Source organism: Ovis canadensis, chromosome 1 (genome assembly GCF_042477335.2).
Source record: "Ovis canadensis isolate MfBH-ARS-UI-01 breed Bighorn chromosome 1, ARS-UI_OviCan_v2, whole genome shotgun sequence".
In the NCBI taxonomy this organism is placed as follows: domain Eukaryota; kingdom Metazoa; phylum Chordata; class Mammalia; order Artiodactyla; family Bovidae; genus Ovis; species Ovis canadensis.
The window spans coordinates 65564418-65636506 of NC_091245.1; positions in this window are offsets into that span (position 1 = coordinate 65564418).

The following is a 72089-nucleotide window of genomic DNA, read 5'->3' on the forward strand; positions in this document are numbered from 1 at the left end:
ACCAGCTTGAACATCTGGAAGTTCATGGTTCATGTACTGCTGAAGCTTGGCTTGGAGAATTTTGAGCATTACTTTACTAGTGTATGAAAGTGAAAGTGAAGTCGTGCCCGACTCTTTGCGACCCCATGGATAGTAGCCTGCATCAAGCTCCTCTGACCATGGGATTTTCAAGGCAAGAGTACTGGAGTGGGTTGCAATTTCCTTCTCCAGGGAATCTTCCCAACCCAGGGATCAAACCCAGGTCTCTCACATTGTAGACACACGCTTTACCATCTGAGTCACCGATGAATGCGATTGTGCGGTAGTTTGAGCATTTTTTGGCATTGTCTTTCTTTGGGATCGGAATGAAAACTGACCTTTCCCAGTCCTGTGGCCACTGCTGAGTTTTCCAAATTTGCTGGCATATTGAGTGTAGCACTTTCACAGCATCATCTTTCAGGATTTGAAATAGCTCAACTGGAATGCCATCACCTCCACTAGCTTTGTTCGTAGTGATGTTTTCTAAGGCCCACTTGACTTCACATTCCAGGATGTCTGGCTCTAGAGGAGTGATCACACCATTGTGATTATCTGGGTCGTGAAGCTCTTTTTTGTACAGTTCTTCTGTGTATTCTTGCCACCTCTTCTTAATATCTTCTTCTGTTAGGTCCATACAATTTCTGTCCTTTATTGAGCCCATCTTTGCATGAAATGTTCCCTTGGTACCTCGAATTTTCTTGAAGAGATCTCTAGTCTTTCCCATTCTGTTGTTTTCCTCTATTTCTTTGTATTGATCTCTGAGGAAAGCTTTCTTATCTCTCCTTGTTAGTCTTTGGAACTTTGCATTCTATAACTTCAAATGAGGCTTAATCTAAAATCTTCCAAACACCACTGAAAATCCTATGTCTTTTTATTCTGTATCTTTGCTGTTCATTCCATAGTGTCATGTCTATTTTAAGGTTGATGAACTATTTCAAAATGGTTACCAATTGCTCTCACAAATACACTTTTCTTATTCTAGATAAAAAGAGAGAGAATCTTCTCTACCATTCAAAACAAAAGTCTTAATATGTACCATAATTGCTTGGACCACCTTCCTGCTCCTAAGCCGATCACCATAACCATTGAAATATATCCCTGTTGGCTTAGCCTGATCACTGTTTCAGTCTGGTAGTATGGGTAGAGTCATATGCTCAGAATCACATAGTTGCCCAAATGAAAATCAGGGTTGCTAAGGAGAGAACCAATGATGGGAAGATAACCTAGGAGTGTTCCCTGTCATCCTCTAAAGCATACGTGCTTCTATTTGGCCATCTACTCAAGTGTTCTGTGCCCATTTTCCTGTTTCTCCTGCTTATCATATTCCCATTCCATTCCTTTATGACTTTGATTTATAATTGACAATGATGACCTTGGTCTGCTCACTCCCACTTACTCCCATCATCTTATAACTTTCAAATTTCAGCACCCATAGTGCTTAAAATTCATTTTTTATCTTTCCTAATTCATATCTCAAAATTGAGATTCTGGTTAGCCCAGCTTGTCTTTTTGATCCAGACCATACATATTGGCCAGCTTGCAGACTGGTTATCTTGAATCAGGCATATACTGCTGGTCCAATGATCTGTAAATGAAGAGTGGAGTTTGGATAGTCCAGTCACATGGTTCAAAACATAGTAGCCTGAGTAACAGGGGCTGTGGTCAGACTGTTTCCGGTGGACGGGAATGTGGGTGAGGCATCTCAACTCAAGTGGAGCAATGATAGACTGTACCTTTTCTTATAGGACCTTTGCTATATGTATTTTCTAAAAAAGCAACCAAATTTCCCATGAAAATATTATGTACTTTCTTCTTGGGTTTCTTCCATAGCTTATATCACACTTCTTTGTATACTGGGACATAACTGGGACAAATATTTGCCTTTTGAAAGCTAGGTTGATTTTTGGAAATGGCCATTTCTGATTAAGGGTGATGAAGCTAGGTATTATAAATTTGTCAAAAATGAGATATGACTATAAAAAAAGACAAAAATTGTTTTTTATTTTTGTGGTTCATGAACTGACCCTGAAGGCAATGCCAAGAGGAATTTTTAAAGTGTTTTGGGCAAAGATAGCACATTAGATAACTGGATTATCCTTTGGAAATGATTGCTTTATTTAAAGGAAAACATTCAGGCATGTGTTTAGGTTGCTGAGCATGTGTGTGTGTGTGTGTGTGTGTGTGTGTATGTGTGCCTCATTACACTGTGATTAATCTTCACAGATGAGGGGAACCCTGATCTGAATATAAGTTCAGGAAAAGCTGATATGTGGTAGGTAACCTGGTCCAGTAGTATTGGATATACATAGCTGTGATCTGTTCCAACTGGATCCAATTTATTAATATTTTATTAAAATGGATTTTATTAATTTATCAACAGTAATTTTATTAACATTAATTAATTGAAAATATTAATTCATTCATATTAATTATTAATATTGGTAAATATAAAGAATTGATAAATATTTTGAAGATCACCCCTGACTAGGGCTTCTACCATCAACAACTAACACCCAAGCAATAAAGGAACAAATCAAAGGACTCTTCTGCAAAATATATAAATGCTTCAGGAAAACTCAAAAGCAAAGAGGCTCCACAGAACACTGGAGTAGATGGCCAAGGAGAAGCACATATGCTTTAGAGGATGACAGAGAACACATCTAACTAGAAAAGATGTGCAAAAGGTGAATCCAGATTCCAACTGTGTCTCTTCTCTAACCCCAGTATTGTTATATTCAATATGCCTCCAGAAGACCTTGGGTTTCTTAAGATTTCCATTAAGAACTAAAGATATTTGAGGACAACAATTTAAACAGCCTGTCTTTCACTAATGGGCAATCAGTCGTCATCTGCTCTTCGCTAAGTTCTTCCTATAGAGACATGGGGGAATGTGGCAAATGCAGCATTACCCCTAAAGAGCTTAGCATCAGAGTGGGGAGGCCTCTCATCTCTGGTGAACTATATAGAGGACTAGTTACTTGCCATCTTTATCTAGAATGATACTTTCTTCCCTTCTCATATGCTAATATCCATTCCCTCATGCATTCTCTTTCAATAATCATGCATTAATACTAGACAAAGAATGGTGCTCAAGCAAAGGCATTTTATCTGCAGGACCCATGCAAATGGTGTGGCATTACCATGGTATAATAAAAATATCAGGAAAAAAATATCAATTAAAATCTGAATTTGAATTCTTGGTCTGGTAGCCACTAGCTATGTGGTTCTGAGGAAAGCCCTTGGAAAGTTTTTAACTTCTTTGCAAACTGATTCCACATCTGTGCAAAATAGACAATATCAAATGAAATGATCCATACAAAACTCTGTTCAAGTTTACCTCTTACAGTTCCAGGTAAAACACAGGTAATCAAAAAGGACATCTTTTTTAACCCAGTCTAGCCTGTTATCATTTGTCATCTTTGCTCCTAGAATATTTGCGTAGGTCTTTCTCTGTGCCAGGAACTCTTAGCCTTGTCAAGGCAATGGCAGATAACATGCTTGCTTTTACAACCCACTCCAATTCCATACACATCAATTTTTACTCTTCAACATTACCCCTGAAGTTAATTTTCACCTACTTTTAATCCATGTGAAAATATTACGGGGCTTTTCGTTAGAAGTCAGACCTTCCTTGGGGCTTGATCCTGAGTCCAGCAGAGACATGGCTGTCATTAGAGGTCATAAATGTCGGTGGGAGGGGATAGTAAGGGAGTTGCAGGATACAGACCCAATAACTGGGTATCCTAAGTTGATACTTTATAATTCATCCAGAAGCCTCATTCTATACTTATCCTGAAGTCCTCATCTACGATCTATTGCTTAATGAAAGAAGAAATTAATTAATTAAGGATATGTGCAAGTAAGCTCAGGGGTTCAATTTTAATGTAAAACAAGTAGCCTATAGCTAGTCAGGCAGTTTTAACAACATTCAACTACAGGCAAGGAAACTTGAAAAGCAGTGCCTAAACCTGAGCATTATATATCTAAAGTCTTCTTTTACTACCTATGTTGTTTTCTCTGTGTTTAGTTGAATATTGTAGACATTAGGTCATGATCTTCAGTTCAGTCACCTTCAAGCCCTTAGCATCAGTCTGGTTCATGGCCACAGTTTAAATTCTAAACTCCAGTGATCCATTTTGCAAACCTGGCCACCAATCTTGATGCCATCTTTTCTTTCTTATAACACTTGTCTCATGGCCTTGGTTTTGTTTTCGTGATCCCTTTTGACCAATCTGTAATCTCACTGGGATTGTTCAGTTCAATTCAGTTCAGTCACTCAGTCATGTCCCACTCTGCAACCCATGGACTGCATGCAGCCTGCCAGGCTTCCCTGTCTGTCACCAACTCCTGGAGCCTAATCAAGCTCATGTCCATCTAGTTGGCGATGACAGCCAACCATCTCATCCTCTGTCACTCCCTTCTCTTCCCACCTTCCATCTTTTCCCAGCATCAGGGTCTTTTCAAATGAGACAGTTCTTCATATCAGGTGGCCAAAGTATTGGAGTTTCAGCTTCAGCATCAGTCCTTCCAATGAACACTCAGGACTGATCTCCTTTAGGATGGACTGATTGGATCTCCTTGCAGTCCAAGGGACTCTCAAGAGTCTTCTCCAACACCACAGTTCAAAAGCATCAATTCTTTGGCGCTTAGCTTTCTTTATAGTCCAACTCTCACATCCACACATGACTACTGGAAAAACCACAGCTTTGACTAGATGGACCTTTGTAATGTAATGCTTCTGCTTTTTAATATGCTGTCTAAGCTGGTCAAAGCTTTTCTTCCAAGGAGCAAGTGTCTTTTAATTTCATGGCTGCAGTCACTATCTGCAGTGATTTTGGAGCCCCCTCCCGACCCCTGCCAAAATAAAGTCTGTCACTGTTTCCCCATCTATTTGCCATGAAGTGATGGGACTGGATGCCATGATCTTAGTTTTCTGAATGTTGAGTTTTCAGCCAACTTTTTCACTCTCCTCTTTCACTGGCATCAACTATCATTCATTTTTGTTTCCATAGAGCCTAGTACAGTGTCTCGATGGTCAATTATTATTCAGTGAATAAATGAATTGATAACAGACAAAGGAAATGTGAAAAAAAAAAAAAGTGAAATGAAACAAAAAGACAAAGAAGAGAAAAAAATAAAAATTGTTCCTGGCTCAAACCAAACCTATTACCTCCATTGTTTGGAATATCAATATTGCTAAAATCAACCAGCTTTCTTTTTCATACTTATGGGTTATCTCTTCCATAGATAAAGGAGAACTCATTGACATGGGGGTGGTTCTAGTTTCCTGGTTAGTTCTTTGGTTTCCAGGTGAAATTTTCGGAAGCCCCTTTTTATGCTGCCTCATGTTCATAGGGCCCCCAGGTCATTCTCCCTACACAGTGACACCATCTCATTAGTTTTGTAGAAAGGTGAGATTTACAACTTCTGTAGGAGTTTTCCTGTACAGGGTAACAGGGAAGGAAGCTGTAACTGCTTGAATTAGCACAACATATTTGCTTTCTTTCTGGCTGCCATAAATTCTTAGGATGACACAGAATTAACAATTTAGATGATTATATCTGATTTGTAAATTGTCCTCCAAATTGTCACCTTTTTTCTCCTTAACCCCACACCTGGAGGACATAGCTATAGGAATAGCCCTGACCTCTGGCCTTAGAGTCAAGGTTAATGGGTAGCAAGATCACATGACTCTTAAGTTATGCTTTAGAAATTGTATTAGGTTATTTTCAGAGGTACTTGAATTTTCTTTTAAATGAAAAATTTTTTATTGTTAAAACCTCTGTTATAAGACTCTGCCCAAGTTTCTTCAAAAAATGTCAAAGTCACACTTAGCTCAGTGGAAACTAGACCTCTAACAAAGGACTTGATAATGATTGTTAGCAGCAGGTAGGTCACAACTGGTTGTGCAACTCATGAAAATTCCAAGCACTGCATTCTGAATAATAAATTATGGTGCATTCAGAACAGATATTTATTTATCAACACAGTTATGGAAAAAACCAAGAAGGACATATATTTTATTTTAAATTTCAAGATTGAAAAGTAAAAATTACAAAGTATCACATTTCTGTGTACATCCAGAATTGGAGAGTGGCAGACTTTTGACTAAATATCTATATATTCCTTAGAGATTACTAAAGGAGATTGTTTTGTATTAAGACACATTTAAAGGAACTAGGAGAATGTAAACTGTCTGTTCAGGTTGACATCAATAAGTGATCTTGAATGATTTATAATGTACATAGGAAAATGTAGTTAACGTCTCAGAACCATTTGTTCCATTTGTCTTAGCTTTAAAATGGATAGGAATGGGTGAATTTTATTCCAGTGACCATTATATCTACTACTGTGGGCAAGAAGTCTTTAGAAGAAATGGAGTAGCCCTCATAGTCAACAAAAGAGTCTGAAATGCAGTACTTGGGTGTAACCTCAAAAATGACAGAGTGGTCTTGTTTCATTTCCAAGAGTGGTCTTGGTTCATTTCCAAATCATTCAACATCACAGTAATCCAAATATATGTCCCAACCACGAATGCTCAAGAAGCTGAAGTTGAATGGTTCTATGAAGACCTACAAGACCTTATAAAAAGAAGGAAACCACCACCACCAAAAACATCTTTTCCATCATAGGGGACTGGAATGCAAAAGTGGGAAGTCAAGAGATACCTGGAGTAACAGGCAAGTTTTTGGCCTTGGAGTAGAAAAACGAAACAGGGCAAAGGGTAACAAGGGTTTTGCCAAGAGAACCCACTGGTCAAAGCAAATACACTCTTCCAACAACAGAAGAGATGACTCTACACATGGACATCACCAGATGGTCAATACCAAAATCAGATTGATTATATTCTTTGGAGCAGAAGATAGAAAAACTATAGAGTCAGCAAAAAAAGACCTGGAGCTGACTGTGGCTCATATCATGAGTTCCTTATTGCAAAATTTAGGCCTAAATGAAAAAAGTAGGGAAAACCACTAGATCATTCAGGTATGACCTAAATCAACTCTCTTATAATTATACAGTGGAGGTGACAAAGAGATTCAAAGGATTAAATCTGGTAGACAGAGTGCCTGAAGAACTATGGACTGAGGTTTGTAACACTATATAGGAAATAGTGACCAAAACTTTCCCCAAGGGAAAAAAAAATGCAAGAAGGCAAAGTGGTTGTCTGAGGAGGCCTTACAAATAGCTGAGAAAAGACGAAAAGCAAAAGGCAAAGGAGAAAGGGAAAGATATACCAATCTGAATGCAGAGTTCCAGAGAATAGGAGAGATAAGAAGGCTTCCTAAGTGAAAAATGCAAAGAAATGGAGGGAAAAAATAGAATGGGAAAGACTAGATCTCTTCAAGAAAACTAGAGATACCAAGGGAACATTTCATTCAAAAGATAGGCACTATAAACAACAGAAATGGCAAGGACTTAATAGAAGGAGAAGAGATTAAGAAGAGGTAGCAAGAATAAACAGAACTATGAGAAAAAGATCTTTAAAGACCCAGACGACCATGATAATGTGATCGCTCACCTAGAGCCAGACATCCTAGAGTGCAAAGTCAGGTGGGCCTTAGGAAGCATTATTATGGATGAAGCTCATGGAGGTGATGGAATTCCTGCTGAACTATTTCAAATCATAAAAGATGATGCTGTGAAAGTGCTGCACTCAGTATGCCAGCAAATTAGGAAAGCTCAGCAGTGGCCACAGGATTAGAAATGCCAGTTTTCATTCCAACCCCAAAGAAAGGCAATGCCAAAGAATGCTCAAACTACGGCACAATTGCACTCATCTCACACGCTAGTAACAGTACAGTAGAGTTCAGTCACTCAGTCGTGTCCAACTCTTTGCGACCCCATGAATTGCAGCACGCCAGGCCTCCCTGTCCGTCACCAACTCCCGGAGTTACTCAAACTCATGTCCAACGAGTCAGTGATGCCATCTAGCCATCTCATCCTCTGTCCTCCCCTTCTCCTCCTGCCCCCAATCCCTCCCAGCATCAGGGTCTTTTCCAATGAGTCAACTCTTCGCATGAGGTGGCCAAAGTATTAGAGTTTCAGCTTCAGCATCAGTCTTTCCAATGAACACCCAGGACTGGTCTCTTTTAGGATAGACTGGTTGGATTTCCTTGCAGTCCAAGGACTCTCCAACACCACAGTTCAAAAGCATCAATTCTTCAGTGCCCAGCCTTCTTCACAGTCCAACTCTCACATCCATACACGACCACTGGAAAAACCATAGCCTTCACTAGACGGACTTTTGTTGGCAAAGTAATATTTCTGCTTTTTAATATGCTACCTAGGTTAGTCATAACTTTTCTTCCAAGGAGTAAGCGTCTTTTAATTTCATGGCTGCAGTCACCATCTGCAGTGATTTTGGAGCCCCCAAAATAAAGTCTGACTCTGTTTCCAGTTTCCCCATCTATTTCCCATGAAGTGATGGGACCAAATGCCATGATCTTCGTTTTCTGAATGTTGAGCTTTAAGCCAACTTTTTCACTCTCCTCTTTCACTTTCATCAAGAGGTTTTTAGTTCCTCTTCACTTTCTGCCATAAGAGTGGTGTCATCTGCATATCTGAGGTGATTGATATTTCTCCCGGCAATCTTGATTCCAGCTTGTGCTTCTTCTAGCCCAGCGTTTCTCACAATGTACTCTGAATAGAAGTTAAATAAGCAGGGTGACAATATACAGCCTTGACTTATTCCTTTTCCTATTTGGAACCAGTGCATTGCTCTGTGTCCAGTTCTAACTGTTGCTTCCTGACCTGCATACTAGTTTCTCAAGAGGCAGATCAGGTGGTCTGGTATTCCCATCTCTTTTAGAATTTTCCACAGTTTATTGTGATCCACATAGTCAAAGGCTTTGGCATAGTCAATAAAGCAGAAATAGATGTTTTTCTGGAACACTTGCTTTTTCGATGATCCAGCGGATGTTGGCAATTTGATCTCTGGTTCCTCTGCCTTTTCTAAAACCAGCTTGAACATCTGGAAGTTCACGGTTCATGTATTGCTGAAGCCTGGCTTGGAGAATTTTGAGCATTACTTTGCTAGCGTGTGAGATGAGTGCAATTGTGCGGTAGTTTGAGCATTCTTTGGCATTGTCTTTCTTTGGTATTGGAAAGAAAACTGTCCTTTCAAGTCCTGTGGCCACTGCTGAGTTTTCCAAATTTGCTGGCATATTAAGTGCAGCACTTTCACAGCATCATCTTTTAGGATTTGAAATAGCTCATCTGGAATTGAGGTATAACTCATCACCTCCACTAGCTTTGTTCATAGCGATGCTTTGTAAGGCTCACTTGACTTCACATTCCAGGATGGCTGGCTCTAGGTAAGTGATCACACTGGAATGCAAAAGTAGGAAGTCAATAAACACCTGGAATAACAGGCAAATTTGGCCTTGGAATATGGAATGAAGCAGGGCAAAGGCTAATAGAATTTTGCTAAGAGATCACACTGGTCATAGCAAACACCCTCTTCCAACAACACAAGAGAAGACTATACATGGACATCACCAGATGGTCAACACCGAAATCAGATTGATCATATTCTTTGCAGCCAAAGATGGAGAAGCTCTATACAGTCAGCAAAAATAAGACCAGGAGCTAACTGTGGCTCAGATCATGAACTCCTTATTGCCAAATTCAGACTTAGATTGCAGAAAGTAGGGAAAACCACTAGACCATTCAGGTATGACCTGAATCAAATCCCTTACACAGTGGAAGTGAGAAATAGATTTAAGGGACTAGATCTGATAGACAGAGTGCCTGATGAACTATGGACGGAGGTTCGTGACATTGTACAGGAGACAGGGATCAAGACCATCCCCATGGAAAAGAAATGCAAAAAAGCAAAATGGCTGACTGAGGAGGCCTTACAAATAGCTTTGAAAAGAAGAGAATAAAAAAGCAAAGGAGCAACAGAAAGATATAAGCATCTGAATGCAGAGTTCCAAAGAATAGCAAGGAGAGATAAGAAAGCCTTCTTCAGCGATCAATGCAAAGAAATAGAGGAAAACAACAGAATGGGAAAGACTAGAGATCTCTTCAAGAAAATTAGAGATACCAAGGGAACATTTCATGCAAAGATGGGCTCGATAAAGGACAGAAATGGTCTGGACCTAACAGAAGCAGAAGATATTAAGAAGAGGTGGCAAGAATACACAGGAGAACTGTACAGGTAAGAGCTTCACACACTAGTAAAGTCATGCTCAAAATTCTCCAAGCCAGGCTTGAACAACACTGTTGTGAACTGTGAACTTCCAGATATTCAAGTTGGTTTTAGAAAAGGCAGAGGAACCAGAGATCAAATTGCCAACATTCACTGGATCATGGAAAAAGCAAGAGAATTCCAGAAAAACATCTATTTCTGCTTTATTGACTATGCCAAAGCCTTTGACTGCATGGATCACAATAAACTGTGGAAAATTCTGAAAGAGATGGCAATACCAGACCACCTGACCTACCTCTTCAGAAACCTGTATGCAGGACAAGAAGCAACAATTAGGAATGGACATGGAAAAATGGACTTGTTCAAAATTGAGAAAGGGGTATGTCAAGGCTGTATATTGTCACCCTGCTTATTTAACATCTATGCTGAGTACTTCCATGGGGCCGCAAAGAGTTGGACACCACAGAGCAACTGAACTGTTGGGCTGATGACTCACAAGCTGGAATCAAGTTACCAGGAGAGATATCAACAACCTCAGATATGCAGATGATACCACTCTAATGGCAGAAAGTGAAGAGGAACTAAAGAACCTCTTGATGAAAGTGAAAAAGGAGACTAAAAAAGCTGGCTTAAAAATCAACATTCAAAAAACTAAGATCAAGGCATCATCCCATCACTTCACTGCAAATAGATGGATAGGGAAAAATTGGAAATAGTGACAGATTTTATTTTCTTGGGCTCCAAATTCACTGCAGATGGTGACTGCAGGTGTGAAATTAAAAGATGCTTGCTCTTTGGAAGGAAAGCCATGACAAACCTCTCATGGTGACAAACTTCACTCCCTTCACTTTCATGAAAGTGAAAGTGAAAGTCGCTCAGTCCTGCCTGACTCTTTGAGACCCCATGGACTACACAGTTCATGGAATACTCCAGGCCGGAATACTCCAGGCCAGTATACTGAAATGGGTAGCTGTTCCCTTCTCCAGGGGATCTTCCTGACCCAGGAATCAGACCGGGGTCTCCTGCATTGCCAGTGGATTCTTTACCAGCTGAGCTACCAGGAAGCCTAGACAACATGTTAAAAAGCAGTGATATCACTTTGCTGACAAAGTTCTGTATAGTCAAAGCTACAGTTTTCCCATTAGTCATGCACGGATGTGAGAGTTGGACTATAAAGAAGACTGAGAATGGATGCTTTTGAATTGCGGTGCTAGAGAAGATTCTTGAGAGTCCCTTGGACTGCAAGGAAATCAAACCAGTCAATCCTAAAGGAAATCAATACTGAGTATTCATTGGAAGAACTAGTGCTGAAGCTGAAACTCCAATAGTTTGGCCACCTGATGAAAGAGCTGACTCACTGGAAAAGACCTGATGCTGGGAAAGACTGAGGGCTGGAGAAGGGAGCAACAGAGGATGAGATCATTGGATCCCATCCTTGACTGAATGGCCATGAGTTTGATCAAACTCTGGGAGATAGCAAAGGTGTGCTGCAGTCCATGGGGCCACATATAGCCAGATATGACTTAGGGACTGAACAACAACATAGTCTGATGGATGGGGAAAATTCCCATAACAGCTTCTAGGAAATGTTAAAAATTTGGTATTAACATTTTTCAGTGAGACATTTTGGAGAAGTCATAAAACCAAAGAGTGTTTGTTTCCCCAGTTCCTACCTGGAATCTGGGCATATATACAAAATGACTTCTTGTAAGCTTTATAGTCAATCCTGGACACTGAACTAGAAAAAAAAAAGAGATATAGATGGCATTTTGAATAATTGTGAAAGCACTCAGAAAAATTAGTATCATTCCTAGAGAATCTATGTGCTAGGCTCTAGAAAGCTGGGTTTTGTTTGTTTGTTTACTTCATCTGTCTCTTCAGTTTCAGCAAGCATTGAGATGTCAATGATAAATCACAGGTATTGCCCCTTGAACTGGTTCAGAGTTTGAAGAGCCAGCTTTCTAGCTGAGTGACCCAGGTAAGTTGCTTCGCTTCTCTGAAATTCAGTTGACTCTAGAAAGTGTCTCTGAGTCGTCCCACTCCCCTGTTGAGCCCAGCTCATCTTAGGATGGACCTTAGATAATCATATCCTCTGGCTGGATTTGAAACATCTCAGGTAAGATGGAAAGATGTGGAAAGCAAAGAAAAGAATGAACACTTTTTCAGTTAAAGGAAAGAAGGAAGGAAGGAGACAAAGAAGGAAGGGAGGAAAGTAAGGATGGAGGAAGGAAGGGAGCGGGGAAGAAAGGAAGGAAGAGAGAGAGAGAAAGAAAAGAAATTGCTCTTTTATAGACTGCCTAGGGCTACATGTTGTATCTATTTCCCCAACAATCATCCCAGGGGAGGGAAGAGTGACACATGTTACAGCTCACCTCTCAGACCCTTGTTCTCACCTGAGTTTCTCATTCTTGTTTGGCAGGGATCCCTGAGGATCCATCTGGTGTTACTGGACTTCAAAGAGCTAACAATCTAAGGCAAAAGCCAAGCAGGTTGGGTCCTGCTTCTTAACCCCTTGAATGCTATGCACTAAGTAAATGTATTATCCCCAAAAGAAAAATGTTTATTCATTGCAGCATAAAAGCATTTGCCCCATTTTGATCTGATTGAAATATATAGAAATGTTTTCTCCTTGTGAAATGTACTCTCTTGTTATTTTTAAAAATCAGACTAAATAGGGTTACCATTGGACAACTTTTAGTTTCACCTGCATTTGTCTCTAGAACAAATCTTCTTTTCAATCTTGGAGAAATATAAAAATGGAAAGACTTCCCACAGAAGTCACTTTCCCACAGAACCAAACTACTTCCTATTAGAAGCCAGAAGATATCTTTTGCTCTGTTCGTGTGTATATTTGCTCTTTTCAAATGGAAGGGTTTTTCCTGTTTTTATTACAACGGAGTTTCAGTGTAGACTGTGTAAACCCAGCATGTTTTAGGATAGAGCTTTTATGGAGTTCAAGTTTTGTGTTGTTTCCTGAAAGCACCCTCTCCCTCCCTAGCAGCTATAACTTCCTTTTGGTAGAACACTTGCTTCTTAGGGAATAGACTTTTTTCTGACTTCAGGGTTATAGCATGTGACCCAGGCCAAACCTGTGAATGCATTCTCTTGGCTAGTCTCAGTGATTTTAGAGGGTGCATGGGACCAAAGTTGGTTTAACTAAAGGAATAGCAGGGCTTGCTAAAAATATTGAAATAATGCTCTTTCCTTTCTTATATCAGAAGGAGAACATGAGTAGGCAAGGAGATTACTGATATAGTTTTAATACCACAGGAGAAGCCATCTTTAAGGTGAGATGGCATCACAGAAGGTAGAACAGATTACAAGAAAATACAGGCATTTGGTGACAGTGCTAAGTGACTGGATAGAGCCTTACTTGATCCTTGCATGTTTCTGGATTTTTCATTTTTAGAAGGTGATAAATCCCTCCGTTTTGCTTAAATCAACTCAAGTGTGTTTTCTTTAACTATAAGTAAATGCATTCTCAATGATTCAGAAATAAGAACTGGAGGCAGTGGTTCTAGGGTAGCAGTGGGGACTGGGAGTCAGCTATGAATTTACCATGAGCATGAGGTAATGGGTGTATCTCCCTCCCCCAAGGGCAGATGTCCTAAGCCTGTCTTCTCAGAGATAAACATGGAGTCTATGAAATCTCCACCCTCATAAAAATGAGTATAAATGTTTCTTGTTTGGTTGTATTGAGATGATTAAAGCCAACATTTTTGTGGGAAAGAAGTGCTAGTCACTGGTGTGTGTGTGTGTGTGTGTGTGTGTGTGTGTGTGTGTGTGTGTACAACACAGCCACTGGTGGAGAATGGCAGAGTGAGCTAGATGTGTGCTATGGGCCTTGGCACTTTCCTGGACAGCAGAGGGAAAGCTTGGAAGAGGACAGCGCTGACCACATGTTTAGTATCAACTAATTGAGGAATTGGTTGAATTGGAGAATTCGGTTAAAATATAGAGTGTATGGAATAAAATTTTTAAAAATTATATTGAAAGATAAATAGGTATTTAGAAGTATCTTTTACTGGAGAGTGTTTTTTTTTTTCAAAGACAAGAGGGTCAAAAGTCATATCATATTATCAGGCATCTAAAACAACATTTTCCCCGTTAAGGTCTGCCACAGCAGTTTAAGCAGAGTAAAAAGGCAAAGCCGGAGGCCTGAAAGGAGTCTGAAAAATGAAGGCAAGCAATCAGAGGCATGCAGAAATGCAAGGAAGCTTTGCTTTCGTCGGCATTTCTGAAACCTGATGGGACCTTACTCATAACCAGGATGCAAGCAGTTCTAACAGGGCATTAGAATTCAAGACAGCTAATTTGGGAGAATTAAAAAAAAAATCTAGTGAGTATGGTATTGAAGGAGGGAATACTAAAACCCAGGAGAAGGGCAGGCTGCTGGAGTATCCACCATAATTAAAGCAGATTACAATTGCTCTGAGAAAAGAAGAACGCAAAGAGTAAGAATATCCAATGTGCCTGATCAGGACTGATGAGAGGCTCTGTGATGGCAGCGAGGAAATTGGGAGGGAACCCTAGAGAAATTTCTCATAATACCTATTCTTTTTTTTTTTTTTGAGGAAATGATAATTATGACAAAAACCAGAATGAATAAGCTGAATAAAGTAGCTAAGTTAAGGAAAGGCATTTGTGTCTCTTGTGGGAAGCAAAACAAGCAAGGCCACTAACTATGACTCCAAATCAGTGAGATAATACTCTGTTTTTTAACTCTTTTAAAGTGAGGGGCACGAAAAAAATACAGACACCTCTGTTATAGTCAAAAAGCAGGAAAAAATAATTTTGAGCAGGTACACTGACATAGTTGGAAAACAGCAGATCTAGATGACAGACACAGGATAGATGACAAATTTAGACCCACTGATTTTTTTCTCACCCTGAGGAGTGGGAAAGGGAGTGTGGAGAAGATTTTGAATGTTTGATAGTTGCTTCAAATTCTGGTTTTTACTTTTTTTTAAGTAGCTACATCAGAAAACCTACCTGTTCTTTCTATAGGTAGAAATTCTATAATGATAGAATAAAATTAAGCAAAATTAAGCTTCATAAATCAACCCATTTATGAAAACTGAGGGATATTAACATATAAGCAAAAATGTGTCACCTGGAAAGACAGAAGTGAATATCTACAAGACTATGGATATAAACTTGGAAAATACTCCTTGAAAGGTCTGACAATACCACCTTAATGATATTCAAAATTATTCCATTGAACTTCACACATTTATCAGCATGACAGCCACGCCAGTCATAGAAATGACCATGGAGCAAACTGTCTTCAGCAGAGGCTCTGATGCTCTCAAAGTGCATAGGTTAATCAGCTGCCATCTCATATCTGTGGAATAGCTATGATATGCAGGGCAACATTTATGGGTAATTTCTACCCTCAAGAAGCATGTAATCTAGTTGGAACAAGGTTATACCTGAACAAAAGTAGCTAACAGTGTAAAACATCAAAGCTAAGTGTACTTCTCACTTAGGAGGTAAGAGCAAAGATGGGATCAGAGTCAAGGACAGAAATAGGAGACCACAGAAATTTAGGCAGAAGTAAATAAACAGAATTGTCCACTATATTTTTAAAAGGAGGAATTAGGAGATAATAATGAGCTTATCAATACTCCTAGAGTAGAATTTAAAAGTGGGCACTGAGATTTCACCAATCATAAGAAATTAAAATGGACTATAAGTCTGAAAGTGAACTATAAAGCAATAAAACTTCTAGAAGAAACCATGAGAAAATATTTTCATATTTTTATAATCTTGGGGAAGTGAAAAATTTCTTAACCGGGTTACCAAAAGTGCTAATCATAAAATAAAAGATTGATAAATTGAACTGTTTATGTCAATCAAAAATAACATTAAGAAAATAAAAAGATGAGCCTGAGAAAAGATACTTTTATATCTATATTTATATGTATACATATATTTTAAATATATGTGAAATATCTGGCCAAGAACAGGCATCTAGAATATATCAAGAGCTTCTATAAATGATAAGAGAAGATAATTTTCCAGCTTAAAAAGTGGGCAAAAAACTTGAACAGGCAGTTCATTAAAAATGATTTTCAAATGGATAACATGTACATGTAAATGTCAACAATATAATTAGTGGGAAAATCAAAATGAAAATTTAATGAGCTACTACTACACACTAAATGGTTAAAATGTAAAGGACTTACAATGCTAAGTGTTGACAAAGATGTAGAGTAAATGGAGTTTTCTTATTACTTGCTGTTTGGAATAGAAATTGTTTTAATTACTTTGGAAAACTTGTAGTTTCTATGAATCTGAATATTCATACACACTATAACCCAGAAAGTCTACTACTTGGAGTATATCCAGTAGGAATAAGCACTCATGTTTACAAAAAGACATCTATAAGAACATTCATTTGAGTTTTATTCATAATAGTGAGAAAATATTTGTCCATCAATGAAAGAAATTAGGAAATTATGTAATATTCACATGATGAAACATTATGTGTGTTGAAAAAGAACAAGCAACTCTGTACTGATATCTCATGCTGAGTTAAAGAATAAAGTTCAGTGAAAGAAGCTAGATACAGAATACATACTATATAAATCATTTCTGTAAAGTTCAGAGGAAGCAAAACTAACCTAGAGTGATAATGGTCAGAATAGTGGTAATCTTTGGGGAGAACAGTATGGGAGGGAATGAGGGAGCTTTCTGAGGAACTGATAATGTTCTGTAACTCAATTCCAATAATAATTTCTCAGGCAAACACATATGTAAATATTTACTGAGTTGTACACTTAGGCTTTGTATCCTTTCCTGTATGTAATTAACACCTCAATTAAAAGGTAGTAGTGGAAAATAATGGAGAAGGCAATGGCACCCGACTTCAGTACTCTTGCCTGGAAAATCCCATGGACGGAGGAGCCTGGTGGGCTGCAGTCCATGGGGCTGCTAAGAGTCGGACACGACTGAGCGACTTCACTTTCACTTTTCACTTTCATGCATTGGAGAAGGAAATGGCAACCCACTCCAGTGGTCTTGCCTGGAGAATCCCAGGGACGGGGGAGCCTGGTGGGCTGCTGTCTATGGTGTTGCACACAACTGAAGTGACTTAGCAGGAGCAGCAGCAGCAGCAGTGGAAAATAAAGTTGAAGAGGAAATTATGATGAGAACATATATAAAGTATCTCATATAATAGACAATGAATAGCTATTCTTTTCCACATCCCTTCAAAGTTTAGGGCTCAAATTGCCAGGGGGGTTGAATGATAGAAAGAGGAGTACAGACTCTGCTTTGTAGGCGATAAGAAGACATTGTAGATTATTGGACCACAGTTGATTTTGTAGAAATCGGGGGCGGGGGCGGGGGGAGGAATGGAAAGGAAAGAGGAATGGGGGAAAGAAAGACTCATTAAGAATGAAGATACAACAAGAGGATATTCAGGATGTACAATGTCTGTTTTCCAATAAATTTTAATTTAAAAAATGTTTTAAATTATTTTTCATTGAGAGATAATTGCTTTACAATATTGTGTTGGCTTCTGTCATACAATAACCTGAACCAGCCATGAGTATTCCCTCCCTCTTGAACCTCCCCCCAACCCCTCACCCCATCCCACCCCTCTAGGTTGTTACAGAACACTGCACTGAGCTCCCTGTGTTACACAGCAGAGTTGAATAATTTTTATTGGGAGATCGCAGCTGTCTGGGTCTCTAAGATTCAAGGTAACGGGTAGTTCCCAGGTGGACTGAAGTTGCCCTATGGAAGGTACAGTAACAAAAGAAGTCACCATAGACCCAATTAGCTATGTTTTACAGGTATGTAATGTATATGTTTCAATGCTACTCTCCCAATTCATCCCACCCTCCCCTCTCTGCTGTGTCCAAAAATCTGTTCTCTATATCTGCGTCTCATTCTTGCCCTACAAATAGATCCCTCAGTACCATTTTTCTAGATTCTATTTATATGCGTTGATATGATACTTATTTTTCTCTTTCTGACTTATTTCACTATGTATAACAGGCTCTAGGTTCCTCCACTTCAGTAGATCTAACTCAAATGCTTTCCATAATATTGTGCTTGAAATTTCATTTGCATTTGTATTTAGGAAGTTCGGTGTTTCATTTTTGAAGTCCACCCAGTTCCGAGTTGTCCACGAACTCAGATTGTTCTGAGGGATTGTTCTGGGATTGTACTGTCTGAAGAACCATCCCACACTTGGGTCTCAAAACGTCGCTGTTGAAGACGGGTCTAGCACTAGCGGGGATGCAGTGCAGCGTGCATGCCTTTCCAGGGGAATCAGAAGAATGGGTTTTTAATCCAACTTCATTTCCTTAGGTATATATTTATTCACACTGCAACGCTGATTCAGGGTGGCTGGATCTAGAGAGGCTTCTAGGCACAGATACGGGCTACGCTACAGCCAGTTCTCCAACCCAATCTGCAGGTATTTGGGTTGAGCTTAAGTCAGCAACCAGGTCCCTCATACCAACTGGTGGGCTTTTCTTTGGGGCTCTGTGGGCACTTCTCGTCATAGTACCTTCCACAGAGCAACTTCAGCCCAACATGGGAACTACCCATTACCTTCAATCTTAGAGAACCAGACAGCCTCAATCTCCTGATAAAAATTAGTCAACTGTGCTTCCAGAACTAAAGGGTATGAAAAGACTCCCAAAGGTGCCATCTTTTCAAGCCACTATAAGGTTTTATTATGGACCTTTTTCTATGGTGATGAATCTTCACCCTCCCTTCCCACACTTTCTTAACAAAAAAGGCTCACTCAAGTGAAGCCTTTCATAATGATAAAATCTGTCCCCAGATTATTTGGTGTTTTCATCTGTGAGCAGAGAAGCAGCTGAAATTATTTCTAAAATTTTATCTCAGCAGGTAAGTATGTTGTTACATAAATAAGCTTTGTTAAAAAAATAATAAAAGATTTAAAAAGTGAAAAATCAAATGACCTAAATTAAGTTCATTGACTTTTATTTATATATAATAAATGATTAAAAATTCTGATGTACCATCTGCTAAAACAATAGAGGGCATATTTTAGATAAAGAATAAATCAAACTAGGATTTAGATAAGGTTATTTAAAGAGGATAATGTGAAAATAAGTAGTGGAGAGTAATATTATAGATTATAGTGGAATAAGAACTTGATTTGGAGCTGGAAAAACTGACTTCAAATTCTGGCTCTACTGTTCATGAGCTGTGTGACCTTATATAATTTATTAACTTCTAGGAGCCTCAATTTTCACATGTAAACAAACAAAACATCTTCAGGAATTGATGTGAGGATTCAATGAAAAAATATCTGTTAAAACATCTATCACAGTCTGTCCTAGGGCAAAATGTCAGTCAGTTTTGTAAACTGAAATCTGATTGGGAGTGGAAGAAGAATCTTTTTAACAGATGAGTTTCAAAGTCAGTAGTAAGTCCCATTTGATTATTCCTTTGCCTTTGTTAGTGATTTGGAAAATGAAACAAAGCAGATAAAGGTGACAGTAAATTATAAGGTTGAAATTGTAGAGTAAATTATGAGGTATAGTTTTAAAAGAACATTAATTGTCTAAATAGGTGATCCTTTGCTTAGACCTACCATAGGTACATTGGAGGAGGTGGCAGAAAATGCCCCAGACACAATTAGAAACAGACCTACAGTCCTTGAGGCTCAGTACAGGAAACAGAGACTTCTGCCTTTTAAAAGCTAGGCTACCATATTTGCATGAACTTCAACAGCACAATGAAGAAAATATAGACTTCATAGCAGGATACTCACAAATGGTTACTTGAAATAATTTATCAAGAAGAGATTAAACAGAAGTCTGTGTACCAGGCTGCAGAGTGTCACATCTACACAGGAGATGTGACAGTCATCAAGTGTTTGGGACAGGGACAAAGAAAATTAACCAGGAGCAGGAGGAACAGTAAAATAGACAGCATAAAATAGCACCATTAGGGAAAAGAACTAAACTGAGTAGTACTTAGACTTGCTTTAAAAAATAAAAATGACCTTTCTAACAGATAGAGCTTCATTTAGTGTAAGACAATATAAAATAGAAAAAAAAAAGCACCCATGGAAAAGTTTAATAATTGCCATCTCTTGGAAGTTTTCAAAATTATTTTTATGTCAAATAGAAGCTGGGGAGCTATGGCAGTTATTTATAAAGGGTTTTTGATTGGAAACACGAATGGTTTGTTTTTTGCTCCTCAAGGTATCATGATAATGATTGAATGATGTGTCACCAGAAAGCCTGAGAATCTGGCTAGTTACATACAGAACTTTTCTTTTTTCTGTTTTTTTTTTTTTTTTTTTCTGTTGGAGTATAGTTATATTTCAATATTGTGTTAATTTTTCATGTAACAAAGTAAATCAGCTATATGTTTACATATATCCCCTCTTTTTTGGATTTCCTTCCCATTTATGTCAACATAGAGCACTGAGTTCCCTGTGCTATACAGTAGATACTCATTAGTTATCTATTTTATACAAAATTTTTTTTTTTACATTTCTTCTGTGAAAGAAAACTGCAATGAAGTATTCTTTCAGTTCAGTTCAGTTCAGTCGCTCAGTCGTGTCTGACTCTTTGCAACCCCATGAATCGCAGCACGCCAGGCCTCCCTGTGGATCGCCAACTCCAAGAATTAGAACAAGAAAAAGAAAAACTCCTTTCTCTTGCTGACACATAGAGACAATGAATGACAGAGATATGCACATTTGAACCAGGTAAAGCATACAGTGTTCTTGCCTGGAGAATCCCAGGGACGGGGGAGCCTGGTGGGCTGCCGTCTATGGGGTCGCACAGAGTCAGACACGACTGAAGCGACTTAGCAGCAGTAGCAAAGCATACAGAGAGGTGAAAAACAAAGGAGAAAAGGAAAGATATAATTATCTGAATGCAGAGTTCCAGATCACCAACTGGCAATTTGATCTCTGGTTCCTCTGCCTTTTCTAAAATCAGCTTGAACATCAGGAAGTTCACGGTTCACGTATTGCTGAAGCCTGGCTTGGAGAATTTTGAGCATACTTTACTACCGTGTGAGATGAGTGCAATTGTGCGGTAGTTTGAGCATTCTTTGGCATTGCCTTTCTTTGGGATTGGAATGAAAACTGACCTTTTCCAGTCCTGTGGCCACTGCTGAGTTTTCCAAATTTGCTGGCATATTGAGTGCAGCACTTTCACAGCATCATCCTTCAGGATTTGAAACAGCTCCACTGGAATTCCATCACCTCCACTAGCTTTGTTCGTAGTGATGCTTTCTAAGGCCCACTTGACTTCACATTCCAGGATGTCTGGCTCTAGAGGAGTGATCACACCATCGTGATTATCTGGGTCGTGAAGCTCTTTTTTGAACAGTTCTTCTGTGTATTCTTGCCACCTCTTCTTAATATCTTCTGCTTCTGTTAGGTCCATATCATTTCTGTCCTTTATCGAGCCCATCTTTGCATGAAATGTTCCCTTGGTATCTCTAATTTTCTTGAGGAGATCTCTAGGCTTTCCCATTCTGTTGTTTTCCTCTGTTTCTTTGCATTGATCGCTGAAGAAGGCTTTCTTATCTCTTCTTGCTATTCTTTGGAACTCTGCATTCAGATGCTTATATCTTTCCTTTTCTCCTTGGCTTTTCACCTCTCTGTATTCTTTACCTGGTTCAAATGTGCATATCCCTGTCATTCATTGTCTCTATGTGTCAGCAAGAGAAAGGAGTTTTTCTTTTTCTTGTTCTAATTCTTGGAGCTCTCAGAATTCTTGGAGCTCTCAGAATGCAAGTAAGTGATCCTTTTAACATGGCAGCATCACCAAGCATCTTCTCTCCTCTAAGCCTCCTGACCTCCACTCTACCTCCACCATTCACTCCTACAGGTAGTGTAGACCTTACCTATAGGTAAAACTCTTGAATAATCTCATTCCCATGTATCCAGCATCACATCTTGTCTCTGCAGACGACTCCCTCGGTCCATCTCCTACAATTCTTTAATGGGACCTAATGGGACCTCTGATAAATAGATCCCACCAGCTCTCCATACCCCTGACTTCCCTCACTGCCCAGCTTACATTCCATGTTCCATTACAGTCACTCCCTTGCTCGTATTCTCACCTCTTCCCTCATCTCTAGCATCTGTCCTATGTCTGCTTTCATTGTGAATAATTTTTTAAAAAACATAAGTAAGTCTGTTTCTTTTGCAAATATTACAGTGTTCCCCATTTTTCTTATCAAAAAACCAATAGCTATAATGGAAAAGTTAATGAATGCTCTCTGCTTCGTAGTTTTCTGGCAGAAACTAATGAAAAACTTTGAGAGGAAAGCATTCCTAATTTAGAACTTCATGATTTTCGTAAACAAAGATCATTTAAATGTAAACCCACAATGTAAAAAAATCTCCAGACATACAAGGAAACATGCCAACATGAGTGAGTGTCACCTGAAACAACATAGATCTAAACTTCAAAAGATGTCAGTTATTTAATTTGGTAGGTATACAGTATAAAATATAAAAGTATATAAAATATATATATTAAAAAATAAGAGCCAAAAAATGAGTAAATTTCTAAGAGACCTTAAATATCTCCTGAAGTATTTTGAAAAAATAAAGCAAACTGAAAAATCTAAAGATAAACTAATTACTACAACTAGAAGCAGACACTGGTGGAGAAAGAATTAGTAAACTGAAATGTAGATCTGAATAAATTAAGCATGGTGTCTTGAGAGAGAAGAAAATAGAAAATATGAAAGGGAACTTAAGAGACATGGGGGACAATGTGAATTCTAACAGACATCCAACAGGAGCCATTAAAAAAGAAAAAGAGTGAATGAAAAATTTGGAATAATCAAAGAGTTAACAGCTTGGGATTTCAGGGACTAATGAAAGAAATGAATCTATGACAAAGGAAGGAAAATTTTACCATGTTGTATAAAGAAGAAGGGCTTCTCCATTGGCTCAGCGGGTAAAGAATCTACTTGCACCACAGGAGACACAGAAGACATGGGTTCAACCCCTGTGTTGGTAAGATCCCCTGGAAGAGGAAAGGGCAACCCATTCCAGTATTCTTGCCTGGCAAATCCCATGGACAGAGGAGGCTGGTGGGCTATAGTCCCTGGGGATCACATAGAATCAGACATGACTGAGCAGCAGCAGCATAAATAAGAAGACATCCCTATCTAGACATATTGTAGTAAATCTGCAGATTATTGGAGAACCAAAATATCTTAATATCAGCCAATGAGAAAAGATCACTTGTAAAGGAACACCAATTTACTGACAACATATTTTGCTCAGCAACAAGATACAATAAAAGCAGAAAATAAAGTATTGAAATAAAATACCATAAACCTAGAATTGTATACCTAGAAAATTATTTTTCAAAAAATGAGGAGAATAGAAAAAACTTTTAGGGTTAAAAAATAAAAAGCATGTTGATATCATGTTTATCATCAGCAAATCTTCATAAAAGAAATTTCAAAGGAATATGTTTCAGAGAGAATAAAAATAATCCCAGGAAGAATGGCTGAAATAGAAGATAAAAAGGTAAGCAAAAAACTTATAAAACACATAGGTAACTTAAAAAGATATACATGTTATATATATTAATTCAAAATAATATATAATTTATGCAATTAAAAAAAAGATATGCTTAAAATACTAGGCAGTACTACTAGAATGTAAGTCAAGAGTTGAGTGGCTCAGAGAAATAATGTTAAGGTAATCATATTTTTCAGGGTAAGACACCATTAAAATTACACTTTGTTAAGTTGGCATGCATGATAAAAATTTCAAAAGTGACCTTTAAATTGTAGAAATAGCATACATAACTTCTAAACCAGTAAAAGGGGAAACATAATAAAATAAAAACAAAATCAACTACAAGAAATGAAAAGTAAGAATAAAATAAGTCAGATGATAAAAACAATCTAAAATTACTATTATAATACATACAGACTAAATATTCTAATTAAATGACAGACTGTCATACTGAACAAAAATAAAATCTACTGATACTCTGTTACAAGTGAGTGCTCAGTTATGTCCAACTCTTTGCAACAATATGAACTGTAGCCCACCAGTCTCCTCTGTCCATGGAATTTCCTAGGCAAGAATACTGGAGTGGGTTACCATTTCCTCCTCCAGGGGCTCTTCCCGATTGGCAGGAATCAAATCTGCCAATGTCTCTGGCATTGGCAGATGGGTTCTTTACCACTGAGCCATGTTATAAGAGGTACAACCAAAGTTTACAAATATAGAAAGGTTGAAATTAAATGCATGAAAAAATAATGGGCAAATAATAACCATAATACAAGTGGAATAGCTATGTTAATATCAAACAAAATAGACTTTAAGGGAAAAACTGAAACATTGCTGGGGAGTAAGATCACTTATATAATGATAACAATTTCAATTTATCAGGAATGTATAACTATTCCATGCTTGTGTTGGCCCAATAAAGACAACTCAAAATATTAAAAAGAATAATTTATAGAGTTAAGGGATAAATGGAGGGCTTCCCCACAGATTCAGTGGTAAAAGAACCTGCCTGCAGTTTAGGAGACCTGGGTTCGATCCCTGGGTTGGGAAGATCTCCTGGAGCAGGAAATGGCAACTCATTCCAGTAGTCTTGTCTGGAAAAATTTCATGAATGAGGAGCATGGTGGGCTACATACAGTCAGTCCATAGGGTCGCAAAGAGTCAGACATGACTGAAGTGACTTAGTACGCATGCAGTACAAAGAGCTTTTACCTTATTTTCTCAATAATTAAATAATACTTACTAAGCCACTTCAGTGACACAGTCATATGTAATAATTTTACAGTAATCTTGATTAATTAAAACACCCCAAAGAACTTTTATTTATGTGAGTTATAATTGTCAATAATTATAGAATTAGAAATTAAATTTTTGTAACATTTATTAATTCATTAAAAACAATACACCCATCATATATTAACCTCATATTTTAATAAAAGTATTTTCCAAAACTAAAGAACTTAGTGAGAAGCATTTACATTATTGAAAATCTCTTTAATGTCTGATTTAGGAGAAGAGAACTAGATTAGATTCTCATGTCTGGTTCTGCATTCAATCTGCTATGGTACATTAGTTTGGATGAAATACATAAAGAATATCTGGCTTCACACAGACATGTATTGGGAAAAGGAGAATATTTTAACAGCCCTTTTATATAACTGTGAAAAGTTTTCTTTGATACTATGCCAAATCTCTGCTAGTGGTAATCTTTTAAAGGTTAGTTGCAAAGTGGAATCTGAAACCACATCAATGAATCTTTCATGGTCTGTTACCCTAAGATCCATTGGTATGTCTTATACTTTGAATGGATATTTTACCTATGTGTGATTTTGTAAGATAATGTATTGATAATCTGAAAAACACTTGTACACTGAGTAATAAAGATCTTCTGAGTATTGATATACTTTATTGTATTGTATGGATACAAATTCATTTGTTAATATCACTGATGTCACTGGAACATCCTTTAAGTATTGGAAAGCTGTCAAACTCATTGACAGATACAATACTAAATTCCAATTTTATTTGAAAGCTCTAATTTTAACATTGGTAATAAATATTTTTGGTTGTTTTGAAGCTCATTTCATTCAATTTTGAAAAAATGCTTGCCAAGTAGTTCAAGCTGAGAACCCATAGTTTGTCTCGTTCTTCTGTAATGTTAAAATGGTGTTCCATGATGAAAAAGAAAGACTAGTTACGTTTGCAGCTCTAATAACCATATATACTTAAGTACTGAGTGAATTATCATACTTAAAATACAGCATAAGTGTTTTATGTATAAATCCTAATTCAACAAAATAATATTAAAAAGATGTAACCATGGATCAAAATGCAACAAAATAATAATTTTTACAGTTTTATTAAAGACATTCTTAATTAAAACTGACATTCATTTTTGTAGTGAGGATACACTGGTAAGGAGTATAATGACCACTGCCATGATTTGTTCTGTGGTGTCAGCAATTTTATCGACCCTTGCCTTTGCACTGTCAGTTCAAGGTAACACAATGAAAAAGTCATATAACATCCTAGAATTATTATATAAAAATAATTTTGACCTTACCTTTTTACATCAGGGACCTCCCAGAAATCTCAGACCACAAGACTGAAGATTAAAAAGTAAGGCCAGGGGTCAATAAACTATAGCCCAAGGGCTAAATCTTGCTCCCATTTTTGTAAATAAAGTATATTGGAATAAATCATGCTACAATGGCATGAACTGAATAGATATAATAGAGGTTATATGGCTCACAGAGCCTTAAATATTTGCTATCTGGTACTTTATAAAAAATAATTACCAACCCCTGAATTAAGTTATAACAATAGAGTTAATCCTACAAGTATATTTTAAAGCTATAATAGTGATCAGAAGTTAATGTAAAAATAAAATGATAATGTAATATAAAGGATGCATAAAAACAAATGTTAATTCTTTGAGAACAAATGAAATCCAAAAATTTCCGGCAAGAGTGATTTAAAAAGGGAAAGGCTTATAATTAATATTAATGATGATAAAATGGAACTAAGATATAGCAAAATACTTAGAAAAGTATGATAACTTTATGTTAATAAATTTTAAACTAGAAACAGAAAGAATAAATATTAAGAAAACCTGAATTGCAAAAGCTGACAAAAGAAGATACAGAAAATCCAAGTAGTACTATCATAACTTAAAACAAAACAGAGCAAAACACTGTACTAGTGGTTAAAAATCTCACCTAGAAAATAATAGGAATAGGTGGTTTTACAGACAAGTTCTATAAAATATTCAAGGACAAAGTCTTCCAACATTAATTTTTCTAGAAAAGAGAAAAAAGGGAATACTCTCCAATTATTATTATTTACAAAGTTAGAATTCCTTAGTTTAAAACAAAGACAAGAGTAGAGGAATTAAGGTAAATTAGTCAACATTTCCACTCATAATTATGAGTCTGACAATTTGAAACAAATTATTAGAAAACTACATATAGTCATTATGAGAAAGAAAGTCAGCATGATAAGTTAACTTATCCTAAGAATGTAAGGAAGGCTTAAAGTTTAAAGGCTTGATCAACAGAATTACTTCACTAATAGATTAAATGAAAAAAATATGAATTTTTCAATAAATGAAAAAGCATTTGATAAAATTCAGTACTCACTCATGATTTAAAATTTAAAGAAAATTTTTAGCAAGCTGTGAGTAAAGAGAACTTCCTTCCTAGAAAAAACTATAATAAACATCACCCTTAATTGTCAGAAATAAGAAGCATAAGCTTTAAAATCCAGAAGTAGACAAAAGTGTCCATTGTTCCTAATTCTACTCAACATTTTTCTGAAAGACTTAGATATTACAATAATAAAATATTTTTAAAAATTAAGTTAAAATTGGAAAAGAAGAAACAGAAATATCATTATTCTCAAATTGTATTATTTTCTACATAGAAAATATAAAGTAATCTGTAGATATATTTGGAATTATATAAATGTTTACTAAATGGCTGGATATAAAACCAATATACAAAAATAAATCATATATCTATACAGGGGAAACAAAAATGAAAACACAATTTAAATATATATATATATAAAATTTCAACAAAATATAAGATATCTAGGAATAAGTCAAACAAAAATTTTATAATCTGTTTGAGAAAAATTTAGAACATTAATGAAATACATAGAAGATCTAATAAACGGAGAGATAATCCATGACCTTGGATAGGAAATGTCAATATTGTAAGGATTTCAGTTATTCCCAATTTTAACTATAGTTTATTCCATTAAAAAAAATATTCCCAAAGGAATTTAACAGGGTAATTCTAAAATTTACATTTTAGACAGGCCCAAGAATTGTCAAAGTCCTTCTGAAGCAGAATAACGACCTAGAGGATTTTGCCCTTCCACATATCAAGATATATTATAAACATACAGTATCTTGGACAGTGTGCTGGCACAGGGATAATCAAATTGATCAATTTAACAGAACTGGGAACTCAGAAAAATCCACACACACATGGAAACCTTACAGAGTTTGCCATTAATGACCACTGTGACTCCGGAGGTGTAACAGCTCATTGGAGAAATGTGGGCTACACAGTAAATGGTACTTAGACCATTAATTATCTGTACCTCAGGTTATTCACAAAAACAAACTCCAGGTGGATTAAAATTGAATTAGTAAAGGCAAAATGTTAACATTCTTAGAAGGATATATAATACAACAGTTTTGTTGCTAGAAAAAGATTTGTGAGCTTATTTTTGTTCATCATAAAGAACAATAATGAAAGTGTATATCTTTTTATACCACAAACTTGGAGAGATTTGTAATAAGTATGCTATGAACTGAATTATATCTCCTCCAAATTCATGTGTTGAAGCTTTAACTTCCTGTATGAAGTTATTTGGAGTTGGAACCTTTGTGAGGAAATTAAAGTTAGATGAGATCATGAGGTTGGGGCTCTCATAGTGGGATCAGTGTCCTTGTAAGAAGAGATACAAGTGACGTGCTCTCTCTCTCTCAGATAAAGAGGATAGTGGCTGTCTACAAACTAGGAAGAGACCTCTCACCAGAAACTGACCATTGCTGCACAATGATCTCACTTTTCTAGCCTCCAAAATCGTGAGAAATAATTTTCTGTTACTTGAGCCAGCTTATGGAATTTTGTTATGACAGTCTAAACTAAGACAACAAAAAACAAACAACATGTTAATAAACTGACTATATAAAAAAACTTTCACAAGTCAATAAGAAAAAAAGTCATCCAAAATTAAAAATGGGTAAAATACTTGAACAGGCATATCACAAAGAATGGTCTTCCCTGGTGGTTCAGTGGTAAATAATCTACCTGCCAGTGCAGGAGATATGAAGTTTGATCCCTGCATTGGAGATATTCCTTGGAGAAGGAAATGGCAAATTACTCCAGTATTCTTGCCTAGAAAATTGCAGGGACAGAGGAGCCTGGTGGGCTACAGTCCATGGGGTCTCAAAGAGCTGGACATGACATAGCAACTAAATAACAACAATCACCTAGAAGAGATACATAAGGCAAATGTATGAAAAATTGCTCAAAGTCATACTAATACAAAGTTGACTGTGATGAGATATAATTCATATCCATATTAAACTGGAAAAAATTAAGACATCTAACAATATCAACTATAGTGAGGACGTGGTTCAATAGGCTTATTTTTGCTGTTCATACTAAAAGTTGGCTTGACTATTTTGAAAAACCACACTGCGAAATCAACAGTCCCATACTCTAAAAGCTGGCGATCCTTTGCCTGGACAAAGTAAACACAACAGCAGAGGTTTTTGTCCTATGTGTAGCTGAAGAGTGCTGTGTCAAAGAGAAGTCACAGGTGTACTGTTGGGGTTGCTGACTGGGAGTGGGGCAGCTGCAGTCCCCAGCCTAAGAAACCAACTGGGAAGCACTGGACAGGAACTTCTCGCTACGTGTGCCAAGAGAAGAACCTCCCCGGGAAGCGGATGGTGGCACAGTAACACAAGGGAAGAATGGAATACCATATAGCGCTGGAAATGGGCGAACTCTATCTGCACATGTGAATACTCAAGCAACAAAAAACACGTTTCAAAAAGTTACATCATACCGGTAACATTTTTATAAAAGTCATCACAAATAAACACACACACAAAAAATTGTTTAGAAACACATATACATATATAGGCTTCTCTGGTGTTTAGATGGTAGAGAATGTGCCTGCAATGGAGGAGATGCAGGTTCAATCCCTGGGTCAGGAGGATCCCCTGGAGAAGGAAATGGCAACCCACTATAATATTCTTGCCTGGAGAATTCCATGGACAGAGGAGCCTGGCAGGCTACAGTTCATGGGGTTGCAAAGAGTTGGATACAACTGACTGACTAACACACACACATACATACATACATACATACATACATACATACATACATACTGGAGGAGGGCATGGAAACCCAGTCCAGTGTTCTTGCCTCGGAAATCCCATGGACAGGACAGCCTGGTGGGCTACAGTCCATAGTGTTGCAAAGAGTCAGATATGACTGAAGAAATTAGTATGCACACACACATGCTCACACACACACACACAATAAAATAGGCAAGAATAGATAAAGAAGTAATAAATATGAAATTCAGGCTAGTGGATACCTTTGAGGGGAAGAGATGTTAGGATTGAATAGGGTAGTAATGTTTTTTCCTTGCTCTTAAATTGATGATGGGTTTACTTTATTACTATGTTTTGCTACTTACATACATATTACATATAACCCTTCAATAAATTACATAAAAATGATTAAGTGTCAGTTGTGGTTAAAGAAGGAAGGGGAAGGGTAGAGTAAAAAAAGTAACTGGAGAGGAGAAGACGAGGTTAAAAGGAGGAGGAAGAGAAGAAAAAAAGAATTACCCATTTCTTTAGAAGGAAGGTGAGAAGTATAGCAAGATAAGATCTTATTTTATAATGAAGTTCCAATGTGATTTAAACTCACACAGTACTGAGTTTTTAAGGTCTAATATACAAAGTTGTATTATTTCTAATTTCTCTTAAGCACCATGTGTATGGCATACAACCCACAATAAGAAATATAATTTATATTATATTCCACTAAAAGTATATACACATATATAAATGTTTATAAACATGTTAAACACATACACAGCATACAGTGGAAACAAAAGTTATACAGACGTGTATTTACCCTTGAGTGTGCGTGTTCTCAGTTGTGTCCAACCTTTTGTGACCCCATGGACTATAGCCTACCAGGCTCCTCTGGCCATGGGACTTCTCATGCAGTAATACTGGAGTGGGTTGCTATTTCCTCCTCCAAGGGACATTCCTGACCAAGGGATCGAATTTACATCTCCTGCATCTCCTGCATGGGCAGGTGGACTCTTTACCTCTGAGCCACGACATGCAATTGACTCTGATGGATTCTTTTCTGGTTTATTCTACTTCATGTTTTTAAAATTGCTAGTGTTACACATTAGGTTGATCTCATGACCCTCAAAAAGGCCACAGCATATGGTTTGAAAAACACTTATCCAATCCACCTCTTATGTTATAGATGAGACAACTGAACACAAAAGAGAATAGAGAGAATTTTTTTGAAAAGTAGTATGTGTTTCTATGTCTAGCATAAACTAATACGAAGCTGTTTTAAATGTACCTTAGTCATTGACATCTCCTTATATATTTTATCTTTGTTCCCTCTTCTCAAACACCCACAGCCCATCATTTGTCAGGTATGTCACTTTGTCTAAAAGATCAGATTAATCCAGTGGAATTTATTCTAAATAAGCCATGCTGAGCACTAGCTAGTGTCTTCTCCTTGTTTGCAAATCAATCTCTTGATGACTTTCCAAATTTTTTCTAGGTATTAAAGCTAAATCTACATAGCTATCTTTTTTTAATGTTGTGATAAAACAACCAGCTACACAAAGCAGCCGCTGGATCTGTGACTTTACACATTTATTTCATTACCTAAGCTAGAACTGAAAAATGCTTTGATGTCCAAACGAAAGTTTGCATTTGCATTCTCTGATGAAGCCTATAACATACTGGCAAAATATCAGTTAGAAGAAAAAAAGGCTCAGTTTTTATATATTTATTTTTAACTTCCCACATCCATCTTCCCAGATCTGTGTCTAGATAGTTAGATGAACAGTTCTCCACTTTGTCTAAAGAATATCCAAAATATATTACTCTATGCCTAGCTTCTAAGATGATTTTTAGTTTAAATCCATATGTGAATTGAAATAACTCACAGGTGGGTTCCTTTTTTGTTACTGTTCTCATTATCATGATTATTATCAGCAATTATACTATTATTTTTAATCAAATATAGATTAATTCTTTGCTTTCCAACTGCTTAGAGGAGTCCACAGCAAATGTGTGGTTTGTCTCATAGAAGGGAAGGAAACTTTCACAGAAACCATCCCAGGCACCTGGGCCCATTATTCCAGGGAAAAGGCCTGTTTCTGTTCCTTAACACACTTATGTCAGAGGGATGGTCATTTCCAAAAGAAATCATTTAAGACTTGAAGACCTTCCAAAGGTATATACACTAGCTCCTGAGGTAGGTATTTTCTGAGGGCAGGTACTATTCCAGTGGAGGGCTCCCTAGGTAGCACTAGTGTAAAGAACCTGCCTGCCAGTGCAGGAGATGTAAGAGATACAAGTTCGATCCCTGGCTTGGGAAGATCCCCTGGAGGAAGCCTCGGCAACTCACTCTAGTAGGCTTCCCTGGAGAATCCCACGGACAGAGGAACCTGGCAGGCTACAGTCCACGGGGTCACAACGATTTGGACATGACTGAAGTGACTTATCACACATGCACTATTCTTGTGGAGGTGGAAACAATGACAGATTTTATCTTCTTGGGCTCCAAAATCACTATGGATGGTGACTGCAGCCAAGAAATTCAAAGGCTCTTGCTCCTTGGAAGGAAAGCTATTACAAACCTAGATCACATATTAAAAAGTAGAAACATCATTTTGCTGACAAAGCTCCATCTAGTCAAAGCTATGATTTTTCCAGTAGTGATGTACAGATATGAGAGTTGGATCATAAAGAAGGCTGAGTGCCAAAGAATGGATGCTTTCAAACTGTGGTGCTAGAGAAGACTCTTGAGAGTCCTTTGGACTGCAAAGAGATTAAACCAGTTAATTCTAAAGGAAATCAACCCTGAATATTCATTGGAAGGACTGTTGCTGAAGCTGAAGCTCCAATACTTTGGCCACCTGATGCGAAGAGCTGACTCACTGGAAAAGACCCTGATGTTGTGAAAAACTGAAGGCAACAGGAGAAGTGGGTAGCAGAGGATGAAATGGTTAGATAGCATCACTGACTCAACAGACATGAAACTGAGCAAACTCCAGGAGATAATGGAGGACAGAGGAGCCTGTCTCTAAGAGAGTGTGCTATAGTCCCTGGGGTTGCAAAGAGGTGGACATGATTTAGCAACTGAACAACTATTCCAGTGCTTTTGTACTCCATAAGATAACATAATTTCCACATAATAAATGCTCAATAAAGGTATATTTCCCCCCAAGGAGGAAATGGCAACCCACTCCAGTATTCTTGCCTAGAGAATCCCATGGACACAGGAGCCTGATGGGCTACAGTCCATGAGGTCACAAAAAGTTGGACACAACTGAGCAACTAACACACACAAAGGTATATTTAATTTTGCAGGACTATCTCAAAATATTGTCTTGATAAAAGTCTTGGGATCCACACAGTACTAGAGCCCCTCACTCTTTAGGTGAGAAAAGTGAATGGAATTGAGGTCAGATTTCCCTTCCAGTTCTTGTGGCTAGGAAGTATTAGAAACCAGAACTCAACCTAGGCTCTTTTTTCCTCCTTGGTATAACCTTTTAAATGCAAGTTTTATTCAGGTGCTCAAAGGGACTCAGAAAAGAAAAAAAAAAAAAAAGTCTTCCCTCCAATCCATGCCTTTATTAGTTTTAACAATAGGTAAACTTTACAATCTCTTGGTCTATATGTATGTAGGCAAAATCTCTTTATTCTGAGTGATTCCACATGGTAGTAAACATTAAATAACCATCCCTTCTCTATTTCAGCAGATCATTTCTATCCCTCCTCCTCCAAAAATGCCCCAAAAATTAACTCATATTAATGATTCTCTCTCAAAAACTTAGAATGTCCTTAGCTTAGTGTCTAATACTTTTCCCATCTTTATCTGTTCAGTATTAATAATTGTTTAACACGGTGGCCAGATATGTGCTGAAGTCCCCATTCATTACATAAGCATTGCCATAGTCACAACACTGTCCTTCATTAAGATAGGACATTTTATTTTTAAAGTCTCTATAGAAAGCTTTGAAACAAATCTTCCTCACCTAATCAGAAACTCAATCAAAATTCTATATTCTCTGCTAATTCTAGTTGAATAGATTTTCAACTATAGTGTTCTTTTTCTCACATTTGAATATCTTTGTTCCTTGTACTTTAATTTTAGAGTTAATGTACATTAACATCAAGATATATATGAAGCATTACTATTTGTTCTAATCGAGTAAGGGCCCACAAGCTGAATGTTATAAAGAAGACTTAACACTGCATATAAGAAAATAAAATTAAGTTTCTAAGATGAGACATATAAGTCAGGGGAAATTAGAATGGGGAAAGATATTTCAAACCAGAATTATATAGAGAGATACCAGGATGGGCAGAATGATTTGACTAAGAGGCTGTGGCATTTGCAGGAATCAAAGGTATACAGAGGACATCCCTGGTGGTCAGTGGTTAATAGCCTGCCTGCCAATGCAGGGGCTACAGTTTCGATCCCTGGTCCAAGAAGATTCTACATGCCATGGGCAGCTAAGCCTGTGGGCCACAACTACTGAGCCTGGACCCTAGGGCCCATGATCCATAACAGGAAAGACCGCCACAATGAGAAGGCCGTGTATTGCAACTAGAAAGTAACCCCTACTCTCTGCAACTACAGAAAACCCGTGTGAAGCAACCAAGACCCAGCACAGCCAAAAATTAAAATTTTAAAAAGGTATACTGAATGGGCATGGTCTGTGTGGTGGGCAAGGAGAAAAGCATTTCCAGAAGGGCAAGGATCTTAGAATTGATGAGAATGAAGATGATAAGCAATAGTAGTGATATTTAGCAGCATTACTTTATAAACATTATCTCATTTAGCCTGCCCAACTCCTAGGAGGTGAGCCCTGTTGTCTTAAAAGTGAGGTTTTAGAGAGGATAGTTTGCCAAAATCACAGAGGAAGCAAGAGACAGGGCTCTTGGACTGGTTAAACTCTGGAAACAAAAAAATGCTAACAGCTTACATCTATTCTAAGCCAGGATTCTTCTAGTTCTTTTACTTCTACTCTGTCCCTCCCTCCGTCTTCTCTTTATTACTATTGTTTTTAATCTGAGAATGTTACGTGTACAAGCATTAACTTGGCCAATGAACCTAATGTTATGCTTGGGGTTCTAGACACATTGCCCAGTGCTATTTGTCCAAGTTATCTTTTTCTCAGAGATTTAGTATTTGAGAATTTCTTGATGGAAGAAGCATCTTTTACTGTTTGAGTCCTAAGCAGGGGCTCTATTTGCTGGCCATGCCCAGTAGGACTTGGCAATATGAGTAGAAGACTGGAGCAAAAGGCCTCCACCAAACACCACTGAAGATCCATCCCGAATAATGTGAGAAGGACAGGTTTCTGGGCAAGTCAAAAACAACAAAACAAAGCCCTAAGGATGAAATAATCCCTCAATCAAAAACCACTTTGGCTGAAATAGGTACCGACACTAGGATTTGCAAAACAGAAATATGATACTGAAAAATGAGTCCTTTTCAATGAATAAGTGTTGGCTATTGTTGCTAACACAGAGTTTTGTTTTTCTAGCGCAGTCCATGGGGTCGCTGACAGTCGGACACGACTGAGCGACTTCACTTTCACTTTTCACTTTCACGCATTGGAGAAGGAAATGGCAACCCACTCCGGTGTTCCTGCCTGGAGAATCCCAGGGACAGGGGAGCCTGGTGGGCTGCCGTCTATGGGGTCGCACAGAGTGAGACACGACTGAAGCGACTTAACAGCAGCAGCAGCAGCAGTGAAGTCTAAAACTATATTTATAAAAATGCAAAATGACAGATATTTAAACTCATTCACCTCCTCCAGGCGCTTCCCCTGGAATCTGTTTTGACCTGGTCTCTCTAGTTGAAGGCTGCCGTGTGTGCATTCCACCCAGGACCACTGGCCGGGGTCGATTCCATGGTGATCAGTCCCGCATGCTGGTTGACTCACACCCTTCCAGGTTGAAAAGGTACTCTTTTGAGTCAGTTCCCTCTGGACAGTCTGCAGATGAGGCCAAAACATAAGACAGATCAAATCCTCAAATATCTGGTAATGACTCAAAAGCTGGTAATAGGAAAAAAGAAACTTAGTGAAGAGAAGAATACTGTGGCTTTCTTGTCTTGCAAATTTTAAAACAACTTTTCTCCTAAAACACAGATGCAGAAAGCTCTGTTTGCTATGGTCAAAGTACACACAGCTTGAAATGAACGTTTCAGGGTGGGTTTCAGAGAAAGTTAGGGCTCCTGAAATGATTACCTGTTTGAGCAGGTGGTGAGCATGAACTGGGCTGGAGGATATTCCTCTAGTCTTTCAAGTCTGAGGTCAAGCATTTCACAGACTCCCCAACACTAAGTGATTAACAAAACTAAGTTGTAGCTGGTAGACAGCTGGGTGCTTATTGCCTTGTAAGCCCTAGTGGTTTAGGCTTGTCTTTGATTATAGGATCTGACCTTGGTCTCTAAAGCAGTTAGGAAATCTGCAGGACTGGACACACTGCAAATAGATTGCTCTGAGTTTCCTGTTTTCATTCAGATGTGTACAAATTACCTCAACATGCCCCCTTTTTTTTTGGAAAACACTAAGGTCTGAAAGAAACTCTTGTTATATTGTTGCCACTTAGGTTTCACTGAGCCTGCATTATCTCCTCACAGCTTTAATGACTTCCTGCTGAGAGAGGTTGTGTAGCAGTCTTGGCAGCAGGGCTAAGAATAGCATTAAATGCAAGGTTATCTAGGCATTACACTCACTGTAACATGCAATTAACTCTCCTCTTCCATTTTCATTACACAATTATTCATTAATGTCAATTTAATTTTATGCATTGTTCTACATGACCGAAGGCTGATTACGGGCCTTTTCACTCCAATATCCCAAGTTAACTGGTGCCAGCCGCACTCAGGGCTGCCTAATTGCAATTTAGCCCAGACAATTCCTCCCATTTTTGCCCTCCAGTAATGGAACAACAGATCACGGCCAGGTAAAGATTTTAAGGTGGAAATAAAGCCCGAGCGACAAAACACTAAAGTTCAGAAAAGCCTTATTTCCCTTCTTTTATTTAATAGAATAAAGACTCACTGGAAAAATTAAATGAAGCAGGGTTTTCCCTTTTTCCTTAATATGCTGTGTTTGTGAGCTGTGGTTTAGTAGTTCTACCTAACTACCAAAATCATAATGTACCTTGGGTCTAAGGACCCCAGTGGGCTGCTTTCCTTGAGACCATCATTGTAACCAAGGCTGACTGTCCACACCTAGGAATTTTGACTGATAGTATGGAATCCACAGGAATATTGGATAGTGGTTTCAGCAGATTTCATGGGTTTTCTTGACATTAACCAATAATTATTTATTGTTGCTCTTTTAGAATACAAGCAGGTTGCAGGGTTCTGAAATTCTGGTTTTGTTTTTTAATAGCAGTCACTGAGCGTTTTTTGAACAGCATCCATCAGGTGCTAGAAATGAAAAGAAGCTTCTTTCAAAAGCTTTCAACTATCGTCTTTCTACTTAAAGTAAGTTCATTAGCTATCCACCTTAAAATGCTGGTAGTGATGTAGAGTAAAAGTAATTCAGAGCCTCACACATCCTCTCTATTCCAAGTAATTCACATTATCATTGAATCTACACAAACAGCTCATCATTAGCTTTTGTAGCTTTACCAGCAGACAATTGTCAAAAATTAAGATTTAAAGAACTATTAAAGAGGAAGAGTGGACTGCTCCCCATTTTCTGTTGGTAGTTACTGCTGTTAAATCCAGGGAAAGGTGTGTCTCTGGAATAATGAAAGCTATTATAAATCAGGAAAAAGTCTATCCTATCTCACAATGGGTGTCAGATTCATTTCAAAAATGGGTTCTGTGCTAACTTCTTTGTAAACCCCAGATGGTCAGGACACATGTATAGACATATGCTTTTAGGCGGCGTGTAACACCCAGGTCTCGACCACGAGACTTTTAAAGTGACAATACAGCAAACAAGGTACAAATAGGCAATACAGCCTCTCCCTTTGACACTGTGGGCAAAGCTGTGTCAGCATTTCCATTTGAAACCCCCCACTTTCAGGGGCTTTGTAACTCAACCATAAAGATTAGTTCCAGCCAAAAACTTGGCATGCAATGTTTCAGCCTTAGACTGAACTTTTTATTTTTTCACAAATTGTCAAAGGGGAAAAAAAAAAAAAAAAAACCAACCCAGCCCTTTGGCTATTTTTACTTTTTTTAAGACACAAAAATAGAAAACAGAAATGTACTGGTTGTGCACTTTTTTGGAACTCTTACAAAAACATTTATAGGCCATTACGAGGCATGAGTGTTCTTGGAGTCCTTCACGTTTTCTCGACAGATGATTTTATAAGACTAACATCACCAGTGCTTGTGAGGTGACTTTTCAAAAGTATTCTCTGCTATATCTCTTTCTTTTCAGTCACATGGAACAGATTTGCCTTATAAATGGACGTGACAGTTCTGATGTACACAATAGTGAGTCGTTGTGGTCTATTAGCTCAATAATCCATGCTCTGAAGTATCCGTCAATATAAATTTAGCCAATAGACCGCAGAGACTGGGAAGACACTTCCACGGTTCGTGGAGCCGTTGCAGAGTGTTCTAACATTCTCTAAATATGTAGGAAAACAATTGGGCCGATGTGTGAGTTTTCAAACTCCTTGAAAAGCAATGGGCCAAGTTCCCACTCTATATAACTCTAGGGGAGAATTAAATACCTTTAAATAGCAGCCCTCAAAACTTAATTAATATGATTCAGGCAGAGTTGTGCAAGTTTGGTGACACAAAACGCTGGTGGTAATAGACTCACACTTGTGGCTAACCATGACTCACCCCATTGTTCAAAACTACAGATGAGGCCTGGGAGTGGCTTGTGATGTTTCAACACCATGTGTGCCCTAACAACTTGGTACAAGCAGCTGACAAGTTAAGGACAGCGGCAGTGAAGTGAAAATGAGTCTCTCTCCAACTTTCTGAGCTTGTCGTTGGTCAAGAACATAACTAAGTTTGCATCATCATCCTTATGGCCATCATCATTATTATTTGTATTCAGGTTGCTTGTGTTCAGTTCTGTGGAGACTGTAACCATGCAACTCACTTCCCTAACCCAACGCTGCCCCCCCCCCCTTGATTTTACACTTAATTTATATGTTACTAATAGCCAACTGCCGTCTAGAGCCTTTTTGATTCATGCTCTGTTTGCTTTCCTTCTGTGAAGTTTATGGTCAAGGGACCTAATTTGCTGGCTTCATTATAAACTGCATTTTGGACAGAATATGAACTAATGGAGTTGAATTTAGGCCCTCCACTTTGCCTCAAAAGTCAAACCACAGCTTTGTAACAGAAAGGTATTTAGCTGTGTCATTGGAGCAGTTAGCTTCCTGAAGTTCATATATGATTAGAAGTTAAATATCTCAAAATCCATTTATTTGCTTAATAACACTGCCAAATTGAACCCGTCTGTAGTTTCTGCATTAGAAAATCACTAAAGGACTCTTTTGAGGTACTGTGTGTGTGATTACCAGCTTAATAGATTTCAACCAGCACCACTCGAATAAGAACATCATTCCTCATGGATTGTGTACCTAGTATGGCAATGCCCTGCATCAAGTACTGCGGGATGTGTAGTTTGGGGTACTTTATTCTGTGACCATACTAATCATGATGTAGTTTAAGTATTTGAGTCCAGGGCTGCCCTTCACCCCACTCCCTGTTCTTTCATGGAATTTGTATGTATGTGCATCCCATGGCCCACAGCATGGAGCAGGCAGTAGGCAGAGGCCTTTCTACCACCTAGTTAATCTTGGACTCAGTGCTTTTAGACATGCCAGGTCCTATGCTCACTGTGTTACCTGAAACAACTTCTAAAACCCTCCCAGTAAATTTTCAAGGTCAGTACTGTTGTATTCTCCATTTGGCAGATGAGAAAACAGGTGCACAGAGGTACCTGACCAGGGTCACATAGTAGTAAGGCTGGAATTCACACTGATACCTCTGTCAAAAAGGCCACCATACTCTTTGGCCTTCTGATAGAGCCCTGTTCTTAGGGAATGATAATCTGATTGAGCTGAGGTGGACACACATGACACACCTGGGTAATGAAAAAAAAATAAAGACAACTCAGAACTAAGAGTGCTTATTCAGTTAATCATACGGCTCAGAAAATCATCTTCTTTTAGTCTGTTCAACCATCTAGGAAATGGAATGTGCAGAAGAGCCTTGCTGTTTCGGCTTGGGAGAGAGCTACAATGTAATCCCCACCTCCACCCTTTGCCATGCAACAGCTGGCCCTGTGTCCATCCTGGGACTTCCTGGATGGAGAAGCTGCTGCAGTTTGAAGTCAGCAAAGTCTAAGGATCAGGAGGAATAAGTGGCCATTCATTTGTATTTAAAAGGAGCTTGTGCCTGAGTTGACCAGGCTGGCAGTCCTGGAGACAGCTGATGCCATCAGCACCTGCATTGCTTAGATGAACAATTGAGCCTCTGATGTTAAGATTCAGATAATCCAGTTATGTTCAGTGATTCTTTTCCCATCTCTCCAAAAAAGGTATTTAGCCACTCTCAGCATCTCTTATAAAGCCTGGTCCAAAAATATATGTGTTGTGAAATATCTCAAATTGATATCCAGCTAATAACAAGCTAGCACACCATAAAACAGTCATCAGAATTCAACTGGTGGAGCACCACACTTAGGAAAAAGATATCCACATTTGGAATTTCACTTGAGATGCTCATATATGGCAAAGTTCCCTCTGCCTGCCTGGGGCCCACAGCACTGTAGATTTGCGAAAGGAGCTCTTCTGCCCACGGCAACAGTTCATCCAGTCCTAGAACTTGAACTGGGCCTGGGACGTCCCATTACTTGAGCCAGATTGGAGCTTCTTGTCATTTTTGATCGGAAGTATCTCACTGTACATGAGATTTTTAGAGGAGATTTTTCTTTAAAGTGCCATATCAAAAATGTTTTCACAAGTTAGAAAGATGTGCCTTAAAATGATAGAATTTAGTATTAGAAGGTGTGAGCCTTCCTCAAAGAGGTTATCCCCTCCCATTGGACAAATGAGAAACCCTTAAGTCCAGGGAAGGCATATGTTTGCCAATACTGAAAGCAGGCATGACTTGGAGCTCTCCTGACTTGCACTCTTGTGCTTTCTCTAGCTCGCTATGCCATCTCCTAATTCATCTTTGAGGCCGTTCAGATGATTAAGGCTAATTAGAGTTCCTGTTGGTATGGATCATTAGCAGAGAGACACCAGCTTTGAGTCAGAAATCTTAGGCTTCTGTCCAAGTTCTCACTACCTGAAATACCTGGAATAAATCATTTAACTTTTTTGATCCTCGATTTCCTCATCTGCAAAATGTGTATAATAATAGTACCTAGTGCCTTGGGCGGTTAGGAGCATCAAGAAAGATAGTACATGGGAACTTGTTTAATGGACCATAAAGCACTTTGCAAATCTAGTTGTAAAAAAGGATGAAAATATGATTTTAAAATGTGATAATGTTTGTATTGACATGGTTTATATCTGTGTATAATTTCTCTCCTCCCACTACCCCTAAAATAAAAAACAAACAAGAAATTGGTTTTAGAACAGACTGCATTCCTGCCAATTTTTTATTCTAAATTGAGTGCTCTTGGAAGGTTACAAGGCACAAGAAACGGCACATTCTAAATCATTCCTGTTGAAATACATCAGTGTACTAACAGTGGTTGTTTCAGGGTAGCAGGAATGAGGAAAGTCTTTAAAAAAATTCCTTTCTATTTTCTCAATTATTGATAGTGAAAATATATTAGTCTTATAATTAAGCAAAAAGCATTTAAAAATCAATCTTATGGTACATTTGTAAAGATCTCCATTTGATAGCAATAATAATTGCTTCCATTTATCCATTGCTTACCATGTGGCATACAATTTACACATATTGCTTTATTAAATTTTTTGAAAATCTTGTCTGTGTGATAAGTATTATTTACTCCATTTATAGATGATGGCCTGAAGCTCAGTGAGATTAAATCACTTGACCAAGATTGCACAGCAAAATCCACGAAGTCTCTCTGATTTCTGAGGCTGTATTTTGTTGTGTTTTGTTTTGTTTTTCTGGACCCTGCAGGGTTTTGGAATTTCAGATAGGGATTTATCGGTGTTTTACCTTCTGCCCCTCTGAATACCATGGTTCTAGCAGATTTCTAAACCTGAACTTGGCCTAGTAGACAGAGCCAGGCTTTTCTTGGGTCAGAAGAACTAGATTCTGGCCCTTACTCTGCCAGATAAGAGCTGGAGCTTGACCTCAACAGACCCCTTCACCTCTCTGGAGCCTGCAATTTTTCCTCATTAGATGAAAGGTTTGGGTTAAATAAATGTCTTTCAAACCAGTTTTACCAGCAGGCCCAACCCACTTATTTGTTTCAAATGAAATTTTAGTTGCTTTGGTTTTTGAGATCTAGAAAAGATGACTCAAATCTCAGTGCATAGCATGTGGAAGTATAATTCCCAGGGCCTCATCCTATGAGTCCCACTGCTGCTGGGGAGGCAGCATGCTTTGCTTGTTCTGCACTTCATTGCTTCAAGTATAAAATTTGGCTCTTTACCTTAAATTCCCTTAAAAACATCAGCAACCACAGTTGTGAGTCTGTGTGTTATAAAATAATTTACTGATTATTTTGGGAAGATGAAGGGAGTTACAAACAAATAGTTTGAATTTCCTATTAGATACTCATGTCAATAAAGCTTTTTGTCCTTTTCAAAAATCTGGGCCCCAGCCTCCCATCATGTTTCCCTTCTTCCCTCACTCCTTACCTCTTATCCCTTCTCTCCATCTCTGACCATCATATATTTTTATTTCTCATGAAGAGGAGATTAGCCCTCTTTAGATGACTATCAAGACTCCAGCTTTGGGACTTCCCTGGCTGTCCAGTGGTTAAGACTCCAAGTTCCCAATGCTGAGGGCATGGGTTCTATCCTTGGAGTGGACCAAAAAAAACCCAAACCCAATACCCTCCAGCTTTCACTGGCTTACTTCCTCTCCCATGCAGCAAATCCTGTTCTTTCCCTAAAGAAATGTACCATCTTGAGGATTCTGTGTACTAGGGGTTGACAGTAATTTTTTAAACAATGTATCATTTGGCATTTTAATATTAAAAATTGATAAAGGCTGATGCTATCTGCTCGAAGCTGCCTGGGACGACCCAGCACCTCCTTTTCTGTGGCACCTAGCACTCAAAGAAGCACAGCTGGAAAACCACAGGACTAGATAATCTTTAAGGCGGCATCCTCTATGAACTATCCCCTTCCATGCCTCTTCCCCAACATAGGTGGCCAGTTTCTCCTTTGAAATCCCATGTCCCCCCAGGTAGAGGTCAGGTCAGGTCACTATGCAAAATGTGTCTGTGTGTGTATGTCTCTTTGTGTAAGTATCTGTTTCTCCAACTATACTGTTAAAGGACAGAGGGGGAGATTATTGTCATTCATCTCTGTTCCCCAGGTACCTACTGAGCAGGTCATAGTGACTGCCTGTGGATGAAAAGATGTGACCACGTATGACAATCATAGATGACCCCCTGCAAAGAAGTCAGCTACAAGGGATAGTATAGACGAGAAAACAGGCAGAGCCTCTTCATGATGCTTGGGTGTGGGGGGGGGTGGGTGGTGTGTGACATAATGATGCCTTGTTCTCCATTCTCCCCTATATGCCTGAGGTCTGTAGCATCCATTGTACATGGAGGTGGAAAAACATTCTCCTTGAAAGCTTCATTTGCAAACTTTTGTTATTAGTCCAGTTGGCTCGTTTTATTTAGATCCTTTTGTGAAAGACCATGTTGGGATTAGTGTTGGGCATAAGTAAATGGCAGTTCTCTATCTGTTCTGAAATACCCAAACGGCTCACAGAGGTATCCGTGCAGCTGTTGTAGGATGTGTAATGGCATTAAGCGCTGAGTTGGAATGGAATCTAGGGCCAGATTTCTGGCAGTGGCTGCAGTTCTCGCTACGATCCTGGTGAAGAAGCCATCATTAGGTAGTGCTGGGGCGGGGTCCTTCAGTAGGTGACTTGTTGGATTAGAATCTTGGATTTCAGCACAAGGAAGGAGGGAAAGGAGTTTCCCTCTTGAGTCACAATCATTAATAATCATTCTTGAAATTCCATATCTGTAACTGAGAATGAAGTGTTCATAACCCAAAGTGATTTTATCTGCCACTGATATGTGTTATGTAGCCCTACCCTTCTTCCTTCCCACTCTCTTTCCCTCCTTTTTTCCCTTCTGATCAGATGATGGAAACCAAAGAGAACTTATAATAGTACTCTACCCTTACTGGCTTCTGGGGAACACTAATTCCTTTAACTCTTTTATTCTGGAAATTTTTTGATGGGAGGAGGTTTGGTCCCCTTATATCCATCACTGTCTTAGTTCTTTTAGTAATGGAACTGACAGATAAGAATTACTGAGATTGTATCTCAGGGTAAGTTACGGAGCTCTGTCTGAGAATCAATAGGAAGTTTTCACATTTTCCAATCACATGTGCATACTCTTTTTTCTCTTTCATTTTACATTCTTTCTGAATATAAACATATATACAGAAAAAATAAGATTATGAACTCAGAACCCAATCCTAGTGGGTAAATTTTTTGGATGGCCATTCCAAAGGAAACTTTATAATTAGATAATAGACTAAGGCAAGCTATAAGTCAAGTGTTTATGTATATATACACACACACACATATATATATACAGATATGTAAAGGTGTGGATATGAAATAGCTTAGAATGCTTCTCATTTTAAAGGTCAGAGCCTCCTCTAATTATTCATACTGGTAATGGTTTTTAAGCAAACTACATGCCACATATCATTTGTGAGAATCAAATATGCATATCCCTAACACTAGATACAGTTCCCATGGAGCATTGGACAAAACCAATTTCTTTGTGCTGGGCACCTGAAACTAACGCAATATTGTAACTCAATATATATCAATGAGAAAAGAAAGGAGTCCCTGATCTCAAAAACCACATGAGTAGAATAAAAATCTGAAAATATTTGTTTTAATACAGTGTGTGCTATAGACTGAGTGATAAAGGTATACAAAAAAGGGCCAGAGAGGGCACAACATTGACTAACTCATGTGAAAGGTTAACATTTCCTGCAGGGTATCATTTGCCCCAGGAAGTACCACATTTCACCTTCCACATACTGTGTTTCAACTGGATTTTCACATATCCATGAACATGCATGGGTCATGAGCAGTGCAAATCCTCCTCCAAGAGCACCAGGTGCACTGACCAGGGTGGGCTTTAGGAATTATCCAAGTGGCGGCTTCTCAGAGGAGCAGATACACCAGTCTGTTAGCATGTGAGACAGTAATGGACAATTCTCTGGTTGTCTTCACCACTGTATACTAATTATTACCCAGTTAGCCCTGGATTCCTCAGAGGTTGGTTTTTCAGCTTGAGAATGATCTGAATCTTTTTGCTGCTCTTGCTGTTGGCCTTCTGCCAAAAGGAAGCAAAGGGGATTAACTGACAATGAAATGCCAACTGGTTGACCTAGTATAGCTGAGACATTGTAGTCGTATAGGAAGAGTCTAGGGCTTGAGGTTGGAGGGTCTTGATTCAAGTCCTGGTCTCACAATTTATGACTCTGTGACCCTGGCATGTCTTTATACTTCTCTGAGATTATAGAAAATGAAGATGTTAATAAGAATAATGATACTTTTGAAACTTACACTGAGGATGAAATTAGATAATGGGTGTGATAGTGCTCTGAAAAATACAATGCTACCCTAAATCAGTTATCACCTAATAAGACATTTGGTACAGTTGCAAGTTAAAATAAATGGCTCAAACATGGTAGGAATCTTTGATGATTTCCTTTTTTCCTGCTATCCTATCTGCCCCCGAAATATTGAATTCTGTTCTTATGCTCACACCCAACCTGAGAGAAATACATATGAAATGGTGATTGTAACAGTAAAATATAGCATTTACACAAAGCCTCTCAGTCTAGCAGTCTTTACAGGCTAATTTCTAAGATGCTACTGAACCCGGTAGACTCAGTGTATTCAGTGTGGAACTTTGTCTCAGTCAGGATAGTACCAGTCACCGGCAGGCCTCTGTAAAGCACATATCTACTTCAACCCAGCCCTGGGTTTCTGCTTCCATTATGGGTTTTACAAATAAAGTCCAAAGTGATATGAAAAAAAATTAACAACAAGAAATATATCACTTGGCAAAAATAAGACTTCCTGAAACCTCAAGCACAGATTATGCCAGAGTATCTAGAAAAAAAAGCATTCCTATTTAGACCTACCTCTATCTTCCTGCCACCTCAAATCAAACACCACATCAGATGGAAAAGAAAATTCCCCTGATTATAAAGGAGGAGAAACAAAAAGTTAAAAATCAAAGGAACTGTTGAAAAAGCAATTGAAAATTCAAAGAATGAGGGCATTTCAAACCGAGGAATGTATATCTCACATACATGTATTTAAAAATTACAGGGTTTTAGACTGAAGGGAATTTCAGAGATTATCTGGTTAACACATATATCAAATCATCATTGAGACCTTCAACTAATATGGTCTTAAGTGTGACTTATATCTCAATAAAACAAACTGGGGGAAATATTTTTAACACCTCAGGTCAACTTGGTGTAACCAGCCTGTCTGAGCGCCTCTGTATGTCAGTCTTAAGGAGACAAAGAAACAAAAACACGAGATCTGATTTCAAGGAGAAACACACACATATGCTTTAAAATAGAATGGGGTAGTGCAATAGTTACAGCAGGAATAAAGAGTAAAGGCTTTGGAGAGCACTGAGAAGAGAGAGCTCAGATACATTAGAGGTTTTAGAAATCATGAGAAGTTCACAAGTGAGAGGGAACTTGACCAGGGTTTTGGAGGGTGAGAGTCTGTACAAGCCCTTGGGAAAAAAGAGGGGGAAAATCTCAAAAAAGACAAAGGATGTGAATAGGAAGTAGAAAATGACCAGTGATTCATTTACCTGAGGGGCAGGTGATGCTCATGTTGGAAGGGAAGGCTGAATTTTTAAACTTTGGGGAATTTAAAAAGCAATTTTAAATGGAAGTTAAGAATCTGACCACTTGGGTTCAAATTCCAGCTCGGTCACCTGCTAGCTGTGGGATCTGGGAAAGTTACATGACCTGTCTCTGATTCCTTATCTGGAAAATGGGGAAAATGATAGAAAGTATCCATCTCATAGAATTATTATCAGGACGAGGTTGGATAATAATTGTAAAGTACTTAGAACAATGTTGAGTACATAGTAAATACTCAACAGTAATTATTATTAAACTGTTTTATGGATTGAACTGTGTCCCCTCAGAATTCGTATATTAAAGTCCTTACTCGAGATCTCACTATGTTTGAGGATAGGGCTTTCAGGAAGTAATTAAAGTTAGACAAGTATATAAGGGTGGGATCCTAATTCAATAAGATGGATGGCCTAATAAAACGAGGAAGAGAGATCTCATTCTGTCTCCACATTCATGAACCAAGGAAAGGCCATGTGAGTACACGGCGAGAGGGTGGCCCTCTGTAAGATGGGAGGAGAGCGCTCACCAGAACCTGACCATGCTAGCAGCTTCCAGAACTGTGAGAAAATATATTTCTGGTGTTGAGCCTCGCAATCTATGGTATTTTTTTATAGCAGCTCCATTTTACCCTTATATTACACTTATTGACCAGGAACTGCAAATTTAAATGGGAATAGAGTAACACAAATAATATCATTGAATGAAGCAACTTGTTCTTAGAAATGCAATCAGTTCAGTTCAGTTGCTCAGTCGTGTCCGACTCTGCGACCCCATGAATTGCAGCATGTCAGGCCCCCCTGTCCATCACCAACTCCTGGAGTTCACCCAGACTCACGTCCATCAGGTTGGTGATGCCATCCAGCCATCTCATCCTCCATCGTCCCCTTCTCCTCCTGCCCCCAATCCCTCCCAGCATCAGAGTTTTTTCCAATGAGTCAACTCTTCACATGAGGTAGCCAAGGTATTGGAGTTTCAGCTTTAGCATCATTCCTTCCAAAGAACACCCAGGACTGATCTCCTTCAGAATGGACTGGTTGGATCTCCTTACAGTCCAAGGGACTCTCAAGAGTCTTCTCCAACACCACAGTTCAAAAGCATCAGTTCTTTGGTGCTCAGCCTTCTTCACAGTCCAACTCTCACATCCATACATGACTACTGGAAAAACCATAGCCTTGACTAGATGGACCTTATTTGGCAAAGTAATGTCTCTGCTTTCCAATATGCTATTTAGGTTGGTCATAACTTTCCTTCCAAGGAGTAAGCGTCTTTTAATTTCATGGGTGCAATCACCATCTGCAGGGATTTTGGAGCCCCCCAAAATAAAGTCTGCCACTGTTTCCACTGTTTCCCCATCTATTTGCCATGAAGTGATGGGACCAGATGCCATGATCTTAGTTATAGTATAAGTTTAATGAGGAAATCTCAACGATAAACTGAACCTGGGCATATTTACAAACATCTGGGAGGGATGGAGTCTAGTGAATTGCAGAGTTGCGGTCAGGTTGTGGTCAACACCTGGGTTAGGTCAATTGATTACTGCTGTGTGGGAAACTATGCCTAGCATTGCAGGACTGTCTGACATCTTAATGAAAAAAATAGAATACACCTTTTTTGATTGTTGTTGTTAGGCTGGTGGTATTTCTAAATTTTAAAATGTTGACCAAAATATGATGAAGATCTACAGACCACTAAGCTGTTCCATCAAACATTGCTCAGGCACCACTGCTTCAAAAGACTGGTCTGGGGAGGAGCCACCAGTGACAGGGAGATTGGTTGGGATAAAGAAATGCTAAAATGGGAGGTGGGAAGAAACAAAGATTTCTAGTCAAACCTCAATTCAAGCTCCCTTGTAGCTCTGTAACTATTAGCCAACATTTGGATGTTTCTGAGACATTATAACATTTTCAACAGAAAAATGGCGGTGAAAATAATACCTGTGTGGTATGGTTCTTGATGGAATGAATGGAAAAATGTATATAGAGTGTCTAGTGAGCACTTAAATATATTAGTTCCTTCTTTACTCCTATTTGATCATAGGAGCTTGAATAATGCTGAGATGAAGAGGATGCTAAGAAACACGGCAGCCATACATAACTAGGATTTGATTGGATGAGGAAGAATTCAAAGGTGATGACCCTTGGAAGGGAAAGGATAATGAAGCTGTTAACTGTGGTTCACAAAAGGAGAAAAATTCATTATTTGTGTTTTAGATAAATTGAGCTTGAGGAGTCGATGGAACATTTGGGTTGAAAAGGACTACTGATGTCAAAATAAGTGTATAAAGAGAGCAGTTATGGATAGAGATATCATTTTTGGATGCTATCATTTTACAGATGGATCCAAGTTGAATCTATGGGAGTGGTTGGGAGTTTCCAAAGAGACTAAGTAGCATAAGAAGAGAACCAGGTCCAGGATGGCCAAGAATTGTACAAGAAGAGAATGAGTGACGGAAGAGAAGCCAACCTGGGAGAGTGAGAAGGAACAATCAAAAAAGGGTACCCATAAAACAGTGAACAGGTACTATTCATTGAAAGAAGCATTTTTAAGAAAGAAGAGGTTACTAGGGAAATATTAAGTAGAAGGAGACTCAATAAGAAAACTCTTGGTTTTTGTAATTCGAGGTTTAACAGTGACTTTTAGCAGAGTGGTTCGATGGGAAAACTAGCCTCAGGCAGTCTGTGCCAGTGACTGTCTTTTAACTGCATCTTCTGTCTTTTATCTGCACCTTCCTAACTGTCAATGATGATTCCAGTCCTTCAAGGAAAATTAAATGATGTTCAGCACAAAAAGGGAATGTTTGCATTTAGGATGGAGTATTCCTTGCTGGCTCAGATGGTAAAGAATCTTCCTGCAATGCGGGAGATCTGGGCTCAATCATTGGGTTGGGAGGATCCCCTGGAGGAGGGGCATGGCAACCCACTCCAGTATTCTTGTCTGGAGAATCCCTATGGACAGAGGAGCCATCCACAGGGTCTCGAAGAATCAGACGTGACTGAGCAACTAAGCAGAGCACAGCACAGCACACCCCTGGAAAATATGCTGTAAATTAAATCTTTATTTTCTTGTAGCAAGAATGATAAAGAGGAGGATTATGATCTTGACACAGGGCCTTGTGCCCAACATTTTACAGGCATGAGCGCAAACTCCATATTGAATTAATTAATCATAAACGATAACCATGTATAATATAAAGCCTCTTCAAGTATACATAATTAAACAGTGTAATACAAAAACCAATCACATAAATTATATTTAATATGAGAGAATAGCATAAATATTAAACAAAGTTATTATTTTATTTCTGACATTCTTTCTCACTGGCAAGTGATGGAAATTTCAGCATCAGAATCAGAAAGCATCCATTAGTAAATTTGTCACAGACATTTCTGAGAAGGTTTTGGAGGCTACTGGGGCTGCTTTCTACCTTTATGAAGAGTTGATGAATTTTGATTCTTTTCTTTCTTATTGTAGTTTCCAGAGAAAGTGTTGTTTTCTAAGACGTTGCCTTTTCTGCTAACATTAAGAATAAATTTTGGATTTCCTAATCTGCCATCTCACCAGGATGAGCACTCTTTACTTATGTTATGAGGTTATTAATGGAATACAAATTCTGAGCCACATAGAAACCACCTTTTAAAATGTTGACTCTCTCATTGCTACTTTACACAATATCAAAAGAGGATCAAAGCTTTTGCTTAGATAGTGGAAAATCCTACCAAAATTAAGTTTGATCCAAAACAACTTTACCAAGTTTTGGTGGATCCTAACAATCATCAGTTGGATCCTATCAAGGGAAATTCTAGAGAAGTTGTGTCTTTGATTATAAAGGAATGAGTGTTTTAATACACATGGAGAAGATCTCATTTAGAATGGCAAATATATCTTTGTGTTGTACTTTGGAATTTATAAAACAACTCCTATGTATTAACTCATTGTAGTCTCAAAGTGCTCTTTTATATGTATCATAATTGTTACAGCTGAAGATTGAGTATCAGTGAAGTTAAATGTCTTTCATTGAGTAACACACAGAGTTAATAAAAGATAGAATGAGGGACCAGGACCTAGTCCTCTTGTTCCCAAGCTGATGTTGTTTCCAAGAAGCTGTTCTTTTTAATGAGCAGTCCCTATTTCCCTTCGAATTTAGTTCAGTTCAGCTCAGTTGAGTCGCTCAGTCGTGTCTGACTCTTCGCAACACCATGGAGTGCAGCAGGACAGGCCTCCCTGTTTATCACCAACTCCTGGAGTTTATTCAAACTCATGTCTATTGAGTCAGTGATGACATCCAACCACCTCATCCTCTGTCATCCCCTTCTCCTCACGCCTTCAATCTTTCCCAGCATCAGGGTTTTTTCAAATGAGTCAGTTTTTTTTGCATCAGGTGCCCAAAGTATTGGAATTTCAGTTTCAGCATCAGTCCTTCCGATGAATATTCAGGTTGCATCTGAATATTGGTTGGATCTGAACACTGGTTGGATCTCCTAGAAGTCCACGGGACTCTCAAGAGTCTTCTCCAACACCACAGTTCAAAAGCATCAATTCTTTGGCACTTAACTTTCTTTATAGTCCCACTCTCACATCCATACAGGACTACTAGAAAAACCATGGCTTTGACTAGATGGACCTTTGTTGGCAAGGTGATGTCTTTGCTTTTTAATATGTTGTCTAGGTTTGTCATAGTTTTTCTTCCAAGGAGCAAGTGTCTTTTAATTTCATGTCTGCAGTCAACATCTGCAGTGATTTTGGAGCCCCCCAAAATAAAGTCTGGAACTGTTTCCCCATCTATTTGCCATGAAGTAATGGGACCAGATGCCATGTTCTTAGTTTTCTGAATGTTGAGCTTTAAGTCAGCCTTTTCACTCTCCTCTTTCACTATAATCAAGAGGCTCTTTAGTTCTTCTTCACTTTCTGCCATGAGGGTAGTGTCATCTGCGTATCTGAGGTTATTGATATTTCGCCCGGCAATCTTGATTCCAGCTTGTGCTTCTTCCAGCCCAGCATTTCTCACTCTGCATATAAGTTAAATAAGGAGGGTGACAGTATATAGCCTTGAGGTACTCCTTTTCCTATTTGGAACCAGTCTTTGTTCCATGTCCAGTTCTAACTGTTGCTTCCTGACCTGCATACAGATTTCTCAGGAGGCAGGTCAGGTGGTCTGGTATTCCCATCTGTTTCAGAATTTTCCACAGTTTGTTGTGATCCACACAGTCAAAGGCTTTGGCATAGTCAATAAAGCAGAAGTAGGTGTTTTTTCTGAAACTCTCTTGCTTTTTCGATAATCCAACAAATGTTGGCAATTTGATTTCTGGTTCCTCTGACTTTTGTAAATCCATCTTGAACATCTGGAAGTTCAGGGTTCGCATACTACTGAAGCCTGGCTTGGAGAATTTTGAGCATTACTTTGCTAGCGTGTGAGATGAGTGCAATTGTGCGGTAGTTTGAACATTCTTTGGTATTGCCTTTCTTTGGGATTGAAATGAAAACTAACCTTTTTCTGGTCCTGTGGCCACTGCTGAGTTTTCCAAACTTTGCTGGCATATTGAGTGCAGCACTTTCATAGCATCATCTTTTAGGATTTGAAATAGCTCAACTGGAATTCCATCACCTCCATTAGCTTTGTAGTGATGCTTCCTAAGGCCCACTTGACTTCACACTCCAGGATGTCTGGCTCTAGGTGAGTGACCATGCCATCGTGGTTATCTGGGTCATGAAGATCCTTGTTGTACAGTTCTTCTGTGTATTTTTGCCACCTCTTCTTAATATCTTTTGCTTCTGTTAGGTCCATACCATTTCTGTCCTTTATTGAGCCCATCTTTGCATGAAATGTTCCCTTGATATCTCTAATTTTCTTGAAGTGATCTCTAGTCTTTCCCATTCTGTTGTTTTTCTCTATTTCTTTGCATTGATCATGAGGAAGGCTTTCTAATCTCTCCTTGCTATCCTTTGAAACTCTGTACTGAAATGGGTATATCTTTCCTTTTCTCCTTTGACTTTCTCTTCTCTTCTTTTCATAGCTCTTTGTAGGGCCTCCTCAGATAAACATTTTGCCTTTTAGCATTTCTTTTTCTATGTCATGAACCTCTGTCCATAGTTCTTCAGGCACTCTATCTATCAGATATAATCCCTTGAGTCTATTTCTCAGTTCCACTGTATAATCATAAGGGATTTGATTAAATCATACCTGAATGATCTTGTGGTTTTCCCTACTTTCGGATGCCATGTACTTCTTCAAATGTTAGTGTAACTGTCCAAAATATTTTTATAAAATTTGCTTTTAGGTGTGTTTTCTCTGTCACACTAGACATTTTATCTCAACATATCCACATTATTCACTGTCTCTCACTACTTGGAGCTGCACCATCTTCCTCAGACTCTGAGCGCTTAGTGCTGCTGTCTGTCGTGGATATGTGGGAGAGGTCTATGGATGCATGAGGTAAGCTGAGAAAAGGGTGGTGCAGACTGAGACTAAAGGCTGGGGAACTCTCGTGAAGCCCGCCAGACTGCGGCAAGAATTAGTTGAGGACACTTGTTTGTCACTCTCCTGCTCTCTTTGCTAAGAACTGATCATGTGAGTTTAGTGAGCTGCCTCCATGTTCAGGGACTTCTGCACATCAAATTGCCAGAAGTCAAACACCACCTGTCTCTTTCTTATGAAAGCAGAACAAGGCACCAAAAATATTTCCATTAAAATTATTATGACCCTATTTATACATTTTGGCTTTTATAAAAGCGTGTTTTATTTCTTTGAAAAGTTTACTTACATGGAATCTCTCATTCCTTTATAATGCCAATAAAAAGTTTGGTGGCCAACTCAAAATATCATCCAGACCATAAGGGATGTCATTTATATTGATGATAACAGAAATAGAATTAGAATGCTGATGACAAACTTCAGTGAGTCACCAACTGAGATAATATTTCCTTTGGGATATCTCTATAGATTATCATTCTCAAAGGAAAATGATGCGACCAAACTTTTTCCATCTTTCCAAAGTAGTTCATGTTCATTGAATAATTCCTTTCTTGTTAACATGATGGATTTGCCCTCTTCAGCCACTCACCTTCTCCTTGACCAAGGTTACGCATTTTCAGATGGCTGACCCAAGAGGATTATGTTAGGATACTCATTAAAGATTAAGATTAAGACTTGGGGGAGCAATAACATTTAAAGCTCTGTATTGAGATCTTTACAAGGAAGGTATTGGAGAGGTATGGTGTTTGTGTTTGTGTGGATATACATAAGGAGGCCATCCTTTCAAAGGTGCCAAATGCACCTCCTCTCCAAGATGTTTGTGTGTGTGTGTGTGTGTGTGTGTTGGAGAAAGGGACTGGGTATACTGGGACATGTTTTTGGAAGGTGAGAGAAAGGCTAGATAAAATTCAAGAGAGGAAGATGATGTGGGTAGTGATGGTGGTGGTGGTCATGGTAGGGTAAGGGTAACTCCACGAGGTGAGGAAATCTGAGATTCCATGGCCTGACATCCATGAACTGATCATGGTCTCAGAAGAGGCTCTTCTAATGGACATGGGGAAGTCCTTCCCTGAGGGGCTTTGTGCAGAGTCTGAAGCAGTGGCTGCACCAGTATTTTAGGGCATAAGCCAGCATACCAGTTGCCACTCTGCTGTTGATACCCTCTCTATGGGCACAACAGGACATGTTGCCTATGGGTCAGGAAATGGGGTTCCAATCCTGGTACTCAGGAGAGCATGAGAAATCCAAACAATTTGGGTACAATACTTCTTAGAGATAAAATGATGAAGGGGTTATTCTCTGAATACCTTGTCCTTTTTTCCCATTACTTGAACTTTTTTCTATGACACTTATTATCTTCCTAGAAATTATTTTTTAAGCACCTCATAGGGATTCCTAAATGTGATGGTTCCTTGACTCCCTGAAGGCTCCAGCTATACTCTAGAGTCCTTAAGTAATTTTTAGTTTGTCTTACAGGTTCCATCACTTTTGAAATCTTTTGGGATTATTTCTGTCTCCTATCTTACCATGGGTTCACAATCCTTTATCTAAAACTCTTGGGATCAAATGATTTTCAGAGTTCAGATCTTCTCAGATGTTAGAATAGAAATAATGTAAATTATGTAACTTCCTTAGCAGTGCAGTCAGTAACATAAGAAATTAATATTTCCATAGTGAATGTATGAACAGTCATGCTAAGGGGATAGACAAAGATTATAAAAAGCTTCATGTCCATTTGTATCAGCTCTCATTGTTGAGGAATTTATACCATATTTATGAAGAAATGTTTCAGTTTTCAGGATTTCATGACCATAGCCGAGGGATTGTGAGCCTATACTACTGTTGTTAAACATCCTGAAGTCCAGGAAAGAGTGACAGGTACAACAGAACATCTCGTATGGAGGAGAATGTCGCGTGTCCTTTGTAGTAGGCTGAATAATGCCCCCTGAAGATAACAGGGCCTCATGCCTGAACTATTGAATATCACCTTATAAGGTAAAAGATGCAACGAAACGAGGTTCTTCAGATGAGTAAATTACCGTGGATCATCCAGGTGGGTCCTAAATGCAATCATAAGTATCTTTTAAAGACAGAAGCAGAGTAAGTGGTAACACACATAGGACAAGAGAAGGCAACATGAAGGCAGAGCAGAGAGAGACTTGAAGACCCAGGCCATGGAGAGCGATACAGATGTAAGCCAAGGAGTACCAGCAGCCACACAAACAGCAAGAGGCCAACAATGGGTTCTTTCCTGAAGTTTTGGAAGAGAGCTCAGCTCTGCTGATATCTTGATTTCAGCCCATTGAGACAGATTTTGGACTTCTGACCTCCAGAAATATAAGAGATTTACTACTTGCTGTTTTAGGTACTGAGTTTGTGGTCACTTGTTACAGAAGCCACACTAATGAGGACAGTCTTAACCCTCACTCAAGTGTGAATCCTCCAATGTGAATCCTTCTTTTTGGAATTTGTCTTTTTCCATTAATTCTTTGGGTGTTACTTAACTTCTCTAAGTCTCAGTTCTGTTCAGTTTTGTTTCTTTTTTTTTCATTTGTTAAGTGAGTATTATACTACATACCTCACAGGGCGGTTGTAAAGATTTGCTTTAAAAATATATACATAAGTTGCCATGCATATAACTGGCATAAAGTTAGTACTCAATAAATGCTACTTTATTTTTGACATTACTATTCTCTGAGAATCCCTTTATAACTTCCCAGGATATATGAATTTACATTTATGTTTGAGTCCATCTATACTGCAGAGAGTCAATCAATCAAATCTCAATTTTTTCTCATCTAAAAGATTTTGCCAGCCCATTTATATTCACCAATGTCACAATGATGATGCATTTGATGTCTAAGAGTGTGAGATGTCTAAAGACATACCAATCAGTCCTGGAAAGCTGAGCTTCTATTTTTATCCCAAACATTTTTATTTTCCCAAAGGCAAGACATTGAACTTGGTGTCTTCCTTCAAACCAGTACTAATATGCCTGACAAATGCTTTAAAATGTGCCCATTTGCAGATGGGTATGCTTATTGACACTTTGTAAATAGTCTTTTTCCAAAGTGGGAAATCATATAAAAGGAAAAAAAAAATCTTTAGGGCCAATAGCTTACTTTGAAGAGCAGTTAATAATTGTAACCTTATCTAAACTCATAAAAAGAACAATAAATGGGACAAGGAATACGTAAGAAATCATTCACCAGGAAATAAAATGTATGGAAGCTAATAGATGTATGGAAGCTAATAAAATGTATGGAAGCTTCTTCTGTAAGCAGAAGCTAACAGAAAACTGAGAAGGGGGCTAATGAATATCATTCAGGTATCTACTATGGCTGGGCAGGTGCTAGGTACAGTCACACACTGCTAGGTATTTGTACCACTCAGATCCAGTTGCACCAAACATTTTTTGTTAGCATATTTGGCTGTAGCTGTCCTCATTTGCGCAGGACTGGTTTCACTATTTACAGATATGTAGGCGTGTCTCTTAAAGGGTAACTCTTATTTGAGCTTACCATATATTTAAAGTACATTCTTCTTTTAGGTGCAATGCAATGTTGTGGGCTCTGACAAACGTCATAAAGGCTCAGGGTAACTGAAAAATTCAAGCTGGTTTTAGAAAAGGCAGACGAACCAGAGATCAAATCGCCAACATCCGATAGATCATCAAAAAAGCAAGAGAGTTCCAGAAAAATATCTATTTCTGCTTTATTGACTATGCCAAAGCCTTTGACTGTGTGGATCACAATAAACTGTGGAAAATTCTTTAAGAGATGGGAATACCAGACCACCTGACCCACCTCTTGAGAAATCTGTATGCAGGTCAGGAAGCAACAGTTAGAACTGGACATGGAACAACAGACTGGTTCCAAATAGGAAAAGGAGTATGTCAAGGCTGCATATTGTTACCTTGCTTATATAACTTAAATGCAGAGTACATCATAAGAAATGCTGGGCTGGAGGAAGCACAGGCTGGAGTCAAGATTGCCGGAGAAATATCAATAACCTCAGATATGCAGATGACACCACCTTTATGGCAGAAAGTGAAGAAGAATCAAAGAGCCTCTTAATGAAAGGAGAGTGAAAAAGTTGGCTTAAAGCTCAACATTCAGAAAACTAAGATCATGGCATCTGGTCCCATCACTTCATGGCAAATAGATGGGGAAACAGTGGAAAAAGCGTCTGACTTTATATTTCTGGGCTCCAAAATCACTGGAGATGGTGATTGCAGACATGAAATTAAAAGACACTTACTCCTTGGAAGGAAAGTTATGACCAACCTAGTTCAGGTCAGTTCAGTTCAGTTGCTCAGTCATGTTCAACTCTTTGTGACCCCATGAGCTGCAGCACGCCAGGCCTCCCTGTCCATCACCAACTCCCGGAGTTCACTCAAACTCATGTCCATCGAGTTGATGATGCCATCCAGCCATCTCATCCTCTGTCATCCCCTTCTCCTCCTGCCCTCAATCTTTCCCAGCATCAGGGTCTTTTCCAATGAGTCAGCTCTTCGCATGAGGTGGCCAAAGTATTGGAGTTTCAGCTTCAGCATCACTCCTTCCAATGAATACCCAGGACTGATCTCCTTTAGGATGGACTAGTTGGATCTCCTTGCAGTCCAAGGGACTCTCAAGAGTCTTCTCTAACACCATAGTTCAAAAGCATCAATTCTTTGGTGCTCAGCATTCTTTATACTCCAACTCTCACATCCATACATGACCACTGGAAAAACCTAGACAGCATATTAAAAAGCAGAGACATTACTTTGTCAACAAAAGTCTGTCTAGTCAAGGCTATGGTTTTTCCACTAGTCATGTATGGATGTGAGAGTAGGACTACAAAGAAAGTTGAGCACCAAAGAATTGATGCTTTTGAACTGTGGTGTTGGAGAAGACTCTTGAGATTCCCTTGGACTGCAAGGAGATCCAACCTGTCTATCCTAAAGGAGATCAGTCTTGAATATGCATTGGAAGGACTGATGCTGAAGCTGAAAGTCCAGTAATTTGGCCACCTCATGCGAAGAGCTGACTCACTGGAAAAGACCCTGATGCTGGGAAAGATTGAGGGCAGGAGGAGAAGGGGACGACAAAGGATGAGATGGCTGGATGGCATCACTGAGTCGATGGACGTGAGTTTGAGCGAACTCTGGGAGTTGGTGATGGACAGGGAGGCCTGGCGTGCTGTGGTTCATGGGGTTGTAAAGAGTCAGACATGACTGAGCAACTGAACTGAACTGAACTGGAAAATGTCCGCAATCCCACTGAAAGCCTTGTTGAGGTGAAGGTCAGAAAATGTGAGAGGTGCCAAGCAAGGCTATAGCAATGATCTGTTAGCATGCTCTCATTTTACAAAGTGGGAAAACAAGTTGCAGAGTTCCAGACACCCACCTGGTGTCTCACAGGTGTTAATGAAGGAGGCAAGACTGAACATGTCTGTCTTTCTATCCTATCAAGAGCTCTTTCAGTCCCTCCATGAGGTATTCTAGCTGATTCGTGGTTAAGTCCCTTCTCAAATTTCAATTTCAGCCTTTTCAAGACTGCAGCACCAGGAAAGGGAAAGAAGTCCATACTGGGCTAGAAATATGGAGATCCAAATGTAAACCTCAGCTGCACTACTGATGGGGTTCAGTCAGGGAAAGATCATTTACCCTCGATTTGCCTAAGATTTCCCCATCCAGGAAATGACTCTCGCTATCCCCTATTCTTTTCTTTCAGAGCACTTATCACAATTATATTTATCTAGCATATGAATCCTGCTCTAGGGTGTGGTAGGTGAGGGCACAGATAGACTCTGGAGGTGGACTGCTGGAGTTCGAGTCCTGGCTCCACCATTCACTAACTCTGTGGACAAATTAATCTCTTGTCCTTAATCTCTCTGGGCCTCAGTTTCCTCATCTGTAAAATGAGAATAATGATAGGTGTATCTCAGATATAATCTAAGTGAGCTAATACCTGTAGAACACTTAGCAGAGTGGCACCTATTAAGTACCATCTGTATACTTATTCTACAATTTCCTTATCTACCTTCTTTATCACTTCACCTCAAGTGCAGCTGTCTTCTTGACTGGATTTCTGTCTTTCTTCACAACTTTATCTCTTGCTATTTTCCCCTGGCACTAACCTACTTGCATTTATCACTCAGTTTTTTGAAGTGTCTATGGCCTTGTGGAGAATTCCCCTACTCAATATATCCTTTTCTCCACAGTTTCCGAACAACAATGTGATAAGAAAAAGACCAAAAATGTAAAAGGACTGAGAATGGGTGAGCTTCTCTTGGTTTTCTTTAGAAAAAGAGGTGATTAAAAACAAAAAGTCGTGACCAAGCTGCACATTGTAAGCTGTAAGTCTCCCATTTGTTACTTTTTATGACCCTCTGAGGATAAATACTTAGTTCATTCAATCCAACCAGTGGTTGTCCTGGGTTTGGTAATGACCAGCAGTTTGAGTGCCACCGCATCCAGCTACTCATTCCAGAGAACCCAGAGATGCTGCGCAGAACCCAGAGGCCATGGGTACCTAACATCTTGGAGGAGAAAGCTCTTCCCCTTTGTGTTCTCATGGTAAGGCATCTGTGTTTTTCTGTCACTGTGTTCTGCGTAGATTCATGTGTAAGACTGAAATGTTTTGTGTTATGTCTTTTTCCTCTGACACACTTTTGAGCTTTGTGGGGGCAGGAATCGTGTGTTAGTCAGCCTCATGGGCTTCCCTGGTGGCTCAGATGGTAGAGAATCCTCCTGCAATGTGGGAGACCAGGGTTCAGTCCCTGGGTTGAGAAGATCCCCTGGAGGAGGGCATGGCACCCCACTCCAGTATTCTTGCCTGGAGAATCCCATGGACAAAGGAGCCTGGTGGGCTACAGTCCATGGGGTCGCAAACGGTCGGAGAGTACCGAGCGACTAAGCACAGCACACATGCTTATCTATCAGTATAGCTGGTATCTGATGTACTTGGTAAAGTAGGGTGAAGTCGCTCAGTCATGTCCGACTCTTTGCGACCCCATGGACTGTAGCTTACCAGGCTCCTCCGTCCATGGGAGTTTCCAGGCAAGAGTACTGGAGTGGGGTGCCATTTCCTTCTCCAGAGGATCTTCCCAACACATGGATCAAACCCAGGTCTCCCGCATTGTAGGCAGATGCTTTACCGTCTGAGCCACCAGGGAAGTCACAAGGATGTACTTGGTGTATGGTCTTAAACTCTCTTATTCCTTGGTTTCTTGGACACCAAACCTGTTAAGATTCTCTGAATTCTCTGATCCTCCCTTTTATTTTCCTGGCTGGTTCCTCTTTCTTTGCTCAGTCCTTCAATGGGCTTTACACTCTTTCTTCTTTCTGTTCTTAATCTTCCTGCTCCCCTGGGTGCTCTTACCTGATCCCACCACTTCACTCACTCCCTACAAGCAGATGTCTCCACAACTTGTGTCCTGACCTGATCTCATCCTTCAACCCAACCAGCGGCCAGACATCATTACAAGGAGGGCTCATGAGTATCTCATGGTAAGTCTACTTCTAAAACAGAACCGTATCCTACCTTGTCATGTAAAAGCACTCTTCTAAATCTCACTTTGGATAAATATTCCAGCTGGAAAACTTGTACTTCTTCATCTTTCTTTCCTGCCACATCTCAGAAGTCTTTATTTGTTGAAAATGTACAATTTCTGTAGCACGTTTTTTTTGATCCCTTCTCAAAATCTCCATTGCCGTTGCATTAGTTCATGTCAATATTGTCTATATTTTGATGGATAGCATCAGCTTCCTAATTCCTTCATAATAGTGACATTTTATAGAGTAAAGGCCAGATTTTTTGCAGGTATTTCTCAATTGGGGTTTCTTATTTTTAGAGTCAAATTATACATTATTTGTCAGAAATAATACATAAGAAATGTATCTTCCTTTCTCGAAGCATCACATTAGAAAGTACACGATGTCTCTGTAACTAATAAGTAGGCAGATATTTTGAGACCATCAAAATATCCTATTTCCTCATCACGTTTTCACCACATAGTTTTATTATCCATAGACCTGAATCAGTTATTACCCTGTTGGTAGTGAAATGATAATTTTCTAAATCCATAATTTCCTTTAAATTTTTTTGGTTGACAGCATACTTTAGTTCAATAATATATTTACTAACTGTATGGACTCAAGAATTCTTATTTTATTCAATGAGGTATAATCCCTTAATTTTTTTTCTTATTTTGATGCTGAATAAATTGTCTTAGATTTGGCCAGTGGGAGCCCCTTTAATCACTCTCCTATGACCTTCTGATATATCCTAATTTCTTAAGCATGTCTTTATTTCTAGCATAAGTTTTTTTTATCATCCCTATTTTTGAGGAATATTTTGACTGGCTATAAAATTATAGGTTGTTGGCCACTTTCAGAATTTTAAATATGTCTTTTCATTTTCCTATGACAGCCATAATTTTTGTTGCTAAATCAGCCTCAAGACTTATTATTGCTCCTTTGAAAGCAATGTGTCTTTTTTTCCCCTTGTGTCAAATTTTAAGAATTTGTCTTTGTTTTTAGCATACTTTACTATGTTGTGCCTAGATGTAGTTTTCTTTATATTTATCTTGCTTGGGTTTTTAAACTTAATCAAGCTGTGGTTTGATGCCTGTCAGTTTCAGAGATTCTCAAGTAGTATTACTTCAAATATTGTTTCTGTCTCGTGTTCACTTTCCTTTCTTCCTTTTCTTTATTAGTTGCTGAGTCCTGTCCAATTCTTTGCAGCTCTATGGACTGTAGCCTGCTGGGTTCCTCTGTCCATGGAATTCACCAGGCAACAATATTGGAGTGGGTTGCCATTTCCTTCTCCAAGGCATCTTCCTGACCCAGGGATTGAACCTGGGTCTCCTGAATTGCAGGTGGATTCTTTACCATCTGAGCCCCTAGCCTTCATTCTTTGCAACATTCCAATTACACATGTTGGACGTTTGCATATCTCTAGTACTCTTTTTCCTAATTTCCATGTTTTTTCTCCCAGGACTTCAATCAGGATACGTTAAAGTTGCTTGTATTCTAGTTTACAAATTATGTTTTCTACTCTGTCTAATCTACTTCTAAACTCATCTCCTGAAGGCAATGGCACCCCACTCCGGTACTCTTGCCTGGAAAATCCCATGGATGAAGGAGCCTGGTAGGCTGCAGTCCATGGGGTTGCTAGGAGTAGGAAATGACTGAGCAACTTCACTTTCATGCATTGGAGAAGGAAATGGCAGCCCACTCCAGTGTTCTTGCCTGGAGAATCCCTGGGGACAGGGGAGCCTGGTGCGCTGCTGTCTATGGGGTCTCACAGAGTAGGACATGACTGAAGTGACTTAGCAGCAGTAGCAGCAGCAGCCTGAATTATTAATTTCAGTTATTATATTTTTGGATCTATAAAATTTCATTAAATTTTTTAATATAGATTACAAGTCTCTGCTAAAATCCTCCATATTTTCCTTTATTAGGCATAGTTAATGTACCTATTAGTTCTAATATCTGATTCATCAGTAGGTCTGTTTCTATCTGACTTTTGATTAACTGGTTTCTTTTTTAAACATGCCCCATATTTTTCGGTTGGATCCTGGACTTCGTATATTAAGTGCGTTAAAAATTATAGAGAGACTGAATGGTGTTTCCTTCCTTTCAAGAGGGTTAATATCACTTTGGCAGCTGAAAGTACATACAGATCATTTAAATATTATTCAGTTCGGTTCAGTTCAGCGGCTCAGTTGTGTCCAACTCTTTGCGACCCCATGAATCACAGCACGCCAGGCCTCCCTGTCCATCACCATCTCCCGGAGTTCACTCAGACTCATGTCCATCAAGTCAGTGATGCCATCCAGCCATCTCATCCTCTGTTGTCCCCTTCTCCTCCTGTCTCCAATCCCTCCCAGAATCAGAGTCTTTTCCAATGAGTCAACCCTTCGCATTTAGGGTTGTTCTATTAATGATGTCTTTCCTCCTAGGATAAAGATTTTCTTTCTTTTCTTTCTTTTTTTTTTAGGATAAAGATTTTCCAGTATCTCAGTTGAGAGCCTGGAATGTTTACCAGAGCATTTCATACTAGCAGCCTTGAATTCCTTTCTTTGTCTTCCCAGACCATTGTACAACTCTTCTAAAATCTCTGCTCAGCTCTTTGTCCTTCTAGCTCCTGCTTCTTGATAGTTATTTGGAGTCATGCCCTCTGTGTGGTTTAGAAATTGGCCAAAACCTCACGTGGAGTTTTAATGGAGACTTTTTAGAGTAACTTTCCTGTTTTTTTTTCCTCTCAGGATTTTGCCCCTCCAGCCCCAGCTCTTTCAGCTGTCTTAAACTCCAAGATCTATCTTCTTAGACCATTGAAACTGCCACTTTCTGTTAATATTCTATTCCCTTGTGCTAAATATTTACAAACGCCCCTGGAGAAAAAGGTGACTATGGATTTCACTCAGAATTCTTCTCTTCTCTCAAGGAATCAGAATCTCTCAAGTTCTGTCTGTGTTGGTTGCTCTTCAACCACCTTAAAACATGTTTTAAGCTTTAAAAACTTTTATTGTAAAGGTTTTATAGTAGATTTTAATTTACTTAGTCCAGATCAAGCTTGCTGAAGACAATTTTTAAAGAAACTATATTAAAAATTTTGGAAATATTTTTAAAGTCCTCCTTTTGTCATTGATTGCTCATATTACAGTATTATGGTCAGATAATAGGTAGTATATGGGATATATTTGCTTGGACCAAGTAAAATTTCCATTTTTGTACATCAAATACTGCTGAATATTAGCACTTTAAAAAATCTTCAGTGTATATTTCCTTTGCAATTTAATGATTCTTTAGAATCCAGAATATGGAGATTTATAAAATATATCATGTACACTTAGAAAATAACATGCATTCTGTATTTGTTGGTACTTTTTGGAGTCTCTTTATCCTTAAAACTCTTGCTGGGCTTTTCGTAATACCCTTAAATTGGCCAGAATGTAGGACCATCTGCTGTGGATCATGAGGCACTAGTTTTCCTATTTTATGAAAGGACCCATCAGTGCTATAAGCCGTGTATCTTCCTCAGGGCTTACAATGAGAAAGCAAAATTGACCCTGGTATTATCAGCTACCACCTAACTCTCTCTTTTTCTGTTCATGGTGAAGTCCTATGGAGGGGAGAGATAGAGGCAGTCACAATCAAGATTTCCAGTGACACATTGGAGCTTGAAGGCTTTCCCGGTGACTCAGCAGTAAAGAATCTTTCTGCAAAGCAGGAGACATAGGAGATGCAGGTTTAATCCCTGGGTCAGGAAGATTACCTGGAAGAGAGCTTAACAACCTATTCCAGTATTCTTGCTGAGACAATCCCATGGATAGAGGAACCTGGTGGACTACAGTTCATGGGATTGCAAGAAGTGGGACATGACTGAATGTGCATTGGAGCCTGAAGCAGAAGGAAAAATCAGTAATTCTGATGATTATTTAAAATTTTGATATTTGGTTTGTCTTAATTTTGATTTTTAAAAATTTATATTAATATACTATTGATCTTGAATACTGAGTTTTTTGGTACTTCCTTAAACTTTGTGCCTGAGGTGAGCTTCTCACTGCTTCATCCTAGTCTGGCCGCTTGATGTTCAGCATTGTAGGGAGCACAGGTGGCAGCCTCTTGCTTCTCTTCTCTGTTTGGAGTAGGTAGAGCTGAGGCTTCTTGACTCCTTAAAGCAACATAAACAGAGAGGGGCCAGATAACCTCCTGACCACTAAAAACTGAGTAGTTTGATGAGATTTCTTATTCCAGACTACAAGAGTTAGGTCTAGCAAGTCTAAGGAAAGGAACAGACAGAGTCATCATCAGCCTGGGCTTTACGACCTCCCCCAGAGTGGAGAGAGCAGAGACACAGGAAGCTTGTGACTTCTGCTGCCCAGGGATTCTATATACCATCAATGTTAGGAGAGGAGATGGAGGAGAAGGGATTTATATTGAAACTGAGTTTGACATCTTAAAGGGATTTAACTTTTAATAACCAACACTGATCAGAAAATTAAGGAATTTGGCCAAGTTGTCGTTAAAGACAACTCGTGGCTGCGATGGCGCAGGGCTGGCAGCTGCAACAGCACAGAGGTGGCTGAGAGGAGCTACCCCACATCCAAGATAAGGAGCAGCAGCTTTGCTGGAATAGCCGTAAAGAGATATGCCGTATCCAAGGTAAGAGAAACTCAGGTAAGATGGTAGGTGCTGAGAGAGGGCATCAGAGTGCAGACAGACTGAAAGCACAATCAGACAAATAGCCAATCTGATCACATGGACCACAGCTTGTCTAAATCAATGAAAGTAAGCCATGCCGTGTGGGGCCACCCAAGACGGACGGGTCATGGTGGAGAGTTCTGACAAAATGTGGTCCCCTGGAGAAAGGAATGGCAAACCACTTCAGTATTCTTGCCTGAGAACCCCATGAACAATATGAAAAGGCAAAAAGACAGGACACTGAAAGATGAACGCCCCAGGTTGGTAGGTCCCAATATGCTACTAGAGATCAGTGGAGAAATAACTCCAGAAAGAATGAAGGGATGGAGCCAAAGCAAAAACAACACCTAGTTGTGGATATGCCTGGTGATAGAAGCAAGGTTCAATGCTGGAAAGAGCAATATTGCATAGGAACCTGGAATGTTAGGTCCATGAATCAAGGTAAATTGGAAGTGGTCAAACAGGAGGTGGCAAAAGTGAACATTGACATTCTAGAAATCAGAGAACTAAAATGGACTGGAATGGGTGAATTTAACTCAGATGACCATTATATCCACTACTGTGGGCAGGAATCCCTTAGAAGAAATGCAGTAGCCATCATGGTCAACGAAAGAGTCCGAAATGCAGTACTTGGATGCAATCTCAAAAACGACAGAATGATCTCTGTTTGTTTCCAAGGCAAATCATTCAGTAATCCAAGTAAACCAATTCAGGTAATCCAAGTCTATGCCCTGACCAGTAACACTGAAGAAGCTGAAGCTGAATGGTTCTATGAAGACCTACAAGACTTTCTAGGACTAACACCCTAAGAAGATGTCCTTTTCATTATAGGGGACTGGAATGCAAATGTAGGAAGTCAAGAAACACCTGGAGTAACAGGCACATTTGCCCTGGAATACAAAATGAAGCAGGGCAAAGGCTAACAGAGTTCTTCCAAAAAACACACTGGTCATAGCAAACACCCTCTTCCAACAATACAAGAGAAGACTACACATGGGCATCACCAGATGGTCAACACCGAAATCAGATTGATTATATTCTTTGCAGCCAGTTATGGAGAGGCTCTATACAGTCAACAAAAACAAGACTGGGAGCTGACTGTGGCTCAGATCATTAACACCTTATTGCCAAATTCAGACTTAAATTGCAGAAAGTAAGGAAAACCACTAGACCATTCAGGTATGACCTAAATCAAATCCCTTATGACTATACAGTGGAAGTGAAAAATAGATTTAAGGGCCTAGATCTGATAGACAGATTGCCTGATGAACTATGGATGGAGGTTAGTGACATTGTACAGGAGACAGGGATCAAGACCATCCCCATGGAAAAGAAATGCAAAAAAGCAAAATGGCTGTCTGGGGAGGCCTTACACATAGCTGTGAAAAGACAAGTGAAAAGCAAAGGAGAAAAGGAAAGATATACCCATTTGAATGCAGACGTCCAAGGAATATCAAGGAGAGATAAGAAAGCTTTCCTCAGTGATCAGTGCAAAGAAGTAGAGGGAAACAACAGAATGGGAAAGACCTGAGATCTCTTCAAGAAAATTAGAGATACCAAGGGAACATTTCATGCAAAGATGGGCTCAATAAAGGATAGAAATGGTATGGACCTAACAGAAGCAGAAGATATTAAGAAGAGGTGGCAAGAATACATGGAAGAACTGTACAAAAAAGATCTTCATGACCCAGATAATCACGATGGTGTGATCACTCATCTAGAGCTAGACATCCAGGAATGTGAAGTCGAGTGGGCCTTAGAAGACATCACTATGAACAAAGCTAGTGGAGGTGATGGAATTCCAGTTGAGCTATTTCAAATCCTGAAAGATGATGCTGTGAAAGTGCTACACTCAATATGTCAGCAAATTTGGAAAACTCAGCAGTGGCCACAGGACAGGAAAATGTCATTTTCCCTTCCAATCCCAAAGAAAGGCAATGCCAAAGAATGTTAAAACTACCACACAATTGCCCTCGCACACTAGTAAAGTAACACTCAAAATTCTCCAATCCAGGCTTCAGCAATACGTGAGCTGTGAACTTCCATATGTTCAAGCTGGTTTTAGAAAAGGCAGAGGAACCAGAGATCAAATTGCCAACATCCGCTGGATCATCAAAACAGCAAGAGAGTTCCAGAAAATCATCTATTTCTGCTTTACTGACTATGCCAAAGCCTTTGACTGTGTGGACACAATAAACTGTGGAAAATTCTGAAAGAGATGAGAATATCATATCACCTGACTTGCCTCTTGAGAATCCTGTATGAAGGTCAGGAAGCAACAGTTAGAACTGGACATGGAACAACAGACTGGTTCCAATAGGAAAAGGAGCATGTCAAGGATGTATATTGTCACAGTACTTATTTAACTTATATGGAGAGTACATCATGAGAAACGCTGGGCTGGAGGAAGCACAAGCTGGAATGAAGATTGCTGGGAGAAATATCAATAATCTCAGATATGCAGATGACACCACCCTTATGGCAGAAAGTGAAGAGGAACTAAAGAGCCTCTTGATGAAAGTGAAAGAGGGGAGTGAAAAAGTTGGCTTAAAGCTCAACATTCAGAAAACTAAGATCGTGGCATCCAGTCCCATCATTCAGTTTGATTCAGTCGCTCAATCGTGTCCGATTCTTTGTGACCCCATGAATCGCAGCACACCAGGCCTCCCTGTCCATCACCAACTCCTGGAGTTCACTCAGACTCACATCCATCGAGTGAGTGATGCATCCAGCCATCTCATCCTCGGTCGTCCCCTTCTCCTCCTGCCCCCAATCCCTCCCAGCATCAGAGTCTTTTCCAATGAGTCAACTCTTCGCATCAGGTGGCCAAAGTACTGGAGTTTCAGCTTTAGCATCATTCCTTCCAAAGAAATCCCAGGGTTGATCTCCTTCAGAATGGACTGGTTGGATCTCCTTGCAGTCCAAGGGACTCTCAAGAGTCTTCTCCAACACCACAGTTCAAAAGCATCAATTCTTCAGTGCTCAGCCTTCCTCACAGTCCAGCTCTCACATCCATGCATGACTACTGGAAAAACCATAGCCTCGACTAGACGGACCTTAGTTGGCAAAGTAACATCTCTGCTTTTGAATATACTATCTAGGTTGGTCATAACTTTTCTTCCAAGGAGTAAGTGTCTGTTAATTTCATGGCTGCAATCACCATCTGCAGTGATTTTGGAGCTCCCAAAAGTAAAGTCTGACACTGTTTCCACTGTTTCCCCATCTATTAGCCATGAAGGGATGGGACTGGATGCCATGATCTTTGTTTTCTGAATGTTGAGCTTTAGGCCAACTTTTTCACTCTCCACTTTCACTTTAATCAAGAGGCTTTTTAGTTCCTCTTCACTTTCTGTCATAAGAGTGGTGTCATCTGCATATCTGAGGTGATTGATATTTCTCCCGGCAATCTTGATTCCAGCTTGTGTTTTTTCCAGCCCAGCGTTTTTCATGATGTACTCTGCATAGAAGTTAAACAAGCAGGGTGACAATATACAGCCTTGACTTATTCCTTTTCCTATTTGGAACCAGTCTGTTGTTGCATGTCCAGTTCTAACTGTTGCTTCCTGACCTGCATACAGATTTCTCAAGAGGCAGGTCAGGTGGTCTGGTATTCCCATCTCTTGCAGAATTTTCCACAGTTTATTGTGATCCATACAGTCAAAAGCTTTGGCATAGTCAAGAAAGCAGAAATAGATGTTTTTCTGGAACTCTCTTGCTTTTTCCATGTTCCAGCGGATGTTGGCAATTTGATCTCTGGTTCCTCTGCCTTTTCTAAAACCAGCTTGAACATCAGGGAGTTCACAGTTCATGTGTTGCTGGCCTGGCTTGGAGAATTTTGAGCATTACTTTACTAGCATGTGAGATGAGTGCAATTGTGTGGTAGTTTGAGCATTCTTTGGCATTGCCTTTCTTTAGAATTGGAATGAAAACTGACCTTTTCCAGTCCTGTGACCACTGCTGAGTTTTCCAAATTTGCTGGCATATTGAGTGTAGCACTTTCACAGCATCATCTTTCAGGATTTGAAACAGCTCTACTGGAATTCCATCACCTCCACTAGCTTTGTTCGTAGCGATGTTTTCAAGGCCCACTAGACTTCACATTCCAGGATGTCTGGCTCTAGATTAGTGGTCACACCATTATGATTATCTGGGTCGTGAAGATCTTTTTTGTACAGTTTTTCTGTGTATTCTTGCCACCTCCTCTTAATATCTTCTGCTTCAGTTAGGTCCATACCATTTCTGTCCTTTATTGAGCCCATCTTTGCATGAAATGTTCCCTTGGTATCTCTAATATTCTTGAAGAGATCTCTAGGCTTTCTCATTCTGTTGTTTTCCTCTATTTGTTTGCATTGATTGCTGAAGATTTTCTTATCTCTTCTTAATATTCTCTGAACTCTGCATTCAGATGCTTATATCTTTCCTTTTCTCCTTTGCTTTTCACCTCTCTTTTCACAGCTATGTGTAAGGCCTCCCCAGACAGCCATTTTGCTTTTTTTGCATTTCTTTTCCATGGGATGGTCTTGATCCCTGTCTCCTATACAATGTCAGGAACCTCCATCCATAGTTCATCAGGTGCTCTATCTATCAGATCTAGGCCCTTAAATCTATTTCTCACTTCCACTGTATAATCATAAGGGATTTGATTTAGGTCATACCTGAATGGTCTAGTGGTTTTTCCTACTTTCTTCAATTTGAGTCTGAATTTGTTAATAAGGAGTTCATGATCTGAGCCACAGTCAGCTCCCAGTCTTGTTTTTGCTGACTGTATAGAGCTTCTCCATCTTTGGCTGCAGAGAATATAATCAATCTGGTTTCGGTGTTGACTATCTGGTGATGTCCACGTGTAGTCTTCTCTTGTGTTGTTGGAAGAGGGTGTTTGCTATGACCAGTCCATTTTCTTGGCAAAATTCTATTAGTCTTTGCCCTGCTTCATTCCGCATTCCAAGGCCAAATGTGCCTGTTACTCCAGGTGTTTCTTGACTTCCTACATTTGCATTCCAGTCCCCTATAATGAAAAGGACATCTTTTGTGTGTGTTGGTTCTAAAAGGTCTTGTAGGTCTTCATAAAACCATTCAACTTCAGCTTCTTCAGCATTACTGGTTGGGGCATAGACTTGGATAACTGTGATACTGAATGGTTTGCCTTGGAGACGAACAGAGATCACTCTGTCATTTTTGAGATTGCATCCAAGTACTGCATTTCAGACTCTTTTGTTGACCATGATGGCTTCTCTATTTCTTCTGAGGGATTCCTGCCCGCAGTAGTAGATATAATGGTCATCTGAGTTAAATTCACCCATTCCAGTCCATTTTAGTTCGTTGATTCCTAGAATGTCGACGTTCACTCTTGCCATCTCCTGTTTGATCACTTCCAATTTGCCTTGATTCATGGACCTAATATTCTAGGTTCCTATGCAATATTGCTCTTTACAGCATTGGACCTTGCTTCTATCACCAGTCACATACACAGCTGGGTATTGTTTTTGCTTTGGCTTCATCCCTTCATTCTTTCTGGAGTTATTTCTCCACTGATCTCCAGTAGCATATTGGGCACCTACTGAGCTGGGGTGTTCATCTTTCAGTGTCCTATCTTTTTGCCTTTTCATACTGTTCATGGGGTTCTCAAGGCAAGAATACTGAAGTGGTTTGCCAATCCCTTCTCCAGTGGACCACATTCTGTCAGAACTCTCCACCATGACCTGTCCGTCTTGGGTTGCCCGGCGGGCATGGCTTGGTCATGGCTAATAGATGGGGAAACAGTGGAAACAGTGTCAGACTTTATTTTTTTGGGCTCCAAAATCACTGCAGATGGTGATTGCAGCCATGAAATTAAAAGATGCTTAGTCCTTGGAAGGAAAGTTATGACCAACCTAGACAGCATATTGAAAAGAAGAGACATTACTTTGTCAACAAAGATCTTCTAGTCAAGGCTATGGTTTTTCCAGTGGTCATGTATAGATGTGAGAGTTGGACTCTAAAGAAAGCTGAGCACAGAAGAATTGATGCTTTTGAACTGTGGTGTTGGAGAAGGCTCTTGAGAGTTCCTTGGACTGCAAGGAGATCCAACCAGCCCATCCTAAAGGAGATCAGTCTTGGGTGTTCATTGGAAAGAGTGATGTTGAAGCTGAAACTCCAATACTTTGGCCACCTCATGCGAAGAGCTGACTCATTTGAACAGACATTGATGCTGGGAAAGATTGAGGGCAGGAGGAGAAGGGGACGACAGAGAATGAGATGGTCCGATGGCATTACTGACTCAGTGGACATGGGTTTGGGTGGACTCCAGTAGTTAGTGATGGACAGGGAGGCCTGGGGTACTGCAGTTCATGGTGTCCCAAAGAGTCAGAAATGACTGAGCGACTGAACTGAACTGAACTGAACTGGAACCTTCTGTTCTATGTC